The sequence below is a fragment of the Lissotriton vulgaris genome, chromosome 1_2 (genome assembly GCF_964263255.1).
Source record: "Lissotriton vulgaris chromosome 1_2, aLisVul1.2, whole genome shotgun sequence".
Lineage (NCBI taxonomy): Eukaryota > Metazoa > Chordata > Amphibia > Caudata > Salamandridae > Lissotriton > Lissotriton vulgaris.
In genome coordinates, this window is record NC_141686.1 from 252,940,432 (window position 1) to 253,012,520 (window position 72,089).

The following is a 72,089-nucleotide window of genomic DNA, read 5'->3' on the forward strand; positions in this document are numbered from 1 at the left end:
CTCCACTCACATGTTTGTTATGTTGCATGCCGCATGTCAAGGGAGTGACTGGAAGATTTGTGCGCCTGGCCTTGTTACTGGAGGCACAGAGAGTGGCGCTTACATGGGGGCAGATGCAGACCAAAGACCGACATGTGGATAAAAGATTTTGTAGGGACAATCTAGTAACCTATTTGGAAGAGTTTCCCACGATTTCGAGACCGAGAGACATATGGGATCAGCTGCAAGTATATTTGCTTAATAAAGGGAATTCAGATAACAACTAGAGAGGAGTTCGGAGGGGCGAACGATCTATTAAGAAATGTTTGAGGTATTGTCGAAGCACGATAGCACAACCCGGGATCATACAATGTACATGATGTGAATTATTTTGATTTATTTTGCTTTTGGGTTTCTTTTTGGTTGATTATTATTTTGTTCAATTTGGACTATTTCACACCAGAAATATGGTGATCCGCACACTGGAGATTAGTGTACTATGTGTACCCTATTGTCATATGCTACACGCGATCAGCAGCAATCTAAGGAGGCTGGTCAGTCCGGGCTCCGCTCGAACATATACTAATAAATAATCTTGGTTTGTATTCTCCCAAAAAAAAAACCTGATACATCCGGACCAGTCTGGTTTCATGCCAAGCAGAAATACGGCATCTGCATGGAGTGATGGCCCGTATACCATATCTTCAAGAACCAGCCATTCTCCTTTCCTTAGATGCTCGAATGGCGTTCAATATGGTTAAGTGGCCCTTCTTGTTTGCTGTGCTAATTTACTTGGGTTTTGGCCCGAAGTTCTGCACCCGGATACGTCTCTTATACACAAAACCACTGGCGAATGTTATGGCTTATGGGCATATATCCCAAGACTTTCCATTAACTCAGGGCACACGCCAAGGATGCCCGCTGTCGCCGCTACTCTCTGCTCAAGTGCTGGAGCCGTTAGCAGTGTGGATTAGATGGGAGCCAATGATCGGGGGAATTAGATGGACGGAAGGGTGGGAAGACCGCATCTCGTTATATGCGGATGACCTATTATTATACATGGCCTCCCCTAGACGATCCATTCTGGTACTCCTAAATATATGTGAACTTTTTGGTTGGGCGCCTGGATACACCATAAACTGGTCCAAGTCGATCTTATTTGTACTTCATGGCCCACCACCTCAACTCCCAAAGGACTGTCCACTGCAGATCACTGAGAATGCATTTATATATTTGGGTATATATATTACGGCTGACTTGGATGACTTCATTAAAAAAATCTCATGGCTCCCCAAGAACGTTTAAAAAGGGATGCGATACACTGGGGTGCACTACCACTGACACTGCTGGGAAGGGCAGTGCTTTTTAAAATGATGGCGCTCCCTCGATTCCTGCGTGCATTGGAAAATACCCCATTCCCAGTGCCACCAGGGTACTTCAAAAAGATAGCGGCTCAGGTTTCCGGGCTGTTGTGGGGGAATAAACCAGCACGCATAACACAGAGCAAATTGGTTAAAGGGTGGCATGACGGCTGAATAGCACTCCCAAACATACAATTATACTACTGGGCGGACTAGCTGAAGGTCATCAATCAATGGATACACGCCCCACAGACGGACCCCGCATTCAAGGCAGACAGGCATGGATTAGGGGTAGAGGGTATGATGTCTGCACTTTATAATAAGAAGTGAGCCCCAGCTGTTATCGGACCCACAAAGCAGACTGTCAACATATGGCATGAGGCACATACTAAATTAGGATGGAGGGGAGATATAACCCAACTCACTCCTCTGTGGGATACACAATGATTGAGTGGTCTTAGGAATTATAAGGGATGTGCTCAACGGGATGCAATTGGTATATCCACGGTGGGTGACATGTGGGACTGTTGAAATTTAGCAGCGAGTAAGTTAAGCATTAGCAGAAGACATCTTGTATTTAGAAACTCTTGGAGAGCTGACGGTCTAGTGGTTGTACTAGGACCATCAGCAGCCTCCTATTTAGGGCGAGCATTTCCTGCTGCGCTAGAATCTAGCATTTACTGACACTGAAACGCTGCTTGCAGACGCGCTGCTGGACCACGCTAGCACGCCATTGCTTTTAACTTGCAATTTACAATTTTTAAAATCGCCGCTTTACTGCTGTAAATGACCATTATTTGCACGGTATAATTTTAACTATTGTGGGCACATTAGCAAAGTCACGTTCCTGTGTAGATATCACCGCTTACCTCCCCGTTCCACCGCAGCTTGTGCTGTTTGTTGTGGAGGGAGTGTCTAAAGCGGTACAGAGGGAACCCTTTCACCCTCACTTCCGGGGGCCATCTTGGAGAGCTGACGGTCTAGTGGTTGTACTAGGACCATCAGCAGCCTCCTATTTAGGGCGAGCATTTCCTGCCGCGCTAGAATCTAGCATTTACTGACACTGAAACGCTGCTTGCAGACGCGCTGCTGGACCACGCTAGCACGCCATTGCTTTTAACTTGCAATTTACAATTTTTAAAATCGCCGCTTTACTGCTGTAAATGACCATTATTTGCACGGTATAATTTTAACTATTGTGGGCACATTAGGAAAGTCACCTTCCTGTGTAGATATCACCGCTTACCTCCCCGTTCCACCGCAGCTTGTGCTGTTTGTTGTGGAGGGAGTGTCTAACGCGGTACAGAGGGAGCCCTTTCACCCTCACTTCCGGGGGCCATCTTGGAGAGCTGACGGTCTAGTGGTTGTACTAGGACCATCAGCAGCCTCCTATTTAAAGCTCACATGGAGCAAACGCGCAGCGGTTACGCGTAGCGGGCGCGCCATAGGTTCGCCAGAGGTGAGCCCATCTTTGCCCATCCGTGAACATCCGGGGCCTGGGGCCAGAACCCCTGGCCAGAATGTGGTTTACTCAAGGGGTGACTTACTGCAGCTTAACCTGGGTAAGTCCCAACCGGAGCCGGCTACCATACATCGGTTGGGTTGCGAGGGCCTGCTTATCTCACCTAGGAGCATTAGAGGGCGACAGCGCACTTCCAACACACATACCTTGAGCTACGGTCTATTGAACACCCGCTCTCTGCAGAGCCATAGGTTGGAGGTTTTCACACTTTTGGAAGACGGGGAGTTAGACGTCCTCGCGCTCACCGAAACATGGCTGGAGGATTGCTCAGCGCCAGATTTAGTGGCGGCCCTTCCAGATAACTATTTGGCTATTCATTTTAATAGGGAGGGAGCCAAGAGAGGAGGAGGAGTAGCCCTTTTATATCAGTCATGCCTCCGTGCCGATAGGTTCCTCTCTGAAACCCTTGGAGGAGCAGAGGTTATGGGGGTCAAGCTCAGGAGGGGAGCGGTCTGTGTGGTGTTCTTGGTGGTATATCGGCCACCTTGGGCGTCGCCAGACTTCCCCACTCTCTTCGTAAGATTGGTCCAGGACCTGTGCACAAGATATGATAAAATGGTGATCGTTGGGGACTTCAACTATCATTGGGAAAAATCCCCCAAAGAAGGACAAGCATTACTGATCGAGGAGGCGGTCTCCTCCTTAGGCCTTACTCAACAGGTCAAGGGACCGACACATGAGAAAGGTCATGTGCTCGACTTAGTCTGGACCACCATGCCAGCCCAGGGCATTACGGAAATTCTCCCCTGTGCTTGGTCTGACCATTCTCTAATAAAGGGTAGACTCATATTGAGGGGCCCCCCGTCCAAACCTGGGGAGGGCTGGAAAACGGCCCGCAAATGGAGAAATCTTGATGGGGAAAAATTGGTCCACCTCTTAGAACACCACCCTTCAGCAAAAGAGCAGGACGTCAACGTTGATGCTCTATGTGGACACCTTCAGCATAAACTGGGGAGTGCCATTGATGTGGTGGCACCTCTTCGCAGGATGAAGAAGGTGGCGAGAGGAGCTGGGGCGCCTTGGTATAATGATTCCCTAAGGGAGTTGAAACGTGGGGTGAGGAAGAAAGAACGGGCATGGCGTAAAAAATATGACGCCATCTCCAAACAAGAATACATCTCATCCTTAGCCCACTATAAACTAGCCATACAATCTAGGAAGGCTGCTTTCTTCGAGGAAAGAATAGCTGCTGCAAGAAATCCGCAAAAAGAAATCTTTCGGGTCCTGGCGGAGCTCAGGGTGAACAAAGAGCAACGTCCCGAGTTCACTCAGGAGGACTGTCAGAGGTTTCAGGATTTCTTCGTAAAGAAGATATCCGATATCTTGGACGAAATTGCGGAAACCGCACCCCTCGAATGTCCTCGCCTACCGGACCTTATCGCCCCGTTAAACATCCCACCACTAGCTGAGTTCTCCCCTATCTCCAAACAGGAATTACTTAAAATCATAGGCCGAGTTAAATCGGGTTCCTTGGTGGACCCTTGCCCTCCTGACATATTCAAGGCGGCAATGCCAGGAATAGAGGAAGAGGTTCTGCATCTATTGAACACTTCTCTTCGCACAGGACAGATCCCTCTAGTTTTTAAAGAGGCTCGCCTGATCCCCTTACTGAAGAAACCTGGTGCAGACACAAAATGTCTGAAAAAATTCCGGCCCATCTCTCAGTTGCCTTTTTTGGCTAAAGTGGTTGAGCAGCATGTGTTAGCTCTACTATCGGGCCATCTAGAGAGTAACAACCTGCTGGAGACCAATCAGGCAGGGTTCCGTGCTAATCATAGCACGGAACTAGTCATGTTATCCATTCTAGATGAGCTAAGAACGCGGGCTGATGTAAAAACACCGAGCGCCCTGATACTACTGGATCTCTCCGCAGCGTTTGATACCGTGTGTCACAAACAGCTACTGTCGCGGTTGAGATCCTTTGGCGTCATGGGTACAGCACATGCATGGCTTACATCATTTTTGCAGGGTAGGACACAACGAGTGCAGCTGGGTGATCTACTTTCCACCCCTGCTTCGATCACCTGTGGGGTCCCACAGGGCTCTGCCTTGTCACCCCTACTCTTCAACATCTACCTGCAGCCACTAATTGCCCTCCTGAACAGGATGGATTGCCTAGTGTATAACTATGCCGATGACACCCAGATAATCATCCGGCTGGATGATGGTCCGGGAGCATCCACTAGGCTTCAGGACATATTGAAAACCACAGTCAATTGGATGTCCGAGAACTCTTTGAAAGTCAATCCGGATAAGACGGAAGTGTTGCCCATCTCCATCTCGGGTAACCCTTGGAGCGAGAAATTTTGGCCTAGGGAGCTGGGCGCACCACCAAAACCGGCAGTCGCAGTCAAAAGCTTAGGCCTATATGTGGATAACAAATTATCCATGGATAAACAAGTTACCACCGTAGTGGGCACTTGTATAGGCCTCCTAAGACAACTAAGGAAGATCTCTGCCCTACTTTCATTCCCTACTTTGAGACACGTGGTCTCAGCCACAATTTTGGCTAGGCTGGACTACGGGAACTCCCTATATTTAGGTTTGCCACAGCGGCTGCTGGACAAACTACAGGGAGTAATGAATGATGCCGCTAGGCTGATATTTAAAAAACCCAGGACTGCTCATGCCTCTCCCCTGATGCAGGAGCTGCACTGGCTCCCAATTCGTCAGAGAATTGTCTTTAAAGGACTGTGTATCGCTCACAAGGCTCTGTATGGCAAAGCACCAAAATACCTGAAATCCCGACTATCCCCCTACACACCGGGTAGGACTTTGCGTTCGTCGGACGCCACTCTTCTGTCCCAATCCCGCTTCAAATTGACCACGGTGGGGGGCCGTGCGTTTTCCAACACGCTCCCAGCTTTATGGAACAAATTGGATCCAGAGCTCAGGAAGGAAAGTAACTTACTTTTCTTCAGAAAAAAACTAAAAACTGCATTGTTTAAACAAGCATGGAGCAGATCTTAGGTGCATAGTTGGTTTCAAGTGAATGTAACATCTGATCACGTAAATCTGGACAGATAGCGCTTAGAGACCCCTGTGGTTATAACGCGCCATATAAATTAAATAAATAAATAAATAAATAAACTATCTTGTCCGTTGTGTGGAATCCATTTTGTATTTCTGGCAGCCATTTTGTTTGCCATGTGCTCGCCATGTGCTTTGTCCTACCTTCCTGTTAACTGCTCTTGAAATCTGTCTGGAGACTAGATATATTTAGCCTCTTCTGCTTTGCACATGCTCAGTTGAGCTTACAGCTGTCCTCAACTTGTAACTGTCAGGATGTGTCCACCAGAATTAGCCAACTGTCAGCCCCTCCCACTTGTTGCCAGCACACTCTCTGTATGACCTTGCATGTATTTGAAACCAGCATTCTGTACTTGTACCGTCCTCCTTGGAGCCCCTGTGTGGGTATAAAAGGACCAATCTCCTTCCAGTCAGTGTGCTACCTCATACACTACCGAAGGATGTTGTGTGAATGTGGTTCTACCTCATGAGGTTTAATAAACTCTGTCTTTTCTATTCCAGTTTCTGTGCCACCTTTTACTTTTTGGTCTGAGGGCTCTGTGCAGAGAAGTGCGAATCTGTTGCACTGGTAGGCTTTGCTGAGGCTCACCACAAAAAATTGGCGCTTCCAACACGGGGCTCATCGGTGACTCAGATGCCCGAAGGACTGGTTGCAATGAAGGATTGGAATCTCGATTTGGACGTGATCGCTGCCTGAGGAGACCCGAGTCTTGGCACCCACGGCGGTTTTCCTTTCTTTCTGATCTGACCATCCAGGTGGCGCCAGTCCTCGACTGAGATCTCTTCTGTTGATTCGCCGTGCAGTGACCATTTGGTCGATTTGAGAACTTGGCAGTTGGAACATGCACACCATTTGATTGGTAAGAGCCGTTCTGCGGCACTTACTGTTGGTTTGACGCCTTTGATTGGTAAGGTAGTTTAGTAACACTCACTGCGGGTTTGTTTGTATGATTGGCCAATATTGAATTTCGTTTCATAAATATATATGTGTTGCAATATATATAGGCAGGTAATGAGGAGATTTTTCTCTATTTAAAATTGTTTGAACAGCGCAACATACGAAGAATACCGTAAGCTCAACTTTTGATTATAATACTGCATATTTTGCACTATTTTTGGCATGCCTGTTTCCACCACACTTCGTAGGATGTGTTGCTTTTGTAGTGGTACCAATTTAAGACTCGACGAAGCACAACCAGCACCCACGGAGGGGACGCCTAATAGGGACATGTATGTTAAGTATGGTATTTCTTCCATAATGTACAGCATGTTATGGACTAAATATACTAGTAAAGATCCTGAGTTGCGTTGGCCTATGCATGGGTCATTTGATTTGTGAAAGATTCAGTATGTGGAGCAACGGATATTTAAACGAAAGGCTAGGCAAGATATGCTTGACTGTGTACGAGTGTGGGAGAAAGAAGTGCGTGAACGAATGAAGCATGAGCAAGCCTTGATTGAAAAAGAACAGCGAAAGAGTATCCATGCGAAAGCATTGGAAATGAAAAATAGGGAAATGAAAGAAATTGAAGATAGGGAGCGTCATTTACAGTAAATGGCCAATACGCTGTTCGTAGACCTTGTATCCTATTCTTAATAAACTCCAAGATGACTCCCTCTTATTAGATCGTTGTCCACCTTCGAATACTCTTCCTTCTGCACCTTATGAGTCAGATGAGGACTCTTCTACAGACTAGGACAAAACTAGAGAAGCTTGCTCAATGTTATCTGCTGAACGTGTGTCTCAGATTAGATCTGCGCGAAAAGCCGTTCGTAGTACTACTACTGGTTCTGAACTTCTAGATACTACAAAAAGTTGGCAGGAAAGGGAGCAGATATATTTTACTGAGATATTTGCTGCAGAGGTTATTGAACGAATTAGGAAACATTTGGTAGACATGGAGCCCGATGACGTAGCAGCTGATTGTAAACAATTACGTGACAGTCTTTTTGTCTTCTCCCAGGTGGCTGACACGATCAGACTCTTGGTAAAACTGTGTGTTGAAGCAGCCCGTTTGCGAGAGGAGAAAAAGGCAGCAGACACAGCTGCAAACACATCCCGAACTTCTACTCTTGAAACAGGTGAGAATGTTGTAATTAATGTGAAACCCATGCGGGAAGCCGCGCCTTTATAGGTTCCTCCTAAGGGAACGGGTACAAATGATGATTAGACTTCTGCAGATGCTAAAGTGTATTTTATTTATAATTGGTTTCACTCCTTGGAATAGAGCAGATGTTATGGCCCCTAAAAATGCATTACCTGATCCGCGAAAGAATCCAGCAGCTTTTTATGAGGAAGTTGAGGTTGCAATTAGATCTTGTACTATGACTTTGCCTGATATTGATTTATTTTTTGGACTAATATTACCGCCTGATATGTGGAGAACTGTGCGTAAAATTGACGATGTTGGACATTTGGAGCATTATGGAAAGATTTAGAGCAGTTAGATGAAGATAGAGAACCTGCACAGAAACCGTGTCAATTAATTTTAGATCTTCCGGCAGCTATATTAGTTAAGCTAAAGACGATTATTCCCCCCAAAAAGATAGATTGGACTGTATTAGCATTGTGTAAGCAAAAGGCAGATGAATCGGTTTCAGATTTCTGTACACGCTTTGAAGAGGCATTCCACGATTTTAGTGGCCAGTCATTGACAGATGACACAGGTAGGCATCTGTTTGTCGATAAATATGTTGCAAACCTTTTGCCAGGAATAGCTAGTCACTTAAAGGCCAGTGAGAGTTCATGGACTACCCCTTCTCCGGTTTCTCTCTTAACTATGGCTCAGTATTATGATCGAATAGAATTGGAAGCTAAAAATAATGAGGATAAAAAGTCTAGAGAGTTCAAAACAAAGGTTATGTTAGCTCAAGCTAATGGCCCACCTTTTAGATTTAATGATAGAGGTGGAAGTGGATCTCATGGTTCGTCCTTTCCTCCTTATACTCGTTCGAATTTGTCTGTTGATCAGTGTGCATACTGCAAGAAATTTGGACATTGGCTTTCTGATTGTCCAGTGCTTGCTCAGCAGAGTTCACGTGGTCGGGGACAGATGAGAAATCGTTCAGTATATTCAGGGCCTAGAGGAAGCACAAGTGATCACGCTAGGTTTGATGTAACTACACGTGGGCAGGATGGGTCTAATGCTTTTGATAGAAAGAACCAAAATCAAATGTCCGACTATGTGCCGTCTGATTTGCAAGATTCTGCTTATGCATAGGATTGCCTAGGATAGGGTAAGGAATCAGTTTAAGTTCCAGTAGATCAAAGGGGTCCCTATGTTACAGCACATGTTTTGGGTTCTACTTATCAGTTTCTGGTTGATACAGGAGCTACTCGTAGAGCCTTGTCTAAATAATTGGTTCCAAGGGCTCCCCTGTCTGGCTTAATCATTACATCAATAGGTTTCGATGGAACACCTTCCCTTAGCCCATTGTCACAACCACTCGCATTTCATGTTGATAAGTTTATGGTCCATTTCTGCTTTCTCCAAACACACCAGACAATATTGTGGGTCTTGATATGCTTAAATATTTCAGGGCTACAATACGATGTTCTCCGGAAGGAGTACGGGTTATTTTGAATGACAACTACCCTGTGATTGAGAGATCTTGTATTGTTAAAGAGGACATTGCACTAGCCTCACTCCCTAGTACTTTGTGGACTACTTCAGACACCGATGTAGGGCAAATGGTTTTACCGCCAGTGCATATTAGTGTCAAGGAGGGTGCTTCATTGCCAAGTCTGCCTCAGTATAAAATTTCTCGAGAAGGAGTAGAAGCACTCACATGTATTTTACATGATTTGATTAAGGTGGGGATTGTGGAAGAAGTTCCTTACAATGTTTGCAATAGTCTGATTCTTCCCATTTTGAAAAAAGATACTGACACTAGGATTTATAGATTTATCATCGATTTGAGGGAAGTCAACAAGATTGTAGTACCGCAGTACCCTGTGGTTTCTGACATAACGACACTACTTACTTTGGTTCCTCCGACAGAAACTACATTCTCTGTTATAGACTTGAGGAGCACTTTCTTTTCGATCCCTATTCATACTGAAAGCCGACATTTGTTCGTGTTCACTTTGAATAATCTATCGTATAGATTTTGTAGATTGCCTCTGGCTATACTGAGAGTCCTAGTATTTACAGTCAAGCATTGAAGAGACAGCTTGATTCCTTTACTTTACCTGAAGGAGAGGCTCTCATACAATATGTCAATGATATCTTGTTGGCAGCTGATATGCCTGAACTATGTGAAGAGTGTACTTTGTCTTGGGTTTCTATTCTTGCTACATACCCTCATAAAAAGTGTCACGAAAGAAATTGCAATATTGTAGACCAAAGGTGACCTATTTAGGACACCTTCTGTCTAAGGAGGGTCGTGCACTTACACCAGATCGCATTCAAGCAATTTTAGACACCCCAGTACCTTCCACACAGAAAGATGTCCGTGCATTTATTGGTTTGACTTCGTTTTGTAGGCAATGGATATTGGGCTTTTCATACATTGTTAAACTCCTGCTAGCGCTTTTGACTAAAAACACTCCGATCCCCCTTCCATGGACAGATGAATGCCAAAATGCTTTTCATCAGTTAAGACAAGCTCTTTGTTCTGCACCTAGGCACACCAGATTATACGAAAACTTTTACACTGTATGTACACGAGAAAGATGGGTGTGCATTTTCAGTTTTAGTACAGACACATGGTGATAAGCAGCGTCCCTGTGCATATTTTTCTGCAGTTCTTGATCCTGTTGCTTGTGCGTTGCTTGGATGCTTCTCTTCTGTTGCAGCAACAGCTGTGTCCATACGTCAGAGTGAAGGGATAGTTTTGTTACACAAACTGTTGGGGCTAGTACCCAATGCAGTAGATGCCCTTCTGAATCAGACTAAGATACAGCACTTAACTAGTGCTCGTTTGACAGGATACGAATTGACACTGTTAGCACCTCATATTTCCTTGAAGAGGTGTGCAACACTGAACCCAGCCACGTTGTTGCCATATCGTGCGACTCAGTCCCAGTCGAAGGAACCTCACGATTGTATATTCTTCACTGAGGAACAGACAAAGGGTTGCATCGATTTGCAAGATACGCCCCTTCCAGATGTAGATGTGGAACTGTGGGTTTATGGGTCCTGTCTGAAGTTACCAGATGGCACGACTTCAGCTGCGTATGCAATCACCACACTTGAGACAGTAGTGGAAACAGCTCGCATACCTCAGAAGTCAGCTCAAGCAGCTGAACTAATAGCTTTGACACGAGCGTGTGAACTTAGCACTGACTTGTGTGTGAACATTTTCACGAATAGCCGCTATGCTTTTGGAGTAGTTCATGATCTTGGCCTACTCTGGAAGGAAAGAGGCTTTCTTACATCCCACGGGATGCAGAAAATGCACAGAGGATTAGTAAATATCCTCTTGTCTGCACTTACATACCCAAAGAAAGTTGCTATTATGAAGTGTAGCGCACACAAGAAAATCATTTACGAAATAGGACAAGGCAATGCCTTTGCAGATCGCGTAGCTCGTCAAACTGCGATGCAACGAAGCACTACATATATGTACGTAGTGAAATCCCAAGCTGAGCGTTGGCATGGCGCTAGAGAGGAAGTATTGGATATACAGAGATCTGCTTCTGTGGTAGAGCATGAGCAATGGTGTAAAAAAGGAATGTTAGACGATGAGGGCTGTTGGCGTAACAAAGAAATGAATAAATGGAAATTGCCTGCAGCCTGTTTACAGCCTATGGTCCAAATGGCACATGGGCTGGCGCATGTTGGAGCTCTAGCAATAACTAAATTGCTTACGCAAGTTTGGGAGCATCCTGAAATTGCCAGCAACGCTAAAAGAGTGGTACAGTCCTGTTTGATCTGTTGGCAGTATTATCCTGGAAAAGGAACATGGACTCCTACATAAGGGTTTGCTACACCAATAGCACCTTTTGAAGTCTAGCAGATGGATTACATCCAACTTGAACGCTGCAATCATCTAAAATATGTCCTAGTGATGGTATGTACCTTCAGTAAATGGATAGATGCATACCCTACAAAGGATAATACTGCTCTTGCTACAGCAAAGGTGCTTCTGTAGGAGTATTTCCCTGGATATGGTGTTTGTAAGCTTTTGTGGAGTGACAACGGACCTCATTTTATTGGGCAAGTTGTTGAGCATGTCCTGAAAGGGTTAGGGATCAGACAGAAATTCCATAAGGTCTTCCATCCACAATCAGCAGGATTAGTGGAGAGGTACAATGCTACTTTGAAAATAAAGTTGGCAAAAATACTGGCTTCCACATCTTTGAAGTGGTCAGATGCACTCCCTTTGGCATTATTGTCCATAAGATCAATACCACATTCACGATCAGGTCTTACCCCCTATGAGGTGGTGTTTGGGAGACCGAAGAATGTTTGGGGAGTTCCTAAGCCGCGTCCCATACATGATGTTCCTTGTGTTCTGATGAATGATTATTTGGCACACTTAACCGACAGTTTGATCTCTATTCATCAACAGGTTCGAGAAGCGCTTCCTGACAGATCTACAGATGAGACCCACGAACTCCGTCCTGGCGACTATGTGATGGTCAAGGTCTTCAATAGATCGAACAGCCTGGAACCGAGGTGGCGAGGTCCGGAGCAGGACAGCAGTTCGAGTGACAAACAAAAGGAACTGGGTCCACAGCACACACTGTAAGCGTGTGTCGCCTGCCTTGGTGGAACCTGCTGCGCTGACCGACCATCAAGAGATTCTGGAGACAGAGAAAGGTCAAGCTATCTCACTTGACGAATCTGCGGAAGGCTTCCCGGACCCCACTATTTCTGGAGCATCGCAATACCATTAGAGACCGAGGAAAGATTGTGCAGTGTTGAAAAAGACTGGTTGAGCTATCGCCCTGGGTTAGTGAAACGGAATGCTGATATGACAAGGGGGGGGGGGGGGTCAGCCCTGCGTAGTGTAGTGACACCCATCTTGATCTTCGGTGAAGAAATCAGCGGCTGCCCAGGGGGTAAGAGCTCCAACGATTGTTTTCAATGAGTTTTAAGAAAGATCAATTATCGCTCTTGCTGAAATGAATAACAAAAGAATAATTTGTGCTGTAGGGTTTGTTGTTGCCCTGGTGGTTATGGCGGTAATCACCTGGTTTGTTAAGAAAGTGGCTCTTGCTCGACAGCTTCTTGTTGCCACTACTCCTGTACCAGTGGAACACCACTACTTCACTCTTCCCTACCATGAGCAGAAGCATCGACAATCCTACCTAAATAATACCTTTATCCAGATGTTGCATCATACACACAATGCTACGAATGCTACCAACTGTTGGGTGTGTGGAATGATACCTGCACATCAAAAGAAAGGAGGAACACCTTTTATTCCTCTACCATTTTCCCATAATGGTTTTTGTCAAGCTTGGTATGCCCTTTTGTTTGCTTTTGGAAAGCCCTAAGTAGGTGGAATTATCTTTCGGTTGAATAAAGTATGCTACCAAGATGAAGATCGTTATCTTCAAGCTAAAGGAACTAAATGGGAATGGGAAGAGTACCAACCGGACAATATTTCAACACCATATGTCTTCGCGAATATGAGGAACATTAAAGACAATGGACCTTTTGTAATTTCTGTGACCAGAGGTAAAGTAGAACTGTGTATAAGTAGTGCTGGAAGAATTCCAGTAGGACGGAGTTAATGTATTTTGACGTTGACTATTGAAGGTGCTAATAACAGCAGTTTTACGTCTCCACATAATACTTATTTTGTATGTGGTAATTACAATTGATAGTTATTTACCACAATGAAGAGTACGTACATTTACGATATCGGCATTAGTTTTAATGGAGATACTGAGGTATTACTGTTGGCCGATTAGTTATATGTCACGATGATGAGGACGTATATTTATGATATTGGGAATAACGGACAATTTAGATTTCACTAGTTCCAATATATGCGTTAAGTTCATCTTTTTCATGTATATATTTTTCTAGGATATTCATTATTGTAATAAGGGAACTGAGCTGTTAGTGCTCGCAATCTATGTTATTTTGGTTCCTGTAGATACTTTAGCAATGGCGCCCATAGTGATAGCGAATGGTATATGGAGTATGTCGGCATATTTTGCTCATATTTTCTGGAAAATAAGCGATTAGAATTATAACTGGAGATGATGGGTTATTATCTCACACGCCAATTGTGAGGTATGATGACAATTTCACATTTGACAAGTATTTAGGATGGTAAATTTTGGTTTATTTTATCTAACTCAATACAAGTACACTCCAGGATGGCGCTCACGCATCAAGTGTATATTAAGGAACACCAAGATGGCGCTGGCTTAGGACGCCGGCTACCGATGAGAAAAGACATGTGTACGGATGCACACAAATAAGACTTGGGTACGTTTTATGCCAGTCGCACAATGTTTATTAATAATCACTGAGGCGGAACTCGTATTTACGTACTAATTAGTACACGTATTTTAAGTGTTGAATTACTTAACTTGTAAGCACACGATAGAATATTAGAGGCTTACAAGTGCACTATATAGGATTGGAGGTAACGGACATGTCTACGTACTGGCGGTTTTTTGGTTGGCTCTGTTGCTGACAGATTTACTTAATGTGAGCAATTTGAGAGTCTGTGCTTATGTTAAGTTAGCGGTGATTATATGAACTTAAATATGTTTTTTCATTATTTTAGTGACTAGCGAACGGGGAGATTGGGAACCGACGCTGAGGATCGGAAGAGCAGTAAATATTGATTTGAAACCATGGGGTGAGTAGTTAGGGCCTTGGAATGCCTTAGTTTATGCACTTTTGACTCCGTTAGAGATATTAGTATAAATATTGTTTTTATTGGAATTATAGGAACAAATGACAAATAGAAGATTTATTAATAGAAGATATTGGATGATCACATATTTACGGCGGTGGATATCGCATATACGGTACATATCACGTTTCCGTGTTATTAATTAATACTCTGACAGAGGCTGACATTATTGGTAGATTTATTGGGGTGCCACATCCTTTGAGTAATACTGGAATATTAATCTTATAGGATATTGAGTGTGGGGACTCTCTTTGGGGGGGCAGAGGATTTCTGTTGAGACCTTGTAGGACAGGTGACTACCTTACTATATACTTGTATTCATTTCATCTTTAAGCCTTAGTAATTACTCTTGTGATAAGAGTGGTGGAGGCTCCTTCTTGTTTTTTACAAATTTTGGGTGACTATTGGATTTGGTCCTATTCTTTTTCTTTTCTTGCACGGGATTCTAGTATTATTTGTTATTCATGGACGATCTATGTATTATTGATTAGTACATTAATGATAGGGTAACTCTCATGTAATGAGCACAGTATTTATTTATATATTATTTGTTTGGGTTGCAGCCCCGACAAAGTCATTGTGCTTTACATAGCACGACGAAACACGTGTTGGCTGCGGTTTGGATGTGAACATTGGAAGAATAAAGCCTAACTGGAATACAAGGACTTTGTTGATTGGATCAATATAAGGACTGGAATATATTTGACTTCCTGCAATTTTGCAAATTTGGATGACTACTTCGATTTTGAGATATTTTGTTTATTAACTTGGTTTAGAGTGCTCGAGGAGAACCTTTCGATACTTTAGTATAGATCCACGTGAGTGGACCTGAGTGGGTATGTTTGGTAACCATACCCTTCACCCTTAGTAGCACCGTGTGTGATTTTCCTGTGAGATTTTCTCTTAATTTTAGCAGTGTGCCCTCGTGTTAACTGGTTACCGATTGCTATTTGTTTACTATCAATTGTTACATATCATTTTTGTTACCACCTGTGTTCTTGGCCCCTCCATCATATCACCTGAATTTAAAGTTGTATAATGACATTTCCAAGAATAGATATAAACGAACAATAAGTACAGATGAAGTTTATCAGACAGATACCATTTTGCAAAAATATGTCTATTTCAATTAGGGTTTGCTTTTCTTTGTGGCTGCTGCATTGAATAGCAGAAAGAAAAGGCGATTAACCCGTGTTGAGGAAGCTGTCACAAATCAAACAGCTATGGCACTTGGGAACATTACAGAGGAACTACAAATTGCGAGGATTGTAGCACTCCAAAATAGGATGGTGCTAGACGTCATTTTGGCTGATCGAGGTGGTGCATGTCGTATCATCGGTAGCAGTTGCTGTATATTTATACCAGATCACTCACCATCAGTATATGATGCAATCTCAAAACTGCATAAGATTGCTGCAGAAATTCACACAGAGACTGGTACACGGACATTTTCGAACTGGATATGGACACTCTTTGCTACTTGGGGCTGGAAACTACTGACTATTCTATGCATACTACTGGTGATACTATTTACATGCTGTACTTGTATACAATGTGGTCCTATGCTTTGCTCCATGTGCATCACTGCTTGTACACCTGCCAAAAGAAATATTGCAGAGATAAAAGCACTGCAAATGTTAAACAAATAAATTACTGAAATGATGAACATCAATGTACAGGATGCATATCTAGATTACCCCAGATTAACGAATGTCTTCAGCTAATGATGAAAGGGTCGTCTGTTGTAATTTAGCAGCAAGTAAGTTAAGCATTAGCAGAAGACATCTTGTATTTAGAAACTATCTTGTCCGTTGTGTGGAATCCATTTTGTATTTCTGGCAGCCATTTTGTTTGCCATTTGCTCGCCATATGCTCTGCCCTACCTTCCTGTTAACTGCTCTTGAAATCTGCCTGGAGACGAGATATATTTTGCCTCTTCTGCTTTGCACATGCTCAGTTGAGCTTACAGCTGTCCTCAACTTGTAACGGCCAGGATGTGTCCACCAGAATTAGCCAACTGTCAGCCTCTCCCACTTGTTGCCAGCACACTCTCTGTATGATCTTGTATGTATTTGAAACCAGCATTCTGTACTTGTCCCGCCCTCCTTGAAGCCCCTGTGTGGGTATAAAAGGACCAAGCTCCTTCAGTGTGCTACCTCATATACTACCGAAGAGTGTTGTGTGAATGTAGGTCCACCTCATGAGGTTTAATAAACTCTGTCTTTTCTATTCCAGTTTCTCTGCCAACCTCTTCCTATTGGTCTGAGGACTCTGTGCAGAGAAGGGTGAATCCCTTGCACTGGTAGGCCTTATTGAGGCTCACTACCACAGGACAAAGGGGAGGTAATTACATTTGAACGTCTTCCAACACAGTACGAACTAGCGCCTTCGGATATATTTAGATATATGCAGATAAAACATGTGCTGCAGACGGCCATACCATCCGGTACTGAGGTTCCAGAGGCCACCCCCCTAGAGGACAGACTGCTGGCGGACTGTATGCATAAGCGGGCCACCTCCCTCACCAACCGAAAATTAGTCAACAATTTACCTGACCCACATGTGGCACTCCGGGAAAAGTGGTCCCAGGAAGTCTGCGAACTTGAAGATTCCAAATGGCAGAAGGAGTTGGCTTCCCCGCGGCAGGTGGGCGTACCCTCAAGACTCAAACTAGTGCAGCTCAAAATTCTACATAGAACCTACTATACAAGGCTCACCCTTTATAAAATAGGGGCATAATCGCACCTATACTGCCTGGGGCAATGCGGGGAGGAGGGTACATTCTACCATACTGTATGGCAGTGACCAAAGATCATGGAGTATTGGGTAAAGGTGATGAGAACTATATCGCAGGCAGCAGAGGTATCGCTAGCGCCAGAACCCAAGAGATGTCTGCTAAATGTGTGGGAACCAAATGATCTTACTCACCCAGAACAGTTTTGGGCCACACTGGGGATAGTGGTAGCAGAGCATAACATCGCACAAAAATGGGGGGGCGGAAGAGTCACCAACAATTGCAGCATGGTGCAAAGATATGGACGCAGCTAAGGTGGCCGAGAAGGCAGTGTTTGTCAATCGAGGCTGCCCTCAAAAAGTGGGGCAGAGTTTGATCTGTCATAATGTGTGGACTATCAATATGCAAATTGTCGTAAAAATGGTGACGTCTGGATATAATGTTTATACGTACTATCTGATCAACTTGTGCCTTGATTTTAATTACTATAATAAAAAGATTTTTTTTTAAATGCCCTTTTTGATCTGCAAAGATGGTCCGACATTAGAAATAGCATTAAGTGAGGAGCAATGGATTGAGTACTTCTCATGGGTTTTTAATGGTATGGGTGGAACCGAGAATAGCCAGGAGGGATCTGTCCAAATCCCTTGGACTCAGTATTCAGACCTTCAATTCACACTGGATGTAGTGAATCGGCCAATCTCTGTTAGTAAGGGTGGAAAGGCGTCTGGGCCGGATGGGGTCCCGGTATACTTGTTTACGTGTAATCTGTCTTTATGGGGCCCAATCCTAACCAAGGTGCTTAATGCTAGTTCCGTTGCCCCCTTTCCACCAACATGGGTCGAGTCAATAATTGTGCCAGTCTTCAAAAAGGGGAATCGCCAGGATCCTGGATGTTACAGGCCTATTTCATTACTGAACGCCTTAACTAAGGTAGAAGGGCATATAATTTTGGAACGTCTACATCTGTGGTCAGAAGATAATAAAGTCCTTTCTGATTTTCAATATGGATTTCGTGAGGGGCTAAAGACCATCGGGCAGAGTCTGAATTTGCTCATCCTAGTAGGGAAATATACAAGAGCAAAGCAGGGGAGATTGTTTCTAGCGTTTGTGGACCTCACCACAGCCTTCGATTCCATAAAACATGCAAAGCTGTGGGAGATCCTCGGAAAGCTAGGAGTGGATGAACAAATCATTTATTTTCTCCAACATTTCTATGATATTGTACAGGCGCGAGTTCAATTCTGCCTTGCGGGCAGTTGTACTGCACCTATCCCTCAAAGGAAGGGGGTTATACAAGGATGTGTGCTGGCCCCCTTTCTTTTTAACCTTTATATTAATGCCTGGCGACCTCTGACCCTGCTCGCAGGCAGGTTGCTCCCCACACCACCACACGGCCGCCAGCTGCCTCGTACCTGCTCCCTGCCGCCCGCCTATTTTCCCGCCGTTTCCCGCTCCTTCCCGCCGCTGCGTCCCTGCGTCCCCGCCCCCCTGCTCCCCATTGGCCACCCTACTCCCGCCTCCAAGCTTCTCCTCCCTTCCTCTCCCTCTCTTAAGGAGGTCGCGCAGTGGCGTAGTAGCGACCTCTGACCCTGCTCGCAGGCAGTTCGCTCCCCACGCCTCCACGCGGCTGCCAGCTGCCTCGTACCTGCTCCCTGCCGCCCGCCTGTTTTCCTGCCATTTCCTGCTCCTTCCCGCCGCTGCATCCCTGCAGCCCCGCCCCCCACCTCCCCATTGGCCACCCCGCTCCCGCCTCCCAGCTGCTCCTCCCTCCCTATCCCCCTCATATGGAGGCCGCGCAGCCAAAGGCAAGCACGTTAGCACCATCTGCGCCTGGACCGCACCCAGTGCCAGAACCGCGCCAAGCGCCAGAACCCCTGGACCCCGCGAACGCCACAACACCAGACTCCGCTACGATGCTAGCACCCTCTACGCACTCAACGCCGGCCTAAACCACACTTGCTTCTAAGCCACCCCGAAACGGACTCACAGACCTTTCTCCTGCCACACCTGTAGCTTCACCTGCGACAGAGCCACCAAACCTTCAAGGACTGGACCCAACCACCTCCGCTGCATACTCCTCAACACCCGCTCCACACACAAACATGCCGTGGTGCTCTGGGATCTGCTCGACACCTCCGCCCCAGACGTGGCGTTCCTGACCTAGACCTGGTGGAACGACTCCTCGGTGCCCGACATCGCCATAGCCATCCCGGACGGCTACAAGATCACCCGCAGGGATCGCGCCAATGGAATCGGAGGAGGAATAGCCATTGTCCACAAGTCCACCCTCAAGGTCACCACCCACGCAGATGACACTCTCAACACCGGGGAACGCCTGCACGTCCGGATCCACACTGACCCCAACACCACCCTCAGAGGAACACTCATCTACAGACCCCCTGGACCCCGAGCTCAATTCAGCGACTCCATCGCCGACCTCGCTAGCACCCATGCACTCGCCTCCATGGCCTACATCCTCCTGAATTTCCACCTCGAGAACAACAACTATGCCACCATACGTGACCCTGATTGACAACCTCGCCAACCTCGGCCTCAGACAACTTGTCACCGCACCCACCCACGCCGCTGGCCACAAGCTGGACCCCGTCTTCTCCACAGGCACCCACGTCGCCTTCGACCACACCACCGAACTCCACTGGACCGACCACCGCTGCATCCATTTCACCTTCAATAAACCAACCACGCACCTCCGCACCCAACAGCTACCTCGCCGCTGCAGGAGCAAAGTCACGAAGACCAGCTGATCACCACCCTCACCCAAAACCCACCCACCGACCCCACCAACCCAGACACCGCAGCCCGCAATTCAGACAGCGGATCGACGACTGCGCCAACACCCTCACCCCACTCAAGAAATCCTCCAACAACCGCCCCAGCAGGAGAGCCACCTGGTTCACCGACAAGCTACAGACCTCCAAACGCGCATGCCGGAAACTGTAGAAGATATGGCTCCACGAACGCACTCCAGACAACTACGCAGCCCACAAGGACGCCACCCGCAGACATCACCACCTTATGAAATTAGCCAAGAGATCCTCCTTCAAAGACCGCCTGGATAACAATGCACATGACAGCAAAGAGCTTTTCGGCATCGGAAAAGGAACTCTCCAACCCCAGCGCCAACGCCAACGACATACCGCCCTCACAAGAACTGTGCAACTCACTGGCCATCTTCTTCCACCGCAAGATCGCTGACATCCATGACAGCTTCAACAACATGACCGCCCCGACTACGCCAGACCCCACCTCCCATGTGAACAGCACCAGCGCCAACCGCCTGAACTCCTGGTCCAACGTCAACAACGACGAGACACGCAAGGTCATGAACTCCATCCACTCAGGATCTCCGTCTGACCCGTGCCCACACCACGTATTCTACAAAGCAGATGCTTCCATCGCACCCCAACTACGGAAGGTCATCAACATCTCCTTCGAAACAGCTACATTCCCGGAAAGCTGGAAACACTCCGAAATCAATGCCCTCCTCAAGAAGCCCAAGGCAGACCCCAAGGACCTCAAGAACTTCTGGCGAATCTCCTTGCTCCCATTCCCGGCGAAAGTCATCGAGAAAATCGTCAACATGCAACTGGTCCACCACCTGGAAGACAACAACATCTTGGACCCATCCCATTCCGGGTTCAGACGAAAGTGAAACCACAGCACTGAGACAGCCCTCATCGCCGCCACAGATGACATCAGGCGCCAACTAGACAACCGCGAAACATCAGCCCTCATCCTCCTGCACCTGTCAGCCGCCTTCGACACGTTCTGCCATCGCACTCTAAAGACATGCCTCCTAGAAGCCGGAATCCAAGAGAAGGCCCTTGACTGGACCACGTCCTTCATCTCCGGCAGAATCCAGAGCGTCCGCCTCCCGCCCTTCCGATCCGAGGCCACCAACATCATCTGCGGCATCCCCCAGGGCTCATCTCTCAGCTCACGCTGTTCAACATCTACATGGCCCCCCTCACACAAGTGGTCCGCCAACACAACCTCAATATCATCTCCTACGCTGCCGACACCCAGTTCATCCTCTCCCTCACAAGGACTCACACACCGCCAAAGCCAACCTCCATGAGGGAATGAAGGCCATCGCCGACTGGATGAGGAACAGCCCTCTGAAGCTGAACTTGGACAAGACGGAGGTACTCATCCTCGGACCCACCCCCTCAGCCTGGGACGACTCCTGGTGGCCGACCACACCTGGAGCAGCACCAACACCCACCGACCATGCACGCAACCTAAGATTCATCCTCGACTCCTCCCTCTCCATGTCTAAACAGGTCAACGCCGTCTCCTCCTCCTGCTACGACACCCTCCACATGCTCCGCAGGATCTACAAGTGGATCCCAACTGAAACAAGAAGAACGGTGACACAGGCCCTCGTCAGCGGCAGACTGGACTATGGCAACGTACTCTAAGCAGGAATCCCAGTCAAACACCCATGACGACTACAACGCACCCAAAGCGCCTCCGCCAGCCTCGCCCTCGCCGCTGTTCCCTGTATCCAACGAACAACCTCCGGTGGCAGATCATTCTCCTACCTCGCCGCCAAGACCTGAAACTCCCTCCCCATCCACCTACAGCAGACCCAAGACCTACTCGCCTTCAGAAGACTCCTCAAGACCTGGCTCTTCAAGCAGTAGCGGTACCCCCCCACCTCAGCGCCTTGAGACCCTCACGTGTAAGTAGCATGCTTTACAAGAACTCTGATTGATTGATTGATTGATTGATTGATTGATTGATTGATTGGGAATCGCTCTGCTCAAAGATAATAAAGATTTCCCTCAGACAGCTGGGTGCCCCATACCGCCTCTAGTTTGCGCAGATGATGCAGTTTTAATGTCACAAACGCAAGTAGGATTACAAAGGGTCCTAGATAGCTTTTCTAATTTTTTGCGTAACCTTGGACTGAAGGTGAATACCTCAAAGACTTTTATAATGAGGTGTGGCCATGGCAGATGAGGATGTAGGGATATGTTTTTCGACGGTCAGAAAATAGCCCCAAACAAGAGATTCTCGTACCTTGAAATACTTTTTCAACAAAATGATTCATGGGCACAAGCTGTGTTAGCTAAGAAACTAGGGGCATATAATCAAGACTCGGCGATAAAATTATCGCCGCTTTATCGGCAGAAAACTGCTGATAAAGTGGCTATAATGGGCTTGATAATATGCTCTATGGAATTCCAATCGAAGCTCCTGTTAAATGTCCTTCCCATCTAACATGGGCTTCGATTGGAATTTCCCTCATTTAGGTTTACCCATACTTTTGACAGATATCATACAAAGTCAGTATTTATGCAGGTAAATCCAAAAGATGGCCTGGACCTATATTCGGAGTATGTAATAAAAGATTTGAAAGAACTGTCCATGAAGAGCACCAAGGAGTTCATGACACAGAACCATGACCACATGATGAAATACAACAACCTAATGGAAAAAATAAAAGCTAGATCAGATGTCGTGGTAAGATGGTCTGACAAGGGGGGAAACATTGTCTTATGGCCATTAGAAATGTACAATAAGGAAGCATTATCACAGCTCCAAGACCATGAATGCTACACCAGAATCAGTCCAACCCACACCATAGGAATACAACCGAAATATCACAACGAACTTTACAGATGGAAAGGAATGGGACTGTTAAGCAAACAAGAATTTGAGTTCTTAAAAAATGATTATCCGGTGACTCTGCAACTTTACCTAATTCCCAAAATTCACAGGAATGACAAAGAACCCCCGGGTAGACCGATCATATCAGCCATGGGGAGTCTCTTTGAGAATACCAGTGTTTTTATAAACCATTTCCTACAGCCTGAAGTGAACGCGCTACCCGCCTACATTAAAGACACGGGAGACTTTTTGTGTGAAATATTTGATGTGGAATGGAAAAAGCACTATGTATTCATGACTTTGGATGTACAATCATTATACACCAGCATACGGCACAAAGATGGTTTACATGCACTAAAACACTACTTGGGAAAGAGACCAATCACTTTGCACAAACACACCTGTATCTTATTGGAAATGCCGGAGTGGTGTTTAACCAATAACACTTTCTTATTTGACAGACTCCATTATAAACAAATGCAAGGGTCAGCCTTGGGAACTTGCTTCTCCCCCAGTTATGCGAATCTGGATATGGGCTGGTGGGAGGAGCAAGTACTGAAAGTCACACAGTCAGAAATAATGAACACCAATGTTATTCTGTATAAACGTTTTATTGACGACATTTTTATCCTATGGCAGGGCAGTGTTGAAAGTGCAGAGAAATTTGCTTGTGATATAAATGAAAATGCTTTAAACTTGAAGTTTACCTGTAACACCAGTACCACCACGATACAATTCCTAGATTTAGAATTATTCACTGAAAACAGTAAAATACAGACATGCACGTACCGCAAACCTACAGCAGGCAACACACTGCTGCATGCACAGAGCTTCCACCCTAAATCACTCAAGGAATCAATCCCATACGCAGAATGTTTGAGGATGACTCGCAACTGCAGTACAGATAAAGAACTGACAGTAGCAAAAGAGAATTTATACTCTAGACTCCAAAAGAGAGGGTACACCGAGAAAACCTGTCAAAATGCAGAACTCAAATGTAAGAACAAAGCTAGGAAAGACCTCCTTTTTCCCCCTAAAGCAGTCACAGGTACTGAGAAAAAGAAGCGCCAGCCACCTAGATTGATCACAAGTTATAACAAGTACCATACGAACCTCCGAAAAATCCTCACTAGACATTGGCCCCTGGTACGGAATGATCTGACCATTGGCAAAACGTGTGGGAAAACCCCTTTGATGACTTTCAGGAAAGCCAAATCGATGCACAGCCAATTGATGTGCAATGCCCCAGCTATCAGAAAACCCACCAACTGGTTACAAACGCAAAAAGGTTTCAAAAAATGCACCAAATGCAAAGCGTGCAACCATGGGACAAACACAACCAATGTCTCAGTACCCTTTGGACAGAAACCCTACAAAATCTGAGATTTGAACTCATGTAAAACGGAGTATGCGGTGTATGTGTTGGAGTGCATATGTGGTAAAAGGTACGTGGGGAGCACCATCCACGCAGTGCACGTCAGAATACTCGAACACCTCCGGGCAATAGCCAATGACGATCAGGCTCATCCAGTAGCAAGACACATAAACCAGCTACATGCAGGTGACACCCAAAACCTGTCTTATTTCGTCATCGACAGTGTCCCGAAAAACAACAGGGCAGGAAACCGCAAACTGGCTCTACGACGGTTAGAGTCCAGATACATATTCCTACTAAACTCCAAGTTCCCTATAGTTTAAACGCGGACGAAGCCCTGAATGTACAACTGTAGTCCAGTCTGTACTGTCTCTGACCCGAGTACCATTCCTACAGAACATCTGCAGTTCACCTACTTAAGTAACATTTATCACATGTACATATAAGCACTACACTAGCATTTCTAATATATCATTTTGTAATTTACCAATCCGACACAATGGGCCCGATTCACAGAATTAACTTAAGACTCAATCCTAAACTTACTACTATTTTGGTATTCACAGAATGCACTTACTACTTTTGGCATTCACAGAATGAACTTACTACTTTTAGTATTCACAGAAGTTAGGATTTTGTCTTAAGACAGACTTAAGACAAATTTAAGACAAAATCCTAACTTCTGTGAATACCAAAAGTAATAAGTTCATTCTGTGAATGTCAAAAGTAGTAAGTGCATTCTGTGAATACCAAAATAGTAGTAAGTTTAGGATTGAGTCTTATGTTCATTCTGTGAATCGGGCCCCTTATAATTGGTTTTAGACACATAGAATTCTAACACACACCAATCCCAGTTCTCTAGCTCCACTTGGAGATGAGGCTACATGCGCATACCAAGCAGACCGGGACTACCTCCTTGAGCAGGGGCATGGCATCAACTGAGAACTTAAGGGCTCTGATCATTTAGCAGACATAGGCCCACAGTTCAGACTCAACCAAGCAATATTTAATCACAATCACGCAGCATATTCTCTAGCGCGTAGATGTTTCCGATGCCCCACACAAACTATTGTGTTTGACACTTATTTACATAATGCCCGTCCTGCCTCACATGCGATCATAAGTACAATTTAGTCACAAATTAATAACAGTCGGTCATGTGTATGCACAACACATTTCTAATTGTTACTGTTATTTTTAATTTTAATTTTATATTCAATTTATGCGCGTATGTGATTCTAAACATATGGTACATGTGTCGATTTGTAAAGCACTGTAAATAATGTATCACAGAAAGTGTAAACAGACTGAGCCATGACTAATGAGAAATCTGTATTTCAAGAACTCTTCTATGTCTGTCAATAGTGTCATGAAAACATCACCATGACAACCAAATACAAGTTGAAACCTGTTAGGCAATTATGTTACATGTAACCCTGTATATATACTGTGAGATAAGTTTATGCAGATGTAGTGAACAAGGCGTGAGCAAGCTGCCGAAACGCGTCTAAGCAGCAACTGAGAAAATACATTTTCTTTGGATTATGATTCATGGAGTCAGCGCCTTTCTTAATTGAGAGTTTGGACTGGTTTTCAATGTATATGTATACTAGCAACCCGTCCCGACGTTGTCCGGGTATGAATTGCTGCCGGCCAGTAGTATATTGTTTTGTAGGATTTCGTTTTGATAGCATTTCTTATCTATGACAGGCCTGTGAAACTCTCCGATTCACAGTGCACTGCTGATGCACTTAAGAGTGAGCATTCAGTAGTGTGTGAACTCGAGTTTCCTTACTTTATTTTTCCTTGCAATATTATATAGCGCGAACTCGACAACATGGCATGAGCACGATTTACATTACAGAAGAACACATTCATTTGTGGTAGGCACGGGGAGACAAAGCAATTTGCCTGGAATCACAGGATGTTGACCTGATGCCGCGATTCGAACGTTGCTCCCCAGCTCTAAAGTTCGCAATTCTAGACCTTGTGGCGGGAGGTGTGTCTAAAAGTGCATGTCGGTGCTGGCCATCAATGAGAGAGACCTGTGCATTTTTCAAATCGGTGGTGAAAAAATATGAGTATGTTGCTGGAGATGTGGGCCGCCGGGCCACCAATGTACTTACCGGGGGAGGGTAAACACCCATTATTCCGCAACTTTCTTTCCGCAGACCATCACTCCGCATACTTTCATTATGAAAGTACCATGACTCCGCAATGCCATTATAACGCAGGGAATTACATTTTATATGCTTTTACCACACATACATTTACAACGAAATTTGTTGTAAATGCATGAATGGTAAAAGCATGTTTTTTTTTAATGTTTGGATAAGGTAAGTATAGGTATAGGGGTATATGTTTTGGGGTACTGAGGTATATGTTTTGGGGTGTTTGGGTATTTTAAGGGTTCAGATATAGTTTTGGGTTATGGGGTACAGGGGTAGTTTTAGCATTTAGGGATAGGTACGGGTTTTGGGGCACAGGCGTATTTTTAGGGTTCAGAGCTAGGTTTGGGTTTTGGGGTATAGGGGTATTTTTAGGGTTCAGGGGTAGTTTTGGGTTTTGGGGTACAGGGGCATTTTAAGGTTTCAGGGCTAGGTTTGGGTTTTGGAGTACAGGGGTATTTTTAGGGTTCAGGGCTATGTTTCGGTTTTAAGGTACAGGGTTATTTTTATGGTTCAGGGCTAGGTTTGGGTTTTGGGGTGCAGGGGTATTTTTAGGGTTCAGGGGTAGGTTTGGGTTTTGGGGTACAGGGGTATTTTAAGGGTTCAGGGCTAGGTTTGGGTTTTGGGGTACAGGGGTATTTTAGGGTTTAGGGGTAGGTTTGTTTTTTGGGATACAGGGGTATGTTTAGGATTTAGGCATAGATTTGGGTTTTGGGTTACAGGGTATATTTATAGGGTTGAGATGGGTTAGTGTTTAAGTGTGTTGGGGTATTTTAAGGAATAAGGGTGGGATTTGATTATGGGGTGCAGGGGTATTTAAAGAGAGCAGAGTGAACACCCGGAGCTGGAATTTACAGAACCGCAGACTCAAGCATTCTAGGACCAATTTCTGTCTATCAACTGTCTCCAACACGGATAGCTTGACTCCAGTGGAGTGGAGAGCATGGGACTCACGTCAGAGCATACCCATACCAATCGGGGTGACAAATGCAAAAACAACAGTTGATGGACAGAATGCAGAACAATGCCATACATTCACCCCAGTACAGAGATCTGGGTCTAAATCCATCGTTTTTTTGCACTCCACACCACCCCAGTTCAGACATGTCCATATGCAAATCAGCCATGACCCTGTGCCTCATGGGAACAGTCCAGCCCAAAGGACGGTACGTACCACACGCCCCCAGAATTTGTCACGCCCCCCAGCTCAAGCCCACAGCACAACGCAGATAGGCCCACAAGGGACTACTTTGCTGGCACGGTTCTTTTACATTTTTAAATGTATATGGTGGGCGTCTGCATAGCCTATGTCCTTCTGCTGCAACTGCCCTTTCCAACGCTGTATTGGGTGTTGTGATTGGTGCTGTGGTTCCTGAGATTACCCGCCTCAAAGGTTTGGGCTCTCTCTTTATTATATTAGTATGGATGTATATACCCAATAAAAGTACTCCTGCCGGTAATCCTTCGCCTTTCGCTGGGGTGGCTCGCAGCCGGGTGAGTAGCCGGTACTTCAGTATAACAACAGAACGGCGTTCCAAAGCTTGCACTGAGGTCCAATAACAACAACACACAGATAAAGTCCAAGTAAGTCGGGTTTATTCACGCCATAAGCCCAACGTGACGCGTTTCGCGTTTGTGATGAAGCGCTCTGTGGAGCGCGAAACGCGTCACGTTGGGCTTATGGCGTGAATAAACCTGACTTACTTGGACTTTACCCATGTGTTGTTGTTATTGGACCTCAGTGCACGCGTTGGAACGCCGCTCTGTTGTTATATATATATATACTAGCAACCCGTCCCGACGTTGTCCGGGTATGAAATGCTGCCGGCCAGTAGTATATTGTTTTGTAGGATTTCGTTTTGATAGCATTTCGTATCTGTGACAGGCCTGTGAAACGCTCTGATTCACAGTGCACTGCTGATGCACTTAGGAGTGCGGATTTAAAAGTGTGTGAACTCGAGTTTCCTTACTTTATTTTTCCTTGCAATATTATATAGCGCAAACTCGACAACATGGCATGAGCACGATTTACATTACAGAAGAACACATTCATTTGTGGTAGGCACGGGGAGACAAAGCAATTTGCCTGGAATCACAGGATGTTGACCTGATGCCGAGATTCGAACGTAGCTCCTCAGCTCTAAAGTTCGCAATTCTAGAACTTGTGGCGGGAGGTGTGTCTAAAAGTGCATGTCGGTGCTGGCCATCAATGAGAGAGACCTGTGCATTTTTCAAATTGGTGGTGAAAAAATATGAGTATGTTGTTGGAGATGTGGGGGAGGGTAAACACCCATTATTCCGCAACTTTCTTTCCGCAGACCATCACTCCGCATACTTTCATTATGAAAGTACCATGACTCCGCAATGCCATTATAACGCAGGGCATTACATTTTATATGCTTTTTACCACGCATACATTTACAACGAAATTTGTTGTAAATGCATGAATGGTAAAAGCATGTTGTTTTTTAATGTTTGGATAAGGTAAGTATAGGTATAGGGGTATATGTTTTGGGGTACTGAGGTATATGTTTTGGGGTGTTTGGGTATTTTAAGGGTTCAGATATAGTTTTGGGTTATGGGGTACAGGGGTAGTTTTAGCGTTTAGGAATAGGTATGGGTTTTGGGGCACAGGCGTATTTTTAGGGTTCAGGGCTAGGTTTGGGTTTTGGGGTATAGGGGTATTTTTAGGGTTCAGGGGTAGTTTGGGGTTTTGGGGTACAGGGGTATTTTAAGGGTTCAGGGCTAGGTTTGGGCTTCGGGGTACAGGGGTATTTTTAGGGTTCAGGGCTAGGTTTGGGTTTTGGGGTATAGGGGTATTTTAGGGTTCAGGGGTAGGTTTGGGTTTTGGGGTACAGGGTTATTTTTATGGCTCAGGGCTAGGTTTGGGTTTTGGAGTGCAGGGTTATTTTTAGGGTTCAGGGGTAGGTTTGGGTTTCGGGGTACAGGGGTATTTTAAGGGTTCAGGGCTAGGTTTGGGTTTTGGGGTACAGGGGTATTTTAGGGTTCAGGGGTAGGTTTGTCTTTTGGGGTACAGGGGTATTTTTAGGATTTAGGTATAGATTCTGGTTTTGGGGTACAGGGTATATTTATAGGGTTGAGATGGGTTAGTGTTTAAGTGTGTTGGGGTATTTTAAAGAATAAGGATGGGTTTTGATTATGGGGTGCAGGGGTATTTAAAGAGAGCAGGGTGAACACCCGGAGCTGGAACGTACAGAACCTGGGGAAAAAAACAATGAAATATTTGCCACAACGGCACCACAGTTGATGAATAGAATGCAGAATAATGTCATACATTCACCCCAATACAGAAATTATGGCATAAATCCTTCTTTTGTTTTGGATTCCACACCACCTCAGCCTTGAACCTGTACCTCATGGGCACGTTCCAGGCCAAACTGACAAGACATGTCTTTCCTGGATTGGACTCAAACATTCTAGGACCAATTTCTGTCTATCAGCTGTCTTCAACCAGGACAGCTTGACTCCAGTGGTGTGGAGAGCATGGGACTCACGTCTGAGCATACCCAATCCACTCGGGGTGACAAATGCAAAAACAACAGTTGATGGACAGAATGCAGAACAATGTCATACATTCACCCCAGTACAGAGATCTGGGTCTAAATCCATCGTTTTTTTGCACTCCACACCACCCCAGTTAAGACATGGCCATATGCAAATCAGCCATGACCCAGTGCCTCCTGGGAACAGTCCAGCCCAAAGGGCGGAACGTACCACACGCCCCCAGCATTTGTCACGCCCCCCCAGCACAAGCCCACAGCACAATGCAGACACGCCCACAAGGGACTACTTTGCTGGCACGGTTCTTTTACATTTTAAATGTATATTGTGGGCCTTCTGCATAGCCTATGTCCTTCTGCTGCAACTGCCCTTTCCAACGCTGTATTGGGTGTTGTGATTGGTGCTGTGGTTCCCGAGTTTACCTGGCCAAAAGGTGCAAGTTCTCTCTTTATAATAGTAGTATAGATATATATATATATATATATATATATATATATATATATATATATATATATATATCCACACGGGTTCTCACCAAACAGCGCCGAAGTATCGTGTCACACCAACGCCATCAGAAAACGGCAGACCCAAAGTTTCCGTGTGTAATTTAGTTTATTCTGCAACACACGGACAGCATAACGTTTCGGCCTCCACGAGGCCTTGGTCACATTTATATATATATATATATATTTATATATTATATATTTTTTCTCCTTTCCTTCTTTTGTATCAGCACACGGGCTTGGAGAGGTTTTTTTTTCTCCATGCATGTGGAGATTTACCTGTTTTTCTAGTGGCAGTGGCCTCTGGGTATTCATCTATGTGACATTCATGATTTTGAATTCACACTAAGGTGGTTTGGTGCATTGTACATTCGTATTTGCTTACTCTGCTTACTTTTTGTGGGGAGGCAAAAACTTTATTAAGTGCTTAAAATTTGCGATACATAGTTTTTAAGGAAGTGGTACTTCTCCCCTTAGGAAGGGCAGTCCACTTTAACTTTTCAATCAATGTATTTTCACATTTACATTCCATCAGTTTGAGATTCAGATATATCTGCAATGAGTGTGTTTATTACGGTTGTAAGGGGGCTGACATTTTACAGAGTACAGTGGGGAAGGAGGGTTTTGTTACAGTTGTTCCTCTTCCTCACTTTCCTTTTTGTCCATTGCTGCATAGTCTCTTAGCAGGTTGAGAACCATCCTGCGGCAACGGTCTCTGTTTACCTCATCAGGAGAATGTCCTTCATACAACAGAGGAATCTCCAACACCTGGATAGCTTCCTCTGTGTGCGTCCCTGGAAACAGCTCATAAAGAATGGACTGGTCCGTTATGTTCTTGTAGGGGATGAGGGCTACCAGTTCTTGTCGTAAGCCAGCCCTTAGTGTCAGGGCAAAGGGGCAGGCCCAGAAAAGATAGTGTGCAGATTCCTCTGCGGGGCGTCCCTTAGGCAGTTCCTGTGCAGGGATAGGTCTCTGCTGTGCATGAATGACCTCACTCGCAGGCCCCCTTGACGGTCATCCATGCTATGTCCTTGTGTCTGTTGGTCAGAATTGGGGAGGGTACATTCCCCCACACGTGCGTTGCCATTACTGGTGGCAGGTCGCTCACTGGTTCAGTGGTGTCCATGGGCCTGATCATTTTGTGGTTTGTCTTGGGCTTCCAAAGGCTAGGAGTAACACAGTTCAGCCCAAATTCCTCCACAAAATGTTCTACCTTCCTGTAGGACCATGGGAGGTCCCAGTGGAATGTCACTGCATTCTCTCACTTATCCCATCCCAGCCGTCTCCACACGGGGAGGAGGAAAAAGCGGAACACCTTGTAGGCGGAGTGGTCCTTGTTCACATTTGACAGGGTTATTCGGACGCAGCCACACACAAAGCAGGCCCTATGGATCGTTGAGATGTCCGGGACTGCCTTCCCCCCCTTGTGGTGCTTAATGTGCATGACTGACCTTTTCAGCGTGTCATCTTTGAGTGCCAGACAAAGTGGAACACCATGCTGTTGAGGGCCTGTGCTAAATTGGACAGGCCTTTGTCACATACTGCAGCACGGGCAGTGCGTCGTTCCTGAGCATCAGAGGCTTCCTTTCAATGCTCAGGATTCTCAGACTCTAGAGGCACCTTGGCCAGGCATTTGTTCCAGCTCTCTGCAGCCGCCCCTGGTCCTCCGAACCAGACGACAAGGATCTACATCAGTCCTGCCTCGCTGGGGAAGGGGAGAGGCTCATTGTAGAGGTCCCATCCCCTGAAGAGTTTCGCCTGTGACTTGTCCACGTTGACAAAATCCTAACTTCTGTGAATACAAAAAGTAGTAAGTTCATTCTGTGAATACCAAAAGTAGTAAGTGCATTCTGTGAATGCCAAAAGTAGTAAGTGCATTCTGTGAATACCAAAATAGTAGTAAGTTTAGGATTGAGTCTTAAGTTCATTCTGTGAATCGGGCCCTAAGAGTTTAACTTAATACTTAAAGACTAATTATCAAGTCAAAGCGATTGGTTACAAACACAAGTGACAAGGCTACTTTCAGGGCTTGTTCAGCCTCCTGTTGGGTCTCTTGTGCTGGGCCTTCCTTCTCTGCAGCAGTTGCTTCCTGTTGCACAATGGCTGCTCCACACTCTTGGCTGGGCTTGGGGTCTACCTTCTCCAGGGTGCCGGGCAGGTCTTGCTCTTGGTCCTCGATGGAGGTCTCCACCTCTTCTACTCTAGCTGGCGATGGGGGTGGGGACGCTTCCATGGAGGTTGCCAGCGCCTCATCTCCTTCAGAACTTTCGACACTTTCTCGAGTTGCTCATCTGGGTTGTCTTGTTCTAGCTGCTCTTCCTCTTCCAGGTCCTCAAGCCGGAGTAGGGGATGGGGGTGCTCACAGGTCCCTTGCTGGTTTCTTCATAATCCTGTGAGTGTCTCCTTTTCCTGAGCTCCTGAGTTGTCCTGGGCTCTTCATCCTGGTCCTCAGTGGCGGTTGGCGCGAGCGTCTCCATTGGCTCAATGCACTCACTGGGCCCAGGGATGGCAGGTGGGGTATGTCCGGGTGTCTTTAGCTCTAGCACCATGGCAGTGTCCCCGTTGGGCTTGGGTTTGTCCTGTTTAGAGCCTTTCCCTCTCCCAGTCCCCCTTCCCCGCCACGGGGCAGGTAATGGAGGTCTGGGCTTGTCTGCCTCCTCCTGTTGGTCTCTCCACAGAGGTTTGGCAGCTTGGGCGTAGGATTCAGCTCTTTTTGGGCAGTTCTTAAAGAGATGGCCTACACCCACACGGAGGTTGCATGGGGTTTCCTCTTTGCAGGTCTTTGCTGTGTGCCTTTCTTATTTGCAGTTCCTGCAAACTTGCGCCGTGCAATCCTTGCCATGTGGTCTGGTTTGCTGCACCTGTTGCATAGTTTGGGCTGCCCAGGGTAGTAGAGGTATCTTGAGTTGCGCCCTAGGGAGAAGCTGGAAGGGTGGTGGATTCCATCTGGGGCTGACGGGTCCTCCTTCAGCTTCACCATTGCTGTCCATTTACCATCCCAGATGCCGTCACTGTCCAGGTTGCGGGAGGGTTCTTTCGTCACTGTGCAGTGGCGGCGTAGAAAGGTTGTCAGGTCTTGGATATTGACGTGTGGGTTGTAGATGTGCACGGTCATTCTCTTGACTTCCAGCACGAGCTGACATTCCAGGTGGAAGTTAGAGAAAAGTTTCTTCTCCCATTGTGACGACCACATCTACCAATACCTCCAGCATATTTGTTCAGACATGACGGTAAGCAGGTAGGTGCCTTTGGGTGCATCTGACATGATGCACAGGATTTCTGCTGCTGTCAAACCCATCTTGGTTACCAGCTGCTCAGTGAAGATCTTCCTGCTCAGGTGCGGTGTGGAGCCATCTGGTTCCACCTTCCTCTGCAGCTTTACGGTGTTGTGGAACCATGGATTCAGCGGTCTGCTCATCTTGCTGTTCTGCTGTGCTGTGCCCAGAAGAAGAGGAGGTCCTCAGGGAGCTGGCTGCTGGTAGGTAATCCTTACGGCCAGTAGACAGGGTCCCCCCTTTAGATGGGTGGAGGACACTGGCAGACCGTCAGTGGTAGGGGTCTCCTTCAGGCTGGCAAGGGATTCCCCAGCTGGCAGGCAGCTCCTGCAGGTAGCCCACAGCAAGTAGAAAGTCAACAGCAGGCAGGAAGGCAGTCCAAAGCAGGTAGGCAGCTCGAGCTGTCAAGGCAGCCCCAGCGAGTCAGGCCGCTCCAGCAGGTCAGGTAGCCCTAGGAGGCAGGCAGCTCCAGGCGGCGGGAGGCTTCAGCAGGCAGGAGTCCTCAGCAGGCAGGAAGGCAGGTCCAGAAAGCAGGTATCCTCAGCAGGCAAAGCTTCAGCAGTAGCACTTAAACGTGCATTTGTGTGGGTAAAAGCACAAAGTAGCTCTTTTGCAGAACAGTGACCTCGTGGTGTCTACCCTCCCAGGTAAGTATTTATTTATTTATTTATTTATTTTTATCTACCTATCCGTCAAGCCCTTCTCTCAGCCAGTCAGCCAAGCCAGCCAGCCACGCTATCCAGCCTTGCCTTACAGCCTGGCCAACGAATCCAACAACCTCGGCTCAGGGTACTTAGCACCGCCTTCCATCCTGTCCAGCCCGGCCCTTCACCCAGCATCCAACTAGCCCAGCCGAACAGTGCGAACCACTTCACAGTCAGCCATTAGCCGGTCGGACCCAGGAGAGCTTCACCGGACATTGGGTCAGCTTAGCCTTTCGGCTCCGCCTATCAACCGAGGACATCAGCTTGGCCTCATCAGCAATAGCGGGCCTGCACAGCAGTCCAACTCAGCCCACCGGCTTAGATAAACAAGCATTAAAAATGCAATAGGTCTCGCCTTTTTAATACGTTACAGCCATTTGCGTTGCTATACAATACCATTAGCAAAGCACAGGGCTTTAACTTGGTCAAAGGCGAGACCATTTGCATTTTCAATGCTTGTTTTTTATTCCTATAGAAATGGAAGGCCTTCAAAATCTTCTTCAGATGTTGGAGGACAAGAGTTAAAATAGTAATTCACCTTATTTTCTTTTGTGGGCATAGTACAATGGGTGAACTGCTGTTTCATTTACCTCAACTAACAGTTTAAATGCAAGAGGGTCTCAGCGGCATTCTTTAGCTACTGACGAGGAATAAACAGCTATGCTCATCCGAGTCAGTGGTGCTGCCAGAGGCAATTATAAATCTTTGAGCTTGACTATGGCAATAGCAGATTTCTTATGTGATAGATGATGCGTAAAACATAGGGTTCCACAAAATATACCTTTCTAATACTGTCGCAATATGTTCTTACAGTGTTTTTTTTTTTTTTTTTTTTGTAAAAATATACTTTATTTAAAATATTTGTCAGGTTTACATTTTAAGCAGTCCCTTATATTTGGGTGCTGTACATTTAACCATTCTCAAAGAAGCGCATCAGGCTATCTTTGGTGGTTTTCCATCAAGATTTCTCATTTTACCCATCCAGACCAACTCCTGATTTTCCAGGTTTCCTTTGCCCACTCTTGTCCAAATCTATGGGTGTCTATGCACATGTAAGAGAACATTTTAGTGAAAACAAGTTTTTGGCATTCTTTTTCCGTGATTGCTTGGTGTTTGTACAAGGAAAGGTTCCTGTTTTCCCACATCGCCTCTTTCACGCAGTTTATTATTCTCCATAGTGTCCTTTCTTTATTTGCATTGCAATTCATGCCCAACCCATATAGAACCAGTTCATAGGACAGGGATGCCTGTCCTGTTAGTTCTTTAATGAGCTGTCCCATTGCCTTCCACATGCTTTGTGCTCCGCCGCAGTTCCAAATGAAGTGCATCAGGGATTCATCTGCTGCACAGCCTGGTGTTGGGCATCTTGCTGTTTTTGCCAGTTTCCTTGCATGTTGGAATTGTTTCACGGGTAGGCATTTGGATACCATCATCCATGCCAAGTCTTTCTGGGAGTTTGTCAAGTCTTTGTGGTTCACCATCTCCCAAACCTTCCCTGATTGCTTCTCTGATAAGTTGTTTACCATTGTCACTGAGTCTGTTTCTTTCAGTTCTTTGCTTAAGGCCATCCGGGGTGTGATGTCCTTCGCTTGGATTTGTCTCTCTTTCAGCTTCTTGAAGAAAGGCTTGATGCCTTTGTACGCAGGGGGTGGTTCTAGTAAAAAAGGCTTTGTATTGTCCAGATTACATATGCCCTCTGTTGATAAGATGAAGCTTGTAGCAAACAGAGTGTAGGCAGCCACATGTGAGTCTTTCTTTGCATTCCCCAGTATGTTTTTAACAAAATGTGACATCAGGAAGTCATGGAGGTTTGGCAGGTCTTTCCCTCCTTTTGTGGGTAGTTTAAAAACTGTGTCTCTTTTTAGTTTTTCAATTTTTGACCCCCAAAAGAAGTTTGCAAAAAGTCTTTGTGTCACTTTTGTCCACCTGTATGATGGAGGGAAAATCATGGCAATAAACATCAGGATTGGTAGACATATTGCTTTCAGCACCAAGACTTTCCCTTCCAGGGAAAGTTTTCTTGTCGTCCAGAGCGCCATTTTCTGCTTGAGCTTTGTCTGGATCTTCTCCCAGTTTATTTCTCCCGCCATGTCCTGTGAAAAAAGAATCCCCAGTATTTTTACTGGGTCTTTGGAAGGTTTCACTGGGAGCTGAGACAGTTTGTCCCATTGTCCCACCGTCATGCAGTGTGTTTTCTCCACATTCACCTGTAGCCCAGCTGCTAGGGAAAAGAGTTGGGTTATAAGGAAAGTTCTTTTCATGGATCTAGTATCAGTGCAAGCAATGGTGACATCGTCCATGTATGCTACACATTTGACCTGTTTGCCTTGGCTGCCCGGTACCAGAGGCCCAGTTATGCACTTGTCCTTCCTGATGGCACATAGGAGAGGTTCAATTGCACATACAAAGAGTGCCGGTGATAAGGGGCATCCTTGTCTGACCCCCGATTCAATGTGGAACCCCTCAGATAGTGTACCATTTATAAGGACCTGGCTTTCACATCCAGTGTATATTAAGCCAATAGTTTTGATGAAACCTTCTGGGAATCCCATTTTCCTGAGCACTTTGAAAAGGTATTCATGACTTAGGGAGTCAAAGGCTTTCTGGAAATCAAGGGCCAAGATAGCTAGTGGATTCCCCCTGTCTTTCGCTAACCACAAGGTGTCTCTAATGATGGTCAAACTGTCCCAGATTTTCCTTCCTGGGACCGCACATGTTTGGTCTGGGTGCACGATGGAGGCCAGCACCTTTCTGCATCTTCCTGCCAGGACTTTACTTAGGATCTTACTGTCCACATTCAAGAGGGTGATTGGCCTCCAATTGTTGATGTCCAGCTTGTCCCCCTTTTTCTCCAGCAGTTTTATGATGCCCTGTGGAAAGGAGGGGGGTAAAACATGTTTTTCCAAGCATTCTTTCAACAAACTCCAAAAATCCTTTGCAATAAGCCCCCAGAAAGTTTTGTAAAACTCCCATGGAAGGCCGTCTTGCCCAGGGGCTGATCCTTTTGGGGCTTCCTGAATGATTTGGAATAGTTCTTCTCCTGAAATGGGGGTGGTTAGAAATTGTTGTTCCTCTTGGGATAAAGAGCTCTGCAAAGACCCTAGAAAATCTTCACATGCACTTATATCTGATGGCTCTTTTTTGTACAATTGGGAAAAAAAAGCTGTTGTTATTTTCCCTACTTTCTCTGTGCCCTTTTGTGTTTGTCCATTTGTGTCTTTCAGTTCATTCATTACCTTATGCACTTGCTGTGCCTTTTTGAAAAAAAACCTTGAGCACTTTTCATCTTCCTCAAAGATCTTGACCCTGGAGTTAAAAATGTGTTCTTTCCCTCGTTGTTTCAGCCATTCTTTCAGTTCCGTTTTTGTTTTTTCTCTTTCCTCCCCTACTTCCATTCCCCCCCTTTCCAGGTTTTCTAGCGTGATCATTCTTTGTTGTATTTCATCAAATTTTTGAAACTTTTCCTTGCTTTTGATCATGCTCTGTTTTCTGAAAAAAAGTTTTGTTTGTTTTTTTACCTCTTCCCACCATTCTGCTAAGGATGGGAAACTTTCCTTTCTGGTTTTTAAGTTGTTGTACATATCACTGTAATTTTTACATATATTTTTCTCTTGTAATAACAAGGTGTTCATTTTCCACACACCCCTCCCCATTTGACACATGTTTGAGATTTCAACGGTTGCTTTCAAGATTTTGTGGTCTGACATACCACTCTCGTTTGTTTCATAATTCCTTGCTTTTATATTTTTGGAGGTGAAAATGAAATCAATTCTTGATTTGACTTTGCCACTTTCTGCTTCCCATGTGAACCTTTGTTTTGACCCTGATTTTGCCCCTGTATCTGACAGTTGCAAATCTTTACACATGTTTTTGAGACATTTTGCAGACTTATCAATTTCGTAACAATTTTTCTTGCCACATCTGTCTGTGGGGTTTATGATGCAGTTGAAATCCCCTGTTAACACCATTGGGGTTGCACCTGCAATAAAAAGTGGGAGCATTTCAAACAGGGACATTCTTTCATTCTTGTCGGTTGGTGCATAAATATTACAGACCTTAAAGGTGGTGTTTCTGTATTGTATGGTGACCATCATAGCTCTGCCTGGCTGTATGATTTTAGTATCAAGGATTGACATTTCTTTGTTTTTTATGAGAATGCCTATTCCAGCATTCTTGTTTCCACCCCCAGACCATTTGGAGGGGCCTTCTTCCCAATATTTGGATATGTGACTGTAGTCCGTGGAGTGGGGGATTGCACATTCCTGTAAACATATAATGTCCCCTTTTTGTACTTTGCAGAGCTCAAACACTGACGCTCTTTTCACTTGTGAGCCCATTCCTCGGGCATTCCATGATATGATGTTGAACATTATATTTACAATGGTGATTACTTTGCACGATATACAATACATGTTAAACCTGAACATTTTCAAAGCTCAATGGCGACCAGATGCTGTCACATATTTGCTGACTGCTTTCACTATTTTGCGTCTCTTGCCCGCCAATTTCTTCTGCTCCCCCTAAGTATGGGGACTGTAGAAAAAGGTCTTTGTGGGGGGTTACTCCTACCTCTTGTGAGAATAAGCTATATCCTAGGTCTTCTGAGTCTGAGAGGTCCCCTAATACACTATACCTGGACCCTGAGCAGTTCTCTCTTGGTAGAGTTTTCTTCCTATTTTCTTTCTGTTCTGTTGCGGCCGGACCACTTAGGTCCGCCGTTTGTTTTTTAATTTTGATTTTATTTCTTTTTTTAACCATCTGCATTTGGCCCTCGGTGGTTTTTGTTTCCTCTTCTGAGGAGGTCTGTTCTTCTCTTTCCCTTTTTTCCTGTGCCCTGTCCTTGGCTTCTTTGATGATATTATATATATCTGTAGGAATAAGAGTACAATCTGAATCTATTTCCCTGTCTTCCACTTGTGAGTCTATGTCTGACATCCCTTTAACTTTCTTTTCACCTTCCACTATTTCTGTCACTTGAGTCTCCTCTACTACCTGTGTACTTTCCTTGGTTTGTTCCTGTTCTGCCTGTGGGGTAGGGGTAGGTTCAACCTGTATTACTTGTTTTTTTGTGTTGGGTGTTTCCCCGGTGCCTCCATCACTAACTGTCTTGAAGATTAATGGTGCCATTCTTTAAACAACAGTGCATCCTCAAGATATGAATGGTTTCTTCCGTAAAGACCCTCATTTTGTTACGGCGATCTGGAATTTTAATACTAATTGGAACGAAAGTATCGCTTTCTGAACGGTAATACTGCAGGAAGGTGAGCTTACTGAATCGACAGTCTTGTCCTCTCCCCACTGTAATGCAGCCCATCATGCATTGTGCCCCCTTCTCGTGTTGATTTGCATATTAACAGACAGACAGAAAGGTTGAAACTCTGCCCGGGAAGGGTTGTTTTGCAGACTCAGCGTTAGGATAACGTTGGTAAATGGTATTTAAATGCACTCGCTTCCAATCTTGAATTCAATCTTCCAATATGTAATTGTGCGTCTTTCTAAGTATTTAATGGTTCATTTTCCACTATGCATTTTTATCTCTTGGGTGTGTCCCAGATCTATTCGTTCGAAGGGTTCCATGAAACAAGAGCGGTACCGCAAAGGCAGCCGCGTGTTTACTTTCGCATCCCAGAGCGCAATGCGAAAATAAAAAAGCGGCTGACTTTGCCAAAGCTGAGTGAGAAGAAAAAGGTGTGTGGGCACTAATGAAGGAGAGAGTGTCACGCCACCAGTAAAGGATTTGAAACGAAACTTGCTCGGAACAATCATCCATACTAATATAATAAAGAGAGAGCCAAAAACCTTTGAGGAGGGTAATCTCAGGAACCACAGCACCAATCAAAACTCCCAATACAGCGTTGGAAAGGGCAGTTGCAGCAGAAGGACATAGGCTATGCAGACGCCCACCATATACATTTAAAAGATAAAAGAACCGTGCCAGCAAAGTAGTCCCTTGTGGGCGTGTCTGCGTTGTGCTGTGGGCTTGAGCTGGGGGGGGGGGGGGGCGTGACAAATGCTGGGGGCATGTGGTACGTTCTGCGGGCTGGACTGTTCCCATGAGGCACTGAGTCAAAGCTAAGGTGGTGTGAAGTGCAAAAAAATTGATGGATTTAGGCCCAGATCTCTGTATTGGACTGAATGTATGACATTGTTTTGCATTCTGTGTTACCTTCCGCTTTGCCATCAACAATTTGTATAGTTTCATATCTATTGATTATGTACTTTTTCTAATGTGATTTTAATTGAATGTTGTCGTATCAAAAAATAATCATAAGAAAAGAAAACAAAACAGAAGAGAAAAGAAAAAAAGAAAAAAAGAATATTTGCACCTTTAAAGAAATAATGAATATATATATTATCTATACTACTATTATAAAGAGAGAACTTGCACCTTTTGGCCAGGTAAACTCGGGAACCACAGCACCAATCACAACACCCAATACAGCGTTGGAAAGGGCAGTTGCAGCAGAAGGACATAGGCTATGCAGAAGGCCCACAATATACATTTAAAATGTAAAAGAACCGTGCCAGCAAAGTAGTCCCTTGTGGGCGTGTCTGCATTGTGCTGTGGGCTTGTGCTGGGGGGGCGTGACAAATGCTGGGGGCGTGTGGTACGTTCCGCCCTTTGGGCTGGACTGTTCCCAGGAGGCACTGGGTCATGGCTGATTTGCATATGGCCATGTCTTAACTGGGGTGGTGTGGAGTGCAAAAAAACGATGGATTTAGACCCAGATCTCTGTACTGGGGTGAATGTATGACATTGTTCTGCATTCTGTCCATCAACTGTTGTTTTTGCATTTGTCACCCCGAGTGGATTGGGTATGCTCAGACGTGAGTCCCATGCTCTCCACACCACTGGAGTCAAGCTGTCCTGGTTGAAGACAGCTGATAGACAGAAATTGGTCCTAGAATGTTTGAGTCCAATCCAGGAAAGACATGTCTTGTCAGTTTGGCCTGGAACGTGCCCATGAGGTACAGGTTCAAGGCTGAGGTGGTGTGGAATCCAAAACAAAAGAAGGATTTATGCCATAATTTCTGTATTGGGGTGAATGTATGACATTATTCTGCATTCTATTCATCAACTGTGGTGCCGTTGTGGCAAATATTTCATTGTTTTTTTCCCCAGGTTCTGTACGTTCCAGCTCCGGGTGTTCACCCTGCTCTCTTTAAATACCCCTGCACCCCATAATCAAAACCCATCCTTATTCTTTAAAATACCCCAACACACTTAAACACTAACCCATCTCAACCCTATAAATATACCCTGTACCCCAAAACCAGAATCTATACCTAAATCCTAAAAATACCCCTGTACCCCAAAAGACAAACCTACCCCTGAACCCTAAAATACCCCTGTACCCCAAAACCCAAACCTAGCCCTGAACCCTTAAAATACCCCTGTACCCCGAAACCCAAACCTACCCCTGAACCCTAAAAATAACCCTGCACTCCAAAACCCAAACCTAGCCCTGAGCCATAAAAATAACCCTGTACCCCAAAACCCAAACCTACCCCTGAACCCTAAAATACCCCTATACCCCAAAACCCAAACCTAGCCCTGAACCCTAAAAATACCCCTGTACCCCGAAGCCCAAACCTAGCCCTGAACCCTTAAAATACCCCTGTACCCCAAAACCCCAAACTACCCCTGAACCCTAAAAATACCCCTATACCCCAAAACCCAAACCTAGCCCTGAACCCTAAAAATACGCCTGTGCCCCAAAACCCATACCTATTCCTAAACGCTAAAACTACCCCTGTACCCCATAACCCAAAACTATATCTGAACCCTTAAAATACCCAAACACCCCAAAACATATACCTCAGTACCCCAAAACATATACCCCTATACCTATACTTACCTTATCCAAACATTAAAAAACAACATGCTTTTACCATTCATGCATTTACAACAAATTTCGTTGTAAATGTATGCGTGGTAAAAAGCATATAAAATGTAATGCCCTGCGTTATAATGGCATTGCGGAGTCATGGTACTTTCATAATGAAAGTATGCGGAGTGATGGTCTGCGGAAAGAAAGTTGCGGAATAATGGGTGTTTACCCTCCCCCACATCTCCAACAACATACTCATATTTTTTCACCACCAATTTGAAAAATGCACAGGTCTCTCTCATTGATGGCCAGCACCGACATGCACTTTTAGACACACCTCCCGCCACAAGTTCTAGAATTGCGAACTTTAGAGCTGAGGAGCTACGTTCGAATCTCGGCATCAGGTCAACATCCTGTGATTCCAGGCAAATTGCTTTGTCTCCCCGTGCCTACCACAAATGAATGTGTTCTTCTGTAATGTAAATCGTGCTCATGCCATGTTGTCGAGTTTGCGCTATATAATATTGCAAGGAAAAATAAAGTAAGGAAACTCGAGTTCACACACTTTTAAATCCGCACTCCTAAGTGCATCAGCAGTGCACTGTGAATCAGAGCGTTTCACAGGCCTGTCACAGATACGAAATGCTATCAAAACGAAATCCTACAAAACAATATACTACTGGCCGGCAGCATTTCATACCCGGACAACGTCGGGACGGGTTGCTAGTCTCATATAAAATGCTAATTTTAAGTATTAATAAATGTTTGTCATACTAATCTTGCATCAAAAACTTACATTTCTTAGTCAGAGGGAAGCTTGCGTAGGTGTTTTACTAACAAGTAACCTGAGTGTGATTAAAGATGGCTTCTAAACAGGGGAATTGAACTGCGCATGATGACATAACGCTTGGAGGGAAAAGCTTGCTTCTGCGCAATAACAACAAAAATGGCCACTTAGGAACTCACGTGCCAAGCATCTGCTTTGCTGAAACTAAAATGAGTTATATCCTAAATGATAATGCAAATATAGTCATTATAAGTAAATGGGAATAGAGTAGAAATAAGTGGAATACAGTGAAATCATTTTATTTTTAAATTAATATTTGTTCTCTTTGACTTTTCTAATAGTTCGCATTTGGGCCTTGAAGGGGTATTGGAGTCTGAAACCAATGTGACCAAGTCGCATGCGCGGAAGGGAAAACTCTGAAATGGTGACCTCAAGTCTTGGGACCCGTCCAAGGCCAAGGAACAGCTGAACATCCCGAAGACTCAATAAACAATCATGCAAATTTGTATACAATGCTGTTATAATGTTATGAACATGAGTGGGAAATAGAGCTTGGGATAAACATTTTAATGGGCGAACTTAAAACAATAGTCTGAAGAAAAGTACCGCAATTTTAGTATGGTGTGATGATCATCCCCTATGCCTGTCCAATCAGAATAAAAGAATTTCACAAAAGTGAAACATTTGGGGGTGGTACATGCCCTTACAAAACTATAATTGGGGAAACAAATTAGTTTAGGTAGCTGACGCCAAAGATGGTATGCTGAGAGCCAGAGATGCTGTCCGAATGCTGATCAACACTTTAGAGAAGCAGGCTTAGAAGGTAGGTGAGGTAGGAATAGCCAGTGTAGTCTTAGAGCTGTACTCATAAGAACCGAGGAGGTTAAATCTAGAACTGGACGCGGAAGAACCGAGGAGGTAACAGAATTAGGGAAAAAAACGCGGAAGAATTGAGGAGGATTTTAGTATCAGAGAGGGGTGAGACGCAGGTGTTGAATCCAGAGGAGGTCATCTGTCCTGTCCAGAACCTATCCTGAATCTGTCCAGAACTTGTCCCGAATCAGTCCTGAATCTTTTGACACCTGAATCTTTCGAGGGGACCCACTAACTCTTGGCCAGAGGGGTCTGATTTCACACCATCCTAGGTAAATATAAATCTGTGTATTCGTGTCTATGTGCCTTTTCTCTCTGTCATCTTTTTCCTGGGGTACTTGTTGTTGCTGAAATCCTATAAAAAATTGATGTATTTGATCAACCTTTATTTGGAGGTACGGAGTTAACACTGTAATTTGCTTGCTCCTAAGAATCATTTTTATAAACATTTTAAATGGTACTTGAGTCTGTGGTTATTCACATTAAATTAATAGGGTAAATAATCTGTATCATAATTACCTAATATAATCAACTAAAATAGATCCATAAGTCATAAATAGAGCTTATTCTGACAATGAATATAAATATTAGGAAGTAAATATATATATTAGTCTTAGCTCTATAAAATTGATCCCCAGCAGTGATTACCGATATACAGGTTGGGTGTATGAATGTGTGTGTTTTTATGGACCCTGCTGAATATCTGATAGTAGTTGTCTGCAGGTTGGTATCCCGCTGGAACACTTCCACGCACTTGTTCACAGACTAGACACAGAGTCAGCTGCGAGGACTGCAGTCACATGTTTATATTTCAAAGATGCCCTGCTCCAGCGGGCCTCTGAGTATTATGGTGTTTGTAGTGATGCAAAATAAAATAAAACCCCAGTGGGTCTCAATGTTGCTCACAGTCTCATGCACAACATTTTACCACAGTGGGTTGTCATTCATGTCTCCAACCTGCTCCCTGCCGATACCTGTAGCCTTCATCAGGAAAACCACAAGTCCCAGGTACCACACATTCGTGGTCCACAGATCCGCACTTCCGCTGCAGGCAGTTCCACGACCGGGCCGACTGTATTATATCCAAAAACACAAAGGGGTCCCCATATATATATATTTGTTGATTTTTAAATTGTTTTATTTATTTATTTAACAGAGGGGTAGGTGCAGCATCTGCGATATTTTAGAACGGAACCTTTTGGCTCTTAATAGATTCCATATAGCTGTGACATAGGTTTCAGAGTGCAATGCCATAAAAGCTTGTTTTAGAATGTTGAGTTCTCTGTTACACACAGCAGAATAAAGATGTGCCAGCTTCCGCTTATTCATCTCTTTACCAGTGCCATCACTGGAGTGCCTGAATGCATTTGTTGCTCTGAGGTTGGTGTAGAGTTGCTATTTGACCAGTATTTTACCTACCAGGCTGTTATGATTATGGCACAACAAGTAAAAGAAAAGAGGGAACATCATAGCAATGTGGTATTGTTTCTCCTGTTCAACCCGTTTGCCGCAGCAGCAATTCCACCGCGGTGCGGCAGGTTTAATGAGAGGGCGGGCCGCGTCAGCTAACGGACGTGCGCAGCACTACGAAGGTAGTGTGCGCGACGGCCTTTGGCCGACAGAAGCACGCAAAGGGTTAATATAAACTTAAAGGAATAAACAAAATACAGGTTCAAACAAACAAGACTACTCCTAAAAAGACCTTTAGAAAAGTAAAGAGAGCAGAATGATAAATACAAGACGAATACAAAAGACTTTCGGCCACATTTACAAGAAGCCTCCGCCGCCGAAGCATCACTTTTAATGATGCGCCAGTGGCATAGTCCTCTCAATCATATCTACAGGGTCATGGAAAGCCACTCTGTGCGGCTTGTCATGGTTCATAGATATGCTGTAAGGCAACACATCGCAAGTCACTGAGTTGCCTTACACGGCCTCTGGGAAGCATGCTATGGGTGTTGTGTTTTGTATTCCCACTCAATGCCCATGGTTATTGACGCATTCCCAAATGTACAACATAGTGTGAAGCTGGGAATATGTCAAAATCCTGCGCCTTCCCTTGGGTGGCATAACGGCTGTTTTTGTGCAGAAATGTGTGCCTTCCTAAAAAAAAAACCTGATTTCAATTCAGGCACCCTTGCATCATGGTGCAAGGGAACCTGCATTGGCGCTAGGCAGCCATTTGTGCACCAGCGCATGTAAGAGGACACGAATGAGTCATATCTCATAGATGCAGCGCATTTCTGCCCCTTTCTCTTGATGCAGGACAGAGCAGCAAAGTGACTGCAGCGCTGCCCTGCTTTAAATTGTTGTAAATTAGGATCTTCATGTAACCTATTAATTGAGTTTCAGCTTTTGGCTCTCTAAGATCTCAAAACCTGTCCAAAAGGCGGGTATTTTTTTATATATGTATATAAGGTCAACTCGGCCCAAAAGTAATGGAGAGCTTTACACGAGAACCAGTTACATTACACGAGGTCACATTCATTTTTGAGGTAAAGGGAGCTGAACTGATTTCCCCAGACTTCCAGGACGTTGAGCTGATGCAGAGACTCGACCTCCACCAGGGGCAGCAACAGAAGTAATTCCGAGAGACTCCGCCGTCATTTTGTCTGTGTTGAAAAACCACTCAAGGAACAAAATGACAGCCGGACATTGACAAAGTGGAACAGGATATCCGCTTACCCACAATCCTCTCTACAATATATGCATACCCATGATCCTTTTCACATTACAGCTTTTACCGCATGCGCCTTCATTCTTAACCACATCCACAGATTGATTTAAATTTTAAGTTATTTAGATGTATAAATCTTCACCTCGCAAATATTTAACTGACAGTCATACATTATTTGTGGTGTCGGCCTAATAATGCAATAGTTTATAAACACAGACCATTCTTATTGAAGCAAATTAGTTAGCTAAAGCAGCGTTAGCAAGCAGAGCGCAATACCGCGCTTTCATTTGCACCTTGTGTGGTGAGTGATATGCGGTAGTGTTAGACATAATTTTTGGAGGGTCTCTTGTCTAACAGAGATCTAGTATTCTCTTGGTAAAAAGCAAAGCGAGATGAAGTGAAGACAGGCATCTGGAGGCTGGTAGATTCGACCTGCCTTAATAACATATGTCGCTTCCGTAACAATTCAAGGAATGTCGGGATGTGTGACCGACCCAACTAAAATGGAAGTTTTTATTACTGAGGTTAGGGGGGCGGTATTCTGGGGGGGGGCGGAATTCTTTGGGGTGCCGCTGCGTGCATCTCTCTAGGGCTCGGCTCTACAGAGCGCGCATGCGCTGTCTCTCTCGAACAGAGACATGTTGTATCTGTCTGCTGTGTGTGCTTCAGGCCGCCCATAGCCTGGCCATGTGCCTGCTCCTGCTTGGCTTCTCATTTCTGCATGTATCCGTCATGCCTCTTGCAGGGTTTAGCCATCCTCAGAGCAGCTACTTCTAAACCTACCCAGCGTGCATTCTGAGGCAGTGTTTCAGAGCTACTTTTTTAAGATCGAGCCAATACAGCGCTTTCGCTGTTAGGCAATCTGGGGCAGATTTATGAACGCCTTGCGCCGCCGGTGCGTCATTTTTAACATGGGAAAAAGTGACGCACCGGCGGCGCAAGTCCTTCATAAATCTGCCCCTCTGTTGTCTGTACTTTGTGGGGTCTGACCAGTGGCGTCTAGCAGGGAACAGGGGTGACAGACGGTGAAGGGGGAACAAAAAAAAAGAACACTTACCTTTTACTGGCCACTGTCTCTCTTCGGCTTCTGTTGCAAACAGGAATAACTCATGCACTTCCCCTAAGCCAATCACAACACTGCAATGCAGCATTGCGATTAGTGCCATGGTTCGGTGCTCAGACAGGCATAGGTAGCCTGCGCATGTTCCCCACTAGACTGTGCATTGCAGCCTGGTGGGGAACATGCAAAGTGCGCATGACTGTTTAACTGACCTAAGACGGCCGGCCAAGTAGTCATGCCCATTTGAAGTGTGCAAATCACTCCTCCCCCGTGCCACCAGCCCCGCCCTGCACTAACCCAGCTCGTAGTGAAAAAATAAACGATAACAACATGGTTATTATTATTTTATTTGTCCTTTCTCCTGCTCTGAGAGCAGTTCAGCGACGCTACTCTGACTTAGTGGAAGAGCCGCCCCTGGGTCTGACTCCTCCCATGCTTTGGATGGGCTTTTGTGTTTGTTGTTTAAAAATCGTAGCCTGCAAATGACTAATAATGGGTGTATGATCCACTCCCATGGAGTATTGCCACAGGAGCGAGCAGTGGCGCGCACAGTGGCTGCTGTAGCAGGACACACACTTTGCTCTGACAACTAACGTCCCGTCCCATTATTTCCATTCTCTCCCCGGCCTCTTGCCCGCCTGTCATATTCCACCCTCATTTTATTTTGGCAACACGGCATGCTTTAACTATAGCGGCCGCGCACCTTATTTTCTTCTTTTTTGGCAGAGGCTGCATTTAATTGAATGACTAGCTTGCCTCCTGAGTTGGGCAGTCACAATAAGGCTTGCTTTTTTAGTTAACATTTGCAGTAAGCGAGAGACGCGGTTCTAATGATGGTAGCTCACATGCGCGTAAAGCCTGCATGTTACGTAGAGCGCCATGCGCTCGTTGGGACTGAAATGTTTTGGAATAAAAGGAAGTGGCGTGCTATTACGCATGCACACAATGGGGCACATGTGCAGTATTGATTCCGGACATTAATGAGGAGCTTCAAGTTACGGACCAGAAGCTGCAGGGGGAGAATGGAGAAGCCTGCCCTGGAGGCAGCACAGCCAGCACACCCTGAGAGCAGCCGATCCTGGTAGCGAGGCCTGGTGACAGGTGCTGCTCTAGGTTCATGGCAGATCTGGGCAGGGAGCGTAGGAAGGAGGCCCCCGGAGGAACGCAGGCTCAGAGGCCAGTGAAGGGGGGGGGGGGGGTCAGGGTTTTTGGAAGTGGAACAGAGCTGGAGGCCGCCAAATCCCTGCCAGGGGCCGCCACGCAAATATGTATCCATCCTCAGAGGATTAATATATTAAGGCTATATATTGGCATGGCGGCCCCTGGTGTTTGGCGGCCCTGTGCAGGTGCACAGCTTGCACATGCCTAAGGCCGCCCCTGCTGGTGAGTACACAGATAACTCATCAGCACTCCATCCTACTGCTTTTGACTGCAACAGCACTGTAGGCATGGGACAAGCTACCAGACACTTGGGTACAAAAGGGGGTGGTGATGGACGGAGCATCTGAATCAATCAAACACTCACACCCAGTCAAAAGATCTGGGTTTAATCCATCACCGTTCTTTAGCCCACTCTGCCACCTCAGTTCAGACACTTGGAGGCAGATTTACAAGCTCCGTACTCCACATTTGCGCCGCCTTTGCCTCACTTTTGTAACACAGTGGTGGCGCAAAACCAGCGCCATGCTGCGGGGTTTTATACAATGTGACGCCTCTAGGGAGATGCGTCACGTTGTAAAGAACTGCACCACATGTGGGCGTTCCGGGGCAGGAACGCATCGGAAAAGATATCACTCAGTCACTTTTCTGACACCGCTGCGTCAAAACCTTACACCTGCTTGAAGCAGGCGTAAGGATTGATGCAGCACGTTAGGCATAGGGGCACGCGAGCCTTGCTGGAGCCGCATCGCGCTTGCAACGGGACTCCAGCAATGCGCCACCTTTCCGCCGGGGGATGCGACACTTATCTGCCCATCCGTGCACCACATTGTAAATGCAGCGCATCAGTGCTGGCGCACAGGTGGTTTGGGGTGTCAGAACTGTTCTGGCGCATCCCTGCTGATTAGCAGAGGTGCGCCAGAAGTTGTAAATCTGCCTCTTAAAGTTTATTTACCCACAGCCCACCTTGACCGGCAGCAGCAGTGGCGGCAGATGGGTGGCCAGGCCCTAAATACTGAGAGGCAGATTTACAATAAGTGGCGCATCCCTGCATATAAGCAGGGATGCGCCCCTTATTGCGCGCCATGCCTCCGCCACAATTGATGCGCCGCATTTACAATGCGGCGCACCAATGGGCAAAAATGGCACAGATGCGTGACGCATCTGTGCCTTAAAAGCGGCGCATTGCTGAAGTTCCATCGCAAGCGTGACGCAGCTCCAGCAAAGCTCTGGGGGCCCTATCTTGTTAATGCTCCCTCAATCCTTACGCCTGCTTCAAGCAGGTGCAGGGTTTAGACGCAGCATGGGCCCCAAAGTGACTGAGTAAAATCTTGTAGATTTCACTCAGCCACTTTTAGGAAGCGTTCCTGCGCTGGAACACCCTACCCTGCGCAGGAACGCCTCCTTCTGACTCAGGGATTTACAACGTGACACATCTCCCAAATGTCTCACGTTGTAACTACCCCGCACCATGGCGCTTCTTTTGCGCCACCGCTGTGTCACAAAAGTGAGGCAACAGCGGCGTAAAAGGGGCTCAAGGAACTTGTAAATCTGCCCCTGAAGTGTTATGTTTACTCTTCCCTTCACATTCTTGTTGAGCCTTGCTGTGCAGCCCCTCTTTTTTGCAAGGACTATATGTGTTCCCCCCCCTACTGCAACATCACCCCCAGCGTTGTTTGTTTTTATGGGGACTGTTCATCATGAATACGCAGTTGCATACACTGCAATATCAGGAACATCCAAATGTGACACAAAATGAAACGTTCCACAAGTGATTGAATTCCCTTTAGGTTGATGGCGACGTTTTCAGACCATCCCTCAATTGTCTTGTAAATAAATACATAAGAAACAAATGCCACATTCTCGTTCACATCTGCCTAAAGGTAAACAACCATTACAACAAATCTTTTACCCCATATACCATTACCCCGCATACCATGACAACTCAAATACCACTACTCCACAATGCCATTACAACGCAAGGCATTACATTTTATCTGCTTTTACCACGCATGCTTTTACAACGAAGGGGCATATTATCAAGGCAGGCGATAAAATTATCGCCGTTTTAGCGGCAGAAAACTGCCGCTTAAATGGCGATAATGGGCTTGATAATATGCTCTATGGAATTCCAATTGAAGCCCATGTTAGATGTCCTTCACATCTAACATGGGCTTCAATTGGAATTCCACAGAGAATATCATCAAGCCCATTATCGCCGTTTTAGCTTTAGTTTTCTGCAGATAAAGCGGCGATAATTTTATCGCCTGTCTCGATAATATGCCCCAAAATTCGTTGTAAATGCATGAATGGTAAAAGCATATGTTTTTTATGTGTAAGTATAAGGTAAGTATAGGGTGTGGGGTTTGGGGTGTAGGGGTATATGTTATGGGGGTTCAGGGGTAATTTTAATGGTTAAGTGTATGTTTGGGTTTTGGGATGCTAGGGTATTTTTAGGATTTAGGATGGGTTTAGGTTTTGGGGTATTGGGATATTTTTAGGGTTCATGGTGGGTTCAGGTTTTGGGGTGCAGGGGTATTTTTGGGGTTCAGTGTGCGTTTAGGTTTTGGGGTGCTGGGGTATTTTTAAAGGTCAGGGTGTGTTAGGGTTTTGGGGTGCATGGGGTATTTTTGGGATTCAGGGTGGGTTTTGGTTTTGGGGTTCTGGGATATTTTTTGGGTTCAGGATGCGTTTATGTTTTGGGGTGCTGGGGTATTTTTAGGGGTCAGGATGGGAAAGGGTTTTAGGGTGTAGGGGATATTTTAAGGGTTGAGGGTGGGTTTAAGGCTTTGGGATGCTGGGGTATTTTTAGGGGTCAGGGTGGGTTAGGGTTTTGGCGTGTAGGGGGTAATTCTAGGGTTCCAGTGCGTTTAGGTTTTGGGGTACTGGGGTATTTTTGGGGTTCAGGGTGGGTTAGGGTTGTGGGGTGTAGGGGGTATTTTTAGGATTCAGGGTGAGTTTAGGTTTTGGGGTACTGGGGTAATTTTGGGGATCAGGGTGCGTTTAAGTTTTGGGGTGCTGGGGTATTTTTAGGGGTGAAGATGGGTTAGGGTCTTGGAGTGCAGGGGGTAATTTTAGGGTTCACGGTGGGTTTAAGGTTTTGGGGTGCTGGGGTATTTTTAGGGGAGAGGGTGGGTTAGGGGTTTGGGGTGTAGGGGGTAATTTTAGGGTTCAGGTTTTGGGGTGCTGGGAAATTTTGGGGGTGTAGGGCAGTGTTCCCTGTAACACGCGTGCGCGCGCGCGCGCACCTTGCTGACCCCGAGCGCGCAGAGTCTCGAGGAAAGCGCGCACACATCCATCTTGTGAGTGCTTTCGCGCCCCGCGTTTAAAACGCGAGCGGCGCGAAAACGGCAATTCCGTGTTTGGGGGAAAGATCGGCTCCGCACTAATGGGCTGTGGCTGCGGGCTGTTTGTGACCCTTTGTGAAAACATTTGTTAATTGCAGCACCGGCATGCGCTGCAATTAACAAACATTTTCACAATGGCTCACAATCAGCCCCCAACCGCGCTCCCTTAAGAGAAGACATTTAGCAAGTCCAAAAGCACGTCGTTTCGTGCTTTTGGACTTGCTAAATGTCTTCACAAAGGGTCACAAACAGCCCGCAGCCACAGCCCATTATAGAACAAATTCAGCAAAAGAAAAGAAGGGATTAGGCGGTGTCTCCCGCCTCTATTTTGTCAATTTCAATCATGTCACCTCAACAGCCCCTCCTCACTAGTATTACAGGTCTCTGTTGTGGCTGGCTCGGGCATATGCATGTGCGCTCTGCTCAGCTGACAGTTCGGGCGGGACAGAGGCCATAGCTGCCAAGGTTTAAGATTGCTATGGGGGACATTTTTATAATTTCAGTGTAATCTTGAGTGACATTTCAACAAATGAGAGTGACACTTTCAAGCAAAATCAAGCAATGAAGATGACGGAAACATAAAGATGAGACATTACACCCCTCAGATAGCTGTAATTCCTTTTATTTATAGGTTTCTCCTCTTTTCCATGGCTGGATTTTACTCGCCAGAAAGGGTCATTCAGTTGTTGAAATGTCACTCAGAATTACACTGTAATTATGAAAATGTCACACACAAGCAATCTGAAACCTTGGCAGCTATGTGTAAAGCACACATCGTGCTTTTGGGCTTGCTGCAGCCAAGCCTCCTAAAAGTTATACACAGCAGTAGTTGGCTGCCAGATTGTGAGCTGTGCATGGAGATGGACGAAGGCCGCTGCGAGGCTTTGCTGCATGCAGCTGACTATACATATAATGAGGGTGTTGTCCTCGTGTGAAGAGTTGGATGTCATGCATGTTCCTGGCCTCCAGCTATTTTCAGGCATCAATTAAAATGTCTAGATAACTCTGGTGATTAATAGTCTTGCTGGAAAGAGATAGAGGTTTGTCTAGTGGAAGTTTTGACACACCCAAAGGTCCTACAGTGGGTTAAAATGTCTCCTGCTAACAACATGTGCCATGCAGATAACAAAGTGAATAAATGAAAATAGGTTAGTGGGTTACGGCTTCTGTAAGAAAGCTCATTTTGTTACTTGTGGTTTGTAAGTCAAAATCCTAATATAGAGCATTGAGCTATTAAGGGGTGGGGAATCATATCGCCCAACGCCCGAACCATGTTGTTTTTATCATTGGGCAAGAAGATTTAATGTCTATTTTGTCCGACGGACAAGTAGACATTAAATCACGGAAACAAAACAGGCTGTGGGCACCTCTGCCAATGAACACACAAGTAGACCACTCTGACTTGTATGAAACAGGGGAGCCAGGCCTCTATAAATAGCATTGCAATGCACTACAGTTCTGCCTCTAATAGGTCTGCAAATGCACGTTGACGTTATATTATTTAATCATAGTCCGGGATTCTTTTGGTCTTTGTATCTACAGTTTTACTTGAAGCAGGTGGATATTGTTTGTCTGTCCATTTTTTGTGCCATGCTCTGGGATAGTCCAGTATTCTGAATAGGTGTGGCTTGTTGGCGACAGATGTTCCTTATTAGTGATCATGATTTTTTTTAAGCAGTGAGTTAAGTAAGTACTGGTTGCAATTAGTTGTGCATAGTTGTGACATTGTGCAATATCCTTCTTGAGTGCAGAGTTTATTTACAGTAGTTATCTGCTATTTGTGATGTTGCAGAATTCTTGATGGTCCAGAACTATTTACATACTCTTTGTGAGAGAGAACCTTGCTTGATTAATTTAAAAAAAAGGGCTTCCATGCTTAAATTGTGTGATCTTTGGCAAATATTTTATTTCACCAAAGCTAACTTTTTCTTCATAATTAAGGCTCCCTGTTTTCCATTTTTACAGATAAATACAGACAGAAAACCATTTACTTTCTTATCTGTATTTTTTTTTTAAATGTGGATAAAAACGGAAATTGGGTTAATGTTTCTCTGTCAGCCAAAGCCCTTATGTTTGATGAGGGATTGGAGTAGGTGGGACACGTGTTTTTTACAGGACATGTAGATCTCAGTGGCATTTTGTCCCTTGGACAACTAGATTATTTGGAAAATTCCACACCCCTGATTAACTGTCATCAAACAGCTGCGTGCAAGTATTATGTTAGAGCAATGTGTTTTATTGCCCAGTCATTTATTATCCTAATCTTTCCAAAAGGGTTCATTTGGGTAAAAAAACAATTCTTGTTTTTAAGAGAAACTCTAACAATGGGGTCACATTTTGAATTCTGAATTTGTACTTTACCAGAATAAGCATGGTTAAACTATATTGCCTACTAGTATCGATGACTCCTACACTACACCTTGTAGTCTTGTCTCATGTAACACTTCCAATACGCTGATTTACACAACTATGATTGTCTCTGTGCAATGTGTGTATTATGTAAAGTGCTCTGACACCCTACACTGGTATGAGTGGTGCTATAATACTAAATGAATCAGAGAGCCAGTAGTTCTGGAGACTTGAGGGCCGCTGTTAAAGGGTGCTAGTGAGGGAATCCATGGTAGAGGTGGCTATTGGGGGGCGCCAACAAACATTGTCGCAGAAGGGCTCCACCAGTGTTAAAGGCGGCCTGGCTTGTGCCTAGTTGAAGTTGGCTGACCCAAGTCCAATCGAACAACCTGCAAAGTACAAGTCGGTTTTTTGGACTTTCTGAATTTCTTTTAGATATCACGCAAGTTAGAAATCTCTCTGCTTAGCCTAGTGTGCCGCCTGGCTGGTATTTTGTTGCTTCTTTCCGTCTGTGCATCCAGATATACAATACAACAAGTAACATTACATCTACAGCAGTAAAATCTTATAATGGTACTATCATTGGAGTCTTGTGCTTTTCTAAACCAGAAGTGTACTTGCCTGTATAACCAATTTATGTAATGGTGTGTGTCTAAATTGCAAACCTGCCATAAGACCTTTAACGTGGCGATTTATGTGTGAAAATCCCGTCTTTTCACTTGTTTAGCATGAGTTTAGATTGAGACCCCACACTGCCGCACACAGAGGAAAAAAATTAGAGGGAACATTGGTGTAGGGTGGCTTTAGGGTTATATATATATAGGACACTTGCCCAGTATATCTGACATAAGACATAATATGAATACAATTTTTTAAATAATGTTTTTAAACAAAATGGTATTATTGGCATTTTTATCTGTATAAATCAATGTTAAAGAAATACATGATTAAATGTCATAGTCATAGTCTGTTTTCTACATCCTTCCTTAAGAAAGGAGGAGCCTATGTTAGAGGGAATCAGTATTTAAACACTGTGGTGGTCACGACATGTCATGTGATCAAGTCCGGGCTAACCGGACGAAACGCGCCATGTCTGTTTGGATGAGAAAATAAAGCACTTTTGAAAATTGGAAATCTTGCTGTGTGGTCCGTATCCTGGTCGAAATCCGTTTGGGCGGTGAATACTGGGAAGTGTTTTGCATATATATATATATATACATATATATATATATAAATATCTATATATATATACTAGCAGCCCGTCCCGACGTTGTCCGGGTATGAATTGCTACCGGCCAGTAGTATATTGTTTTGTAGGATTTCGTTTTGATAGCATTTCTTATCTGTCACAGGCCTGTGAAACGCTCCGATTCACAGTGCACTGCTGATGCCCTTAAGAGTGCGCATTCAGTAGTGTGTGACCTCGAGTTTCCTTACTTTATTTTTCCTTGCAATATTATATAGCGCGAACTCGATAACATGAGATTCGAAAGTAGCTCCCCAGCTCTAAACTTCGCAATTCTCGAACTTGTGGCGGGAGGTGTGTCTTAAAGTTTTTTCGGTGCTGGCCATCAATGAGAGAGACCTGTGCATTTCAAATCGGTAGTGAAAAAATATGAGTATGTTGCTGGAGATGTGGGCCGCCGTGCCACCAATGTACTTACCGGGGGAGGGTAAACACCCATTATTCCGCAACTTTCTTTCCGCAGACCATCACTTTCATTATGAAAGTACCATGACTCCGCAATGCCATTATAACGCATGGCATTACATTTTATATGCTTTTACCACGCATACATTTACAACGAAATTCGTTGTAAATGCATGAATGGTAAAAGCATGTTTTTTTTAAATGTTCGGATAAGGTAAGTATAGGTATAGGGGTATATGTTTTGGGGTACTGAGGTATATGTTTTGGGGTGTTTTGGTATTTTAAGGGTTCAGATATAGTTTTGGGTTATGGGGTGCAGGGGTAGTTTTAGGGTTTAGGGATAGGTATGGGTTTTGGGGTACAGGCATATTTTTAGGGTTCTGGGCTAGATTTGGGTTTTGGGGTATAGGTGTATTTTTAGGGTTCAGGGGTAGTTTGGGGTTGTGGGGTACAGGGGTATTTTAAGGGTTAAGGGCTAGGTTTGGGTTTTGTGGTACAGGGGTATTTTTAGGGTTCAGGTCTAGGTTTGGGTTTGGGGGTACAGGGGTATTTTAGGGTTCAGGGGTAGGTTTGGGTTTGGGGGTACAAGGTTATTTTTATGGTTCAGGGCTAGGTTTGGGTTTTTGGGGTGCAGGGGTATTTTTAGGGTTCAGGGGTAGGTTTGGGTTTTGGGGTACAGGGGTATTTTAAGGTTTCAGGGCTAGGTTTGGGTTTGGGGTACAGGGGTATTTTAGGGTTCAGGGGTAGGTTTGGTTTTTGGGGTACAGGGGTATTTTCAGGATTTAGTTATAGGTTTGGGTTTTGGGGTACAGGGTATATTTATAGGGTTAAGATGGGTTAGTGTTTGAGGGTGTTGGGGTAATTTAAGGAGTAAGGTTGGCTTTTGAATATGGGGTGCAGGTGTATTTAATGGGAACAGGGTGAACACCCATAGCTGGAATGTACAGAACCTGGGAAGAAAAAACAATGAAATATTTGACACAACGCGCGCCCCGCACCCACCCACACCCCCAGCACACGATATGAGACATGGCATGAAGGCCAGAATGTAAAAACAACAGAATGCAGAACAATGTCATACTTTTAGCTCAATACAGAAATCTGGGCCTAAATCTTTAATTTTTAGCACTCCACACCACCTCATGGGAACATTCCAGGTCGAACTGCAAAGCCTTGTCTTTCCTAGACCGGACTCCAGCATTCTATGACAAATTTCTGGCTATCAGCCATCTTCAACCAGGGTAGCTTGACTCCAGTAGTGTGAAGAGCATGGGACTCACGTCTGAGCATACCCATCACACTTGGGGTGACAAATGCAAAAACAACAGTTGATGGACAGAATGCAGAACAATGTCATACATTCACACCAGTACAGAGATCTGGGCCTAAATCCATCGTTTTTTTGCACTCCACACCAACCCAGTTCAGACATGGCCATATGCAAATCAGCCTTGACCCTGTGCCTCATGGGAACAGTCCAGCCCGAAGGGCGGAACGTACCACACGCCCCCAGCATTTGTCACGCCCCCCCAGCACAAGCCCACAGTGAAGTGAAGTAGTGTGGCTCACTGGTTAGAGGCGGCAGACCCGAGAATAGAGGACGGCCCAGGACCAGGGTTCGATTCCCGGTGCGGCAGATTTCTGGACCAGGGTCAGCGGACACGATAATTCTCTCGCCTCGGTGCCCACTCTGATCAGCGAACACACTCGGCAACTCTGGGCATTAGCTTGCCTCATCTTCACTAACGGCCCCACCAGACCGCTGGGGATGCCTGGTCTCACCCTGGAGATACCCATTAAGGGACCATCTCTCAGGGAAGCCAGGAAGGGTTTCGCAGCGGTCGAAGCACCTTGGGACCCTCCGGGTAAGTAGTGCGCTATATAAATGCCTATACATTTACATTTACACAGCACAACGCAGACACGCCCACAAGGGACTACTTTGCTGGCATGGTTCATTTACTTTTTAAATGTATATGGTGGGCTTCTGCATAGCCTATGTCCTTCTTCTGCATCTGCCCTTTCCAACGCTGTATTGGGTGTTTTGATTGGTGCGGTGGTTCCTGAGATTACCCGCCTCAAAGGTTTGGGCTCTCTCTTTATTATATTAGTACTAGCAACCCGTCCCGACGTTGTCCGGGTATGAATTACTGCCGGCCAGTAGTATATTGTTTCGTAGGATTTCATTTTGATAGCATTTCTTATCTGTGACAGGCCTGTGAAACACTCCGATTCACAGTGCATGCTGATGCACTTAAGAGTGCGCGTTCAGTAGTGGGTGAACTCGAGATTCCCTACTTTATTTTCCTTGCAATATTATATAGCGTGAACTCGACTACATGGCATGAGCACAATTTACATTACAGAAGAACGCATTGATTTGTGGTAGGCACGGGGAGACAAAGCGATTTTCCTGGAATCACAGGATGTTGAGCTGATGCCGAGATTCTAACGTAGCTCCCCATCTCTAAAGTTCGCAATTCTAGAACTTGTGGTGGGAGGTGTGTCTAAAAGTGTATGTCGGAGCTGGGGTGCTGGGCATCAATGAGAGAGACCTGTGCATTTTTCCAATTGGTGGTGAAAAAATATGAGTATGTTGCTGGAGATGTGGGCCGCCGTGCCACCAATGTAGTTACGGGGGAGGGTAAACACCCATTGTTCTGCAAATTTCTTTCCGCATACCATCACTCTGCATACTTTCATTACGAAAGTACCATGACTCTGCAATGCCATTATAACGCATGGCATTACATTTTATATGCTTTTACCACGCATACATTTACAACAAAATTCGTTGTAAATGCATGAATGGTAAAAGCATGTTTTTTAAAAATGTTTGGATAAGGCAAGTATGGGTATAGGGGTATATGTTTTGGGGTACTGAGGTATATGTTTTGGGGTGTTTGGCTATTTTAATGGTTCAGATATAATTTTGGGCTATGGGGTACAGGGGTATTTTTAGGGTTCAGGGGTAGGTTTGGGTTTTGGGGTACAGGGGTATTTTAAGGGTTCATGGGTAGGTTTGGGTTTTGGGGTACAGGGGTATTTTAAGGGTTCAGGGCTAGGTTTGGGTTTTGGGGTATAGGGGTATTTTTAGGGTTCAGGGGTAGGTTTGGGTTTTGGGGTACAGGGGTATTTTAAGGGTTCAGGGCTAGGTTTGGGTTTTGGGGTACAGGGTATTTTTAGGGTTCAGGGCTAGGTTTGGCTTTTGGGATACAGGGGTATTTTAGGGTTCTGGGCTAGGTTTGGGTTTTGGGGTACAGGGGTATTTTTAGGGTTCAGGGCTAGGTTTTGGGGTACAGGGGTATTTTTAGGGTTTAGGGATAGGTTTGGGTTTTGGGGTACAGGGTAGATTTATGTTAAGATGGGTTAGTGTTTAATGGTGTAGGGGTATTTTATAGAGTAAGGGTGGGTTATGATTATGGGGTGCAGTGGTATTTAAAGTAGGGGTGGGCGGAATTGGCGCGAACTTGGTACAATAAATCCACTATATTTCGTTCCGTCAGATTTCCAATTATTAAAACAGAAACCTCATATATTCAAGGTAAAATAACAAGTATTTCTACATGCTAAAATGCATATAGTCATTTCACAAAAGTGAAATTAGCTTCCAGCAAGCAGTGAGAGAGGTGATGATTTTGAGATCAAGCCCCTGCAAAGCATTATGGGACGAGATTAGCAGTGGGAAGTGAATATTATATTATCCAAATAATTCTACAAAGAGCTGCAGTTCACCTCGTGGTCCCCAGTTGTCCCCGATGAGGCAAATGCAATAGCATTTAAAATATTGTACATCAACCTGCAGTTCACCTCGTCGTCCCTAGATGTCCCTGATGAGGCAAATGCAATAGCATTTAAAATATTATACATCAAGCTGCAGTTCACCTCGCCGTCCCAAGATGTCCCTGATTAGTAAAATTCAAAAACATTGAAACCCTTTAATGAATGCTAAAAATTATGCTAAGCTTATCCCATAATGCTTTGCAGGGCCTTTTAGTTGTATTTTAGCCCATAACTGTGCTTGGGGTGGTTCTAAGAGAATGGGACCTCCACTGAATTACTATTTAAAGGGAGCAGGAATGTATAGAACCTGGGAAGAAAAAACAACACTCTTGACGAATGCCCCCAGCGATTGTCACGCCCCCATCACACACCCACAGCACAATGCAGACACGCCCACAAGGGACTACTTTGCTGGCACGGTTCTTTTACATTTTAAATGTATATGGTGGGCGTCTGCATAGCCTATGTCCTTCTGCTGCAACTGCCCTTTCCAACGCTGTATTGGGTGTTGTGATTGGTGCTGTGGTTCCCGAGTTTACCTGGCCAAAAGGTGCAAGTTCTCTCTTTATAATAGTAGTATAGATGGATTGCAATATATCAAGAAAAGCAATGTTAGAATAAATGACAATACATTTCTTTTGGTCTAAAGGAAACGATTTTTAATACTCTATTAACACACCATCCTAAATACACCACTCTCTCCTAAACAAAATTAATGTCACAAAGAATATATATGCGGGTGCAGACTATCTGTCATTATGATGCACCCCTCCCTACATATTTCAGAATAGCATTATGGTCTATCAGTTCCCTCTTTGATGACTAGAGTCATCACACCTTCACAGCTCCCTTGGAGAAAGAACCGATCTAAACGGAACTCATTGCCATTCTTCCCTGACGAAACCTTTCCGAACTCTTGATATTTTAATAGTGACTGTCCTGCAGTTTTGACATCCTCATCTCATTTTCTCTAAGAGATCTCTGAACTTGATTCACCTTGTACCACTGATAGGCTCTATCAAATCCCCACAAGCAAATTACACAAACCACAATGATAATGAGTGGTTTCAAAATGTATCCAAGAATACCTTTTCCCAAGTATGCAAACCAGCTTCCCACTTTACCAAAGCCTCTTCCAATCTTTTCGCAAACACCTTCTTCTGTCAAATCCTTTATCTCATGATGGCTCAAGGCGATGTTATCTATATATTTTTCCAGATCCTTACTGTTATCTGGAATATATTTACAACATTCCTGAACTTTCAACATTTTACAGACCCCACCCTCTGTATATGTAGAAATGGTGGCAATGAAAAGAGTATAAATAATGTAAATACATTCGATGTACAGTTTGTAAATAATATCTATGACATAGTTCTGATGTTTATATTTTTGATACTTAGACACTAAATAGGCCTATGAAAATCATTGTATTTATGCACTATCACTTTTCCTATGGAGAATAATGTCTGACTACACTATCTATGTATAAGGTTTTGATATGTGGTAATACAGTAAATTTCGTGATGGTGAATGAGTATAGTGTGGCTGTGAAAAATAACCTCATATGTAAAAAAAAGTTTTTGTATTGTAGACACATGATCAAAAAGGTTCACAACAAGTTTAATATACAGGGAACCGCTGCTGGTTATTTTATGAGACACAAAGTATCATGCATTGGAAACCCGGAACTAAATAGATTAATTCCGATAACACTAGCAGAGTACTGAATGTAAATGATTATACTAACAATATCATCACCGCACGTTTTAGGGGTGCTTTTATGGTTGGTAGATAACAATACCGTCATTAAATGAATCTAAAACTACCAAAATGGCGCTCACAAACCAAAAAATACATAAACATCCGGTGACGCGTACGCGGGCTAATCACGTGATGCAGAAGCGCGATTAGGTTTAGGATAATGACAACCAGCATACAAACAATTAGTGTAATTAGTCAATTAAAATATTAGGCGGGAGATATATAGAGGCGTAGTGAGGATCCCGTGGCCATGCCATTAAGGAACCCTGAAGGTGGCCGACGCGGATGATCACTCGTTTTTATGCCAGGTAAGGAATACGCCAAACACACTTGGGAGCACGAGATTTAGCTTAGATGTGTGTGAGCCTGCAGTTAGACGTATAACTGTTACCTTTTGTTGTTAGAAGCCCGATATTAGAAATTGGCTCCAACGGTTCTTATGCGTTAGAATTCTGAGCTATTTCCGTAACCGATATGGGCAGTAAGAAGCTTGTTTCTAAGGAATTATGAAACGCTATACGTTCTAATTCTATCCCTTAGACATGTGGGTTTACCAGGGAAGTACGAACCTGTCAATACACCTGGATTTTAACCCCTTAAGTGCGGGGAACGTTCAGCGGTCGTCGCGTGCACTACCTCGCTAGTGCTGCGCACGTTCGCTGAACGTTCCATTCCCGTTAGCGCAATCGAACGTCCGCACTGGGGCGGAATTTTCGGCGCGCTTAACGGGTTAAACTAAACTAAAAGTGAAGAGAATGATGGTATATAAACTGAAATGGGAGTATGAACATCGAGTTAGCATGTTCAGTCTTTTAATTAACAAAAAATCGACAGATATATGTAGAATCACTGATGAAATTTTCTCTTTTTAGCTGTAGGTGCATTTCTATCTATGTACACCGAGAATTGAAAGGTGACACTATCAAGATAAAGGCGTACTCGATATAAATAGTCAAGGAGGAACCAATTCCCCTCAGGAGCAACAGTACCCAAGACAATGCCCCTGCATTTTGAAAAATATCATGTGATTAAAATACTGATATAAATGTAAGTAGTTTAACCAGTTACTTCAGTTGCAAACAAGTTAAATAGGGATAATCGTTTTCTATAAATACATGACCCATACTTAGGAACCTGTTTATGCTATCTCTAAATATAGGAGGATGTCCAGTTGAACCTCTGGAAGAAGGACCAAAAATGTATTACTGGTCAACTTCGAAGGATAACTTGAATAACTTGAAAAATCTGAGATACATGTAAGACTCATTTGACCTTATTATGATACTTATAAGTCTAGATGAAGTATAGGGAAATCCGCACAAACTTTTTTGATATTAATTGTATGTATTTGTTTTCAGATTTGATGTTTTTTTTTAAATATTGACCTGTCCTGAGGAAGGTGTTTACAAAATAAGAACAAGACACCGAAACGTGTTGACAAAAGGACTTTTTTTTTAATTGTAATTTGTTTTTAATATGTACATTGTGTATTTTGTTAAAATCTGACAATTTTTGGATATATTATGAATATTGTATTAAATGTATGAAACATTATGGTACTTTGGCATCAAATGCCAGTTTTTTAGAAAATAAAATCGAGGTAACATCTTAAAATTTGTGTGTGGAGATATATGCTTCAGGGTTTATTCAAAATTGTATGATAAGGTCTAGAGCAGGGGTCTCCAACCTTTTGTGTAGTGAGAGCTACTTCTGGTCAGTGAAAATCGCCGTGAGCTACTAAACCCCAAGCAACTCGCGCATTTTTCCGAGAGACCCCCCGCCCAGTTTAATTGACATTAAGCCTATTTCTTCAGAGCCCATACTGTGGTTTGAACACAATAACGCTGAAAGCAAAGACTTTGCATGTGTGCTGTTGCCAAACCGCTTTACGACCTTTCAATTAATAGCATAAAAATCAGGACCTATCAATAACTGTCACTACTCTACCCCAGCGAAGCGTTCCGTGATTGGAGCATGGGTGCCCCTTCCTGTGTAAAAACAAATCTGTCTGCAACACAGGCAACCTTGCACCATGGCACAGGGGTGCCTGTGTTGGCACTAGGGGGCAGCAGTTTGTGTGCCAGTACAGGGAAAGAATACGAATGCATCATATTATGTTAAAATTTAAATGCAGTGCAGTGTTAACAACACAAAACAGCCCACCTGCCAATAAAATCGTCACACAAATAGCCGAAAATCCAGACAAGCATTGGCACAGACCACCAACCAATAAAATCGTCCCACAAACAGCCCAAAACACAACCAATTTATAATATCCCGAGTGACCACACAACACCATGGAGCAGTCAAGGCCTCACTGTGGAGGGGCCTGAGCTGGGAAGCCAGAACTGCCTGTGTCCCTGAAGCGCGCACAGTGGCCAGTGAGTACAAAGTGGTGACGTAGCTAAGGACTGTGAGCTGTGTGAGGAGGTAGAGCAGGTGCAGGCTCAGGTGGCTTGATGGCCCTGTACTGAACAGTTTCTGGTGCCTGGGGGTGGGTGTATCTGGATTGGAGTTTGGACTCGGTGTGGCCTTTGCCAATGTGGAGTGTAACTGTGGAGGACGGGGGATGGTAAGGAGGAGTACACTGTGACCAGGACCAGCGGGTATCTATTGCTCCCCCGGTGAAACTGAAGCAGTCAAGTGTGTGTGGCTGAGGGGCCGAACAAGATTTCAGGGTGGCAATGGTGGCGCACAATAAACTCTGAGTCTGAGATGAATTGGGGTGCAAAGACATAATCGAATCACCTCTTCACTGCACCACTGAGTACCCTAAAACTGTGTGTGCTGCTGACAACGCAAAAGAGCTCGGCTTCCTGCTTGCAACACGAAGGAGGACCCTAGGTGCCACCGCAATGTGGACCAAGTGCTCTGGATTCTAGAAGGCTGCACTTCACTTGCCAGCGAGAGGGCTGCATGGTGAAGGAAGTCCTCCACCACTTAATGTTACTCGCAAGAACCCCCCACCTTCTTTCGGATAAGGGGGTTCTTCATTTTTCTCTTTTACTTATTTCAACCCTCTGTCTGTTTTACAGATCATTCTTCCTACATCTCCCATTTACCCTTTTTTGATTCCTCTTTATTATTTTTCCACGTGTCTTTCCATTTTCTCCCTTATTCTCTTTCATTTGAATCTCTTTCCACTTTCCTCTTCACTCGCTCCCTCTCTCACCTCTAGTTTACCCTTTTGTGTCTCCATCCATCTTAATTTCCCTTCTCTTTTGGCCGAACTTCATCTTCTCTATTCGACCCCCGCCTGCATCTCCCCACGCAGCCCAGGAGCCGTGCCCCAGAGCGGTATGTCTGCGTCTCATTCATCCAGAATCCATCCATATCACTTATGAAAATTAGACATCTAAGCAGAGGCGATGGAAAAAGCAAGGATCGCAGCTCACCATCATTCTGACCTGCCTTCAAATTTGGGGACGGCCTAGGTTAGCATGGGTTTACTTTACCAACATTAAGATTCCGCAGACGTAATATGGGTGTCGAGAGAGGGCAGGGATTGTGAGCGAAAGTGCGGAGAATTATTAATCAAACTACTGTGAGGCCTTAGTAGTGTTGTGCAAAGGGGAAGCCCTGGTGTAGATCACAGATGGCCAATTGCAAGTGGAGCCTAATCAGAACACACCCCAACCTCCGACACTTGCACCGTCGAGTCTGCACTAAAAAGCAACTCGGACAATTTTGGGTCGGGGATCTGCCAGATATGCTGTATATCTGCGCAGATCCCCGACCCCAAATTGTCCGAGTTGCTTTTTAGTGCAATGATGAAAAATGCACGCGTGGGTGTCGACAGTACTTTGATGCATGAGTGTTGTGAAAGCCAGCAAGTAAAAGCCAGGGGTGCGTAGATCAGGCCTGGCGTCGATAGAGACAGTCACAATGCACATAGTAGAGGAACGGGGCAGCGGTTCCATGCAGGGTCATTGAAAATGCTTCGACTTCACTCTTTTACATTACTTTTTACAGGGGGCGGCCTAAACTAAGGGTGTTGTGGTTTACCTGCTGCTAATCTGGTGCAAGGTTGTACGCGCGGGACCCGGCAGTTCTTTCAGGCCTGGAAACTGCTCCACCCTGCCACGCCTGCTGAGCTCCGCACTGGCACACGTCACACTTGCACAATAGACAGTGTGGTGCCAGTGAGGGAAAGACTGGGAGTGCGAAAGCCGTTAACAGTCACGAGACTGAGTCTGAGGAGAGGAACGTCATCCTCTTCGTCCCGCCCCACCCCAGCTAAGCCAATCGGAGCAGCTGCTTTGGGTGAGGGCGGGCAACGGACAAAGAAAAAAACCTAAATAGCCCAAACAACACTAATGGGCTACTAAATTGAGCAGCCCTCGGTGCGAGCTACTCACAGGGTCTCGGCGAGCTACCGGTAGCTCGCGATCGACCGGTTGGAGACCCCTGGTCTAGAGTCTATGTATAGTGAATGACACAGAAAGGAAAACTTTTTTGTTTGCACCTCTGAAAGTACTACATCATAATTGGAAAAGAAATACTCATAATGAATTCGTCCATAAAACGCCACTTAGAAACAAACTGCACGTAATCCCATACGTCAATGGAAGATGGTGATACTTAATACCCTCATCCACTGAGGAAGATAACTTCATACACACATAGCAATCCTTCGCATCCATCGCCTTAACGTATTCATATAGCAGATTGCCATAACCATTAAGCCTAAAATCACCTTTTGATAAATCTACATGCAATCTACGACTATTTTGAGCTCGCATAGCTTTTTCAGCTCCCATGATACCCTCTTTCTTGGTCGAAGTACTAGGTGTAGGAGTTCTCCCCCACAACTGCATCTTCTACCTTGTGTGGTACAACTATTGACACTATCATCACTGCTACTATTGAAATTATCACTCCCCTTAAGAGTGTACCTATCATATATTTAGAACAATGGTTCGGATTTCCAGCCTCCATTGTCTTTATCGAGTTGTTCAGAACTAATTCTCTTTCTTTCTTTTCAAGCGAAGTTCAGATCAGTCCAAACAATACTCAGAAAGACTGTGAAATCCCTTTACAGTACTTTGGTTCCTTATTTAAACAGTTTGAAAGACTTCACTAGCCCTCCTCCTTCCTCTAGGGAAAGTCCCTACATTTCTTCTTCTTGGACTCGGGTCTAGGTTATCTTTTTTTTAAACTTATTTACAACAAAATTTGCCTTCAGTCCAAAATAAGATCAGCTCCAATTATCTCTAGAACATGTTGCAAGAGTTCAAGACAAAGAATGATCACTTAATGAGACGGAGCCTCATAACCAAATGCAGGAAAGGTTAATCTGTGCAAAATCAAATGACAAAGTCTGCTTAAAACTGGAGGATTTGGAATTATGATGGTCAGCACTCCTTCGATTTCAAGTCCTGGAACCAACAGCACCACATCGATTCTCACATTCGGACTGTTGCTGATCACTGTCACGGAGCTCAACCTCCCGGAACAACTATTCCCGGCATCAGTCACAACGTGCGTCCACTCCGGGGTAGCGTATCTCTGACAAGGCACTCTCGTTCATCTTGATCTTCTCAGACCTCCTCGAGCTTGACTTCTTCGCTCCCTTCCGATTCAGAGTTCTCGGACACAGGGGCAAGGACTCTTTCAGAAGCCAACCTCAGATTCAGTCTCCTCTGTCTCTCGGGCCAAACCTCTTCTGTTCTGATGACTCTCCGACTTTCTCCCTGTATATCCTGTGCACCACTTCCTTCTTCTACTGAATTTGATTCTGCACCACCCACAGTGACACCTCCTTCATCCGAGTCAATGTTAGGGATCTGATTGATGTAACCCTCATCAGCTCATTTGGTGCACAACCAGCTGCATCAGCAACCCTCACAGCTTGGCTTGTCCTCTCTTCTGGCCCTGCCACATCAGCTGGATTTTCAGTCAAGAGAGGAGCTGTTTCTTTTAAGGGTGCTGGAACTCTGTGGGTATGGGAGGCATGCAGCCAGTTTGGCAACCCTCCGCACTTCACTGCTGTGTTCTTGATAAGTATCATTTGGTATGGGCCTTTCCAGCGGACATTCAGACAATTCTTCCTCACGTCTGGGAACTGCGGATACTGATTTACACAAGAGACAAAGCATCAGGCCATTTCAAAGATGTCAATGAACACACTTTTGCCATACGGGCTTTCAAAGTTCCATTAATATGTTGCACAATCCTAGAAGCCTCTGGTCGATAGCTGCAATGCAGTGATCAACATTCAAAGCGGCACAAAGCAATTTAGTGACCTCGCTGTGGAAGTGTGTTCCTTTGTCCGACTCAAAAGAGGTTGGAAAACCGAATCTTGGGATCAGCTCCCTCAATAATAGCTTAGCAACTGTGAGACTGTCACATCTTTGTCAAAATCCTAACTTCTGTGAATACCAAAAGTAGTAAGTTCATTCTGTGAATGCCAAAAGTAGTAAGTGCATTCTGTGAATACCAAAATAGTAGTAAGTTAGTAAGTTTAGGATTGAGTCTTAAATTCATTCTGTGAATCAGGCCCTGAGGTCTGTGGCAACACGAGACTCTCAAGATTCTTCTTTAAGATCAGATTAAAGATCGATGGACTCTCTGTATACCCTTAAGGGATATGACAACATGTTAACACCCAATTTTCCAGCTTGAAAGCAAATAAAAATTGGCTTTCTTGGTGGAGAGGTATTGAAAAGAATGCTTGGCACAAGTCAATCACAGTAAACCACTCAGCTTCACATGGGATCCGAAACAATATCACTGATAGAATCGGTACCACTGGACAACAGGGGACAACTATCGTGTTGACCTTTCGTAGGTCTTGCATGATCCTGAACTTCCCACGCGGCTTCTGTAGTCTCATGATTGGTGAATTACAACGGCTAACCATTATCTCCGTCAAAATTCCCTGCTTGATCATGGACTCGATTACAGGTTTGATCCATGCAATAGTCTCAGGTGACACATTGTACTGTGATGTCCTAGGGAACTTAACACACCTTAGAGGTGCACATCATGAGCATGTGTGCGCTGTGCATGCCCCCATCCCCCCAGCACATCAGGGGAATAACCCCTGCAGCGAAGGGGTTAAAGGTAGCATCACCATCCCTCATCTGTACTTCGACTTCTTTCGGCGTACAATAGATGGTGCAGTTCAGTTTGCACAATAGATCACATCCTCACAAGCAAACTGGACTCAAGTCGCACACCACAAACTGGTGTCGGTCTGGGAAGGTTCCTATTCTCACAGGAATCGACTCAGTCAATGGGTTAGTCATTCTCTTGTTTGCCACTCCTACAACTTGGATTGATTGTCCCGAGAGGAGTAGGCTGGGAACTACTGCAGATCTCACAGTAGACCGGGAGACACCAGTGCCAGCCCAAAAAGGTGGTAGGATGCAGATTCCAAGTGCTGTAAATCGTGTCCCCTGACATGGGGCAATAAGCATACACCAAACATCACATGATTATTCTATCAAGGCAAGGTGGGCTGATACCGTTGCCATCCATAATGATTGGTGTTCAATTATTCCTCCCCATTTCTTGTACCTCTACATGTTCCAATGCTGCCTGTTAGTGTCTGAAGCATTGGTCTGCATGTTGTGGCCCTTGTCTTGCCCGTACTGACACACACATGCTAATAAAGTCAATGCAACTTCACTAGTGTTCAACTGTAATGAGTGTTGATTAGAACGAAAAATTGTGTGCCTCAATGAGCATTGTCCGTACACAGGGAGGGACTGACTGATGCATTTCACTTAGGGGTGAGTCCCTATTGCCAGCTCCACCTCTGTGAGCCAGACATTGTGGTTTGGATATTTTCTGGTAGACCTGTGCTCTTACGTGTGTTCAGCAATGTGAGTATGGTGTCCAACTTCTTGCCATGAGGATCAATGTGGTCCATCACAACAGGCTGTGTCCACACAGTTGAGTGTGAGGGGGTATGCGAAGAGATGTTCAGTTGTCACATGTGATGGGGGGCACTACTTTGGCCCTACTACCGAATTTGAAATTTTTACACACAGCCCTATATAATGCATGGACCTGGGGCTACGCTGGGGGGTTGCGAGATTGTTGTTCATGAGCAATGAGGCCACAGCTAGTTCGCACCTTCACAGTCATCTAAATGGCCACGTGGGTCAGGCTCAAACATGCGCATTGATGTCATTTCCCAGGGTGTACCTTTTTGTGCAATTAATATCCCAACATTCATACTTAATTTTATACTTGATGGAACATAGACATGACACAACTATGTGATTTGGAATGTTTTATTCACATTCTGTGGAGTGTCAGAACTGGAACAGTACATTGCCATGCAAACCCAACATTACATGGTTGCCCAGTGTAAGGGCAACCACAGTCATTTGTGGAATGATAAGTTAATCGGAAGAGAAAGAGTTCAGTCCGCAGCCGGATTACTGTGTCATTGGTAACCAGAGCAGATATGCCAGTCCATGTCGGGGTCCAGGTGAATGTCGCAGGGTGTTTCGGGGGACAGTGGAAGGTGTTGTTCCAGGACATGATGAAGAGGGCTGAACCAAGCAGGAACAGGCCATATGGTGGGGATGAATGAAACAACCTCATTTCACAAACAGATTTATTACCATCCACATCTTAGTCCGCTGACATGTCTTCTGTGTCAGGTGTGTGTGGTGGTGTCATGGCTGCATCACTGTGTGTCACTGACACATCAGGGGGCAGAGATGTGTGTGTCGAAGTTCCTGCAGCAGTCTTCTAGGACAGCCTCTGTGGCAGCAATGCCATGATGAGGATCTGCAGGGCATGGTAGATCCCAGCTCCATCTCGCTGGTGTACAGCCGTGGCAGGCATCCTTCCAGTCTGTATCCGCTCCATGTTCTCCATTATCCTTCAGAAGAGCTCTTTCTGCTACAGAGACTGGGTTTTGAAAAAACACTGGCAACTCCACTGATTGATTTAGATGAAATGGAGTAATGACTTTAGGAAGGAATTTTGGATTTGTTCTTAGGACCACTTTGTTACGATGTAATTGTAAAAATGGTTCCTGTATAGTGAAAACTTGAATCTCACTTACAGCAAGGAGCTGTGCCAACTCCTTGCTGTCATCGCTGGGGCCTGTCTGACTAGACAGTTCTTGTATCCGAGTAATGGCTCCAGTGAGGTCAGCCAAAAAGGATTGATGTAGAGCATTGACCGGACTGTGGGTGTCCATTAGTGACTGTAAGTGGTCCCTGATGGGCTGCCATGAAGTCGAAACCAGCCGCACCTGTTCAGCCAGCTCTTTCTGGCAGTCTAGCACACGGCGTTGAAAGGCCATGTGTCTTTGCGTGAGGTGGTGGGAGCCAGCAGTGGTGGTGGGTGCTTCCTGCTGTGTGGTCTGTGAAGGGGGTGGGGTCACCTCGATGCAGCTGAGCTGCCCTGCTCCTGGAGGTGGGGTGCGGAGACTCTCCACGAGCCGTTGGAGGGTGTCGGAGCAAATGGCCATGGGGTCCTCTTCATCTTCACTGAAGAGATGTCCAGTCTGCTTTGAAGGAGGGGTTGATTTTCCCTCTGCAATGTAAAGGGGAGATACAGGTTAACAGTGTGTCCCATGTATGTTAACGCATTGTACATGTGTACATACAGACTGCATGACAATGTATATTGTGACTGTTTTTGAGGAGCATGCTGTTTGATGGAAGCCGTGGACATTTCAACTACATGACGGATGTGAGGTTGATTGACCTCCCCTTTCACACTAAGTATAGCGTAAAAGGGGGCCTTATTGACATGCCAGCGTTAAGCCACATAATGTGGCTTAATGCTGCCTTGTAAATAAGGCGAAGCCCCTATCGCCACATGACCGTCGTAGAAAGTAACGTTCCCGGGGCGATATGGACTTGTAAATATGCCCCTGAATTTTATTTCATTCTGAGGACCAGTTCTGTCACAGACAGATAATCTGATAAATTGCGTCAACCTGCACACCTTGTTAATGAATTTCTACTGTCGGTACTCTATACTTGAAATGAGTCACTGTGTGCAGCTTCATTCATGGGATCTGCCAATATCCTTAGGAAAAATACACGCTATACTTGGTGTGCAGCCACCTGAGTATACTATTGAAGCGCACTACGTAATGACCCTAAATGGTTCAACGAAAATTAATCAATTAACCAAAAACCTTTTTTTCATGTAGACGTTGAGCACAGAGGTTTGACGGATAAACTCCA

The 72,089-nt window shown here is 45.1% G+C and overlaps 1 pseudogene; it reads right to left on the bottom strand.

The window, feature by feature from the left end:
• Positions 1-32,626: 32,626 nt before the first annotated feature.
• On the bottom strand, positions 32,627-34,081 carry LOC147736431 (uncharacterized; annotated as a pseudogene).
• Positions 34,082-72,089: the final 38,008 nt, after the last annotated feature.